Source organism: Ascidiella aspersa, chromosome 6, assembly GCF_963924565.1.
Source record: "Ascidiella aspersa chromosome 6, kaAscAspe10.2, whole genome shotgun sequence".
Classification (NCBI taxonomy): domain Eukaryota; kingdom Metazoa; phylum Chordata; class Ascidiacea; order Phlebobranchia; family Ascidiidae; genus Ascidiella; species Ascidiella aspersa.
Window position 1 is genome coordinate 6,902,433 of NC_139452.1, and position 60,948 is coordinate 6,963,380.

A 60,948-nucleotide genomic window follows, 5' to 3' on the forward strand; every position below is an offset into this window, starting at 1 on the left:
CAATAATATTGCACTGATGAAAATTCCGCGAATAGGGGGTAGAAGCGTTAATAAAATTTGGCTGGACGAACGATTTCACAATTGAAACAATTCCTGGCAGCAACAGTATTTATAACTTGTTTATGTCGCAGCTCTATCAACCAACGCTAACGTAACAAAGCTATTCGCCATCTTTGAAATTACTAAATCACACGACATAGCCCAAGCGAAATGCCAAAGCCGGGATTCCGAATTGGCCAAACTAGAAAGTTCAGCTGATGGAAGTACACTGAAGTGTCTCATGGATTTGCAAAGTGGAATACACTTCTGGATAGGTGAGTTCAGGACAATAAGACCGAAAACTGAAACATTCGATTTATTAGTTTAATATGAAACGTTATTTGTAAAACTTTAATTATTTTGGAGCAAAATGGTTGAAGTTGTAGAAATACTTTATTAAGAACATTAAGGCAATATAGATATAGGTAGGCTATCATTTTAAACGTTTCGAATAACTCTTTATTTATTTATTTTTAGCATAATGAAAAGAAGTTTATATATAATGCTATTCTAAGTATATATATATATATATATATATATATCAACAGGGTGATATGGCCACCGTACTATCTGACTCCACTTAATCGAAACCAAACAAACTGCCATTGCATTTCAAAGTGCGTACTGTCAGGTCGCTTAAAGATTTACTGTACATTCGAAAAATTCAGCCATAACTCCGCTTTTAATAAAACAGCTTACAGCGCGGTATTACGCGTCTCGCCAGTAAGGCGTGCATTTGCTCGACCCACCAGGCAAGGAAAATAGAATCGAGGTGAAATATCTAACACTTTACCAGGCATACACGCTATAATTACAAGCACAAACAGACAAGTGTCGATCGCTTTCTACATATACTTCTGATATACTGTTTTAATTATTTCAATGCAGGGTTGAAGTGTGACAATAATGCGATGCAGGGGTGTACGGATAAAAGCAGTTATAATTGGATGGACGGTTCTTCCATATCCTGGGGCAACTGGAAAAGTAATCAGCCCGACCATTACAACGAGAAATGCGTTGCAAGCACGTCTTCTGGGTGGAATAACGCGATATGTTCGACCCCGTTTTATTATTCTTGCTCCAAAGGTATACAGAATAATAGCGCAATGCAACAATATTTAAACACATGTCATTATAAATCTTTGATGCTACAGATTTGCAATCTACAACAATAACCACAGCAGCTACAACTGCCACAACTAAACCAACAACAACAACAACAACAACAACTACGAATACTAAAACAAGACCAACGGCAACACCTACAACTACAACATCAATAACAAGACGTTCGATTGCAGAAACAGCACTATCTACGACTAAAACAAAAATGGAAACACATACGACGACAACAAGGACATCAACAACAGCAACACCAGCGAAAACAACAATAAAACCTACGACTAGCACAACAACAAGTCCCACAACATCCATGAATTCCCCCAGCACAAAAGTTGACACAATTTCACGAGCGACAATGCAATTGACACGCTCAAGTTTATTCGAAACACAAAATGGAACGACATACGCCATAAGCACAACAACAGAACCAAAGAAACCAGCTCTGGCCGAAACGCAAACAACAGGCGACATTTTTGTTCCAGGTAAGTCAATTTTGTTTCTAACTTCCGCGCATAATAACGTCCAACGTGAAAAAATACTATTGGCAGAAAAATCGGGTTGAAACGTTTTACTCACTCAACATTCTAGGTCAATGTCAGCTTTGACCTTTTTAATCTTAATGTTGCGGAAGCAAATAACATAATATATATTCCACCTAAATAGCGTTCCAAAACGACTTTAAGTTTTCATTATAGATTGGGATCAAATCGTGGACGACTGTGCCATTCGTAAGCTACAATTCACCTTGACTGTTAGAGTGTTTATTTATTTTTTAAGTAAATAAGTAAATATTGATTCGGAATGTTTACAACAGATACGAAATTATTTTTGAAAATAGTTTGCCCTAGAAAAAATCTCAATATATTAGAGCGGATGTTTTTTTGCCTGTTAAAATATGGCATCAACGACAATATTACGCTTTTTTTGTATTTTACGGGTTTGCGAATGGGGATACTTGTATTTCGGAATAATAAATACTATAAAATTTATATGAAGAACAGAGTAAATGTTATATACAGAATTCAATCTGACAAGGCTAGCGGCGTCTTTAAACCACGGTCCGTCCATCTCGGACAATATAAACTCGTTCGAAAGCAACCTCAGCATGCATCATGAAGGCAATTATTCCTTGCAAAACAACCTTACACAAGTCAGCGTACAAGTTGTGGTGAAACATGTAACCTCAAACGGTGGAACAGTCGAGTCCGGTTTGGTCGATTTTGGAAAATCCTCTGTAAAAGCTGCCTTTCAGGTTGCCGCTAATTCCAGTGTGGCTATCGTAATGTTTCAAGTGGTCGTTAACAAATCAACGCCATGTAAACTTGTCACCACCGATCAATCAAAGCCTAACACGCTTTACGCCGAAGTAAGTCCCCAGCTTTTCATTGGTGTGTCAGGCTACTATATCACAACTTATGAAAAGATTATGGGCTCTGTTGCATTTTCGCGGAAAGTTACCGACGATGAACAGAAGTCGCGCCAGGTTTGTGAAAATAATGTAATTTCCTCGGCTAACCTAGGCTTAGAAAATGTGGAATGGGCTTGCGCTTTCATCGATCAATCTTCCACTTATTCTACCACTGGATGTCGCAGTAAACTAATAGGGGATCGGGTCCACTGCGAATGTGATCACCTCACCGTGCTCTCTATTCTGCTTTCAATGAAAACAGCCGCTATATCAAGTGGAGTAAAGGTAAGCGAGTGGCAATTCTATAGTTACAGGAATTTTTCCTACGTTGACAATCCTGATAAAACGCATAGAAAAAGTAAATCAAAAACGAATCGGGGATTAAGTTAAATTAATGGTACTCTGATGCAATTTTAAGTTTTTAGAGATATTTTTCTTGCTAAATAACTCAAAAATGGATTCCCAAAGACATTGCGATGAACATCGTTCGTTTTTCATTGGTGAGTAATTGTTCTTTGCTCTTTCAGATCCTCTCGTATGTTTGCGAGTCGATCTCGATCTGCTTCCTCGTGCTCAGCTTCGTTCTATTATTACGTCATAAGCGCCAGGTCGCGAGCGACCGGACCCTCATCCAGATCTGCGTCGTCTTCTCCCTCCTGCTCCTCCACGTCGCCAATCTCTTCCAGGATGCAGCGATCCTCAAAGAAGTCGGATGTGTTTTCCTCTCTGCGAGCATCCACTTCTTCTTACTAGCATCAGGTAAGGTTAAAACGATAGCATGGTCGTCATGTAACGCGTCCATATGTCGCATTGCCTTTCATCTAATAACTTAAAAATTAACAAATTATATTTTGGAAAAAATAGCAGCAACTAACAGGCATTTACTCTGTTCAAATTCTCACAGAAATAATGTTTGCACAGAACAATCGTCATGTATTGTCTATACTTAACTTTGTGATAATTACATTTTTATTTCCAGTTTGAAACAAATTTCGTTTTAATTAAACTTTATAGTACTTGAAAAAATAATTTATCTTTTACTGTTCCGAAATTAGTAGCTTGTCTTTTTGTTGTTTTACAGTTTTCTGGTTTACGATCGACGGAGTCCGAATGACAATGGCCATGACGAACCCGATTGGATTTCAGGTCCAAGACTCCCAAAAGCGATCAAAGGTGTTCTTGGTGGTCGGTTGGCTTATCGCGGCAATTCTGGTTGGATCGGCGCTCGCCGCAGGTCTTCCCACAGGAAAATATATGAGGGCCAATGCCAACCTCATGACACAGCCAGGAGGAAGCAAATTCGACAGATGCTGGCTGGATCCTGACACCAACGTGTTTATTCTCACTGTTATCGTGCCGATCGCGATTTGTCTTGTGGTCAACTTCCTCTTTGCTCTCATTGGTTCATTTGTCCTCCTTTCCTCCAGGAAGAAAAAAAAGCGAAGAAGTCCGGGGGAAATGGATCAAGACGCGAAGACGTTTTTCCGCGCCTTCTTTTTCTTGATGTTGGTTCTTGGAACAACTTGGGTTCTTGGATTTTTTACAGGTAAAATTTGCGCATTTTCAAGAAACAAATTTAAAGACATTACAACACTTTTCAAAAATAATTATAGGATTTAAAAAAAAATACAATCACTCTGCCTCTTTTGAAGATAATTATACATGTCAACAGCATAAATGCCAGGTAAAATGCAACAATGAAAAATATTAAAAAAATTTGCCTTATTATTTGTCTAACCAGATTGTTAATGCTGCGCATAAAAAAATTAAAATAATTCTTTTTAGTACAACATAGCGATTTTTAGAACTTTTCAGTATGAAATGCAATTCAAAGACGATCGATGGATTTGTAGCATTTCATGACTTTGTTGCAAACCTAAACATTTTTCTTTCTTTCGCCACTTTTCTCTTTTTTGTATTTTAAGTAACCTGTAGCATAAATGTTGTTTTTAATTTCAGTCTCTCTAAGCCGTACACAACCTAATAAGTCTAGCGTAAAATTGAAGATATTTTTGATCCAGGTCTCGGAGACGAGGGGACGTCAGAAGTGATGACGTACATCCACACGCTGGTGAATGGGCTTCAGGGATTGGCAGTGTTCTATTGCTACTGCGTCAAGAATGACGTCATTCGCAAGAAAATATCCTGTGTAGGAAAAACTGCCTGGGTTCCAAACCAATAAACTTCAAGCGTCAATAACCTAACCCAGCAAACTTCCCGTACTTAAGATACATCCAAATACAACTGTTTTCTTATCAGCTCTATCCACGTGTATATAGTTTGGCAATTTTCAGCTGTAAAAATTCGTGTAACAATATTTGCTTGATTTGTTACAACGAGTTAGATTTAAAATTAATCTCTGTATCCTTCCATTTTCTCAACAATCCATTTCTATTATCGTTTGTCAATTTTCAGCATTGTTATACACAGGTATTTAAAAATGTATATATAGCATTTAGCGCAGTGGTTCTTAACCTTATTAAACTGCCGAACTCCTATGTTATTCTGCAAGCTTTCGTCGAACCCATCATTTTGACTCGGTATTTGTTTTTTCCTCCCAGCAGTTAAAACTGGTCATAATCAAATTATAAACTTGCATTTAGATAGATTAAATTGGCTAAACTTCCAATTTATAACGCTACATGACACCTTGGCACATACAAGAGATTCGAATTTAGCTTGAACTAACAGTGTTTATGCTTTAGAGGACGTTCTGGCCGAACCCTTGAAACCGCTGCGTCGAACCCCAAGGGTTCGATCGAACCCTGGTTAAGAACAACTGCTTTAGCGTGTCCACGTCAATCATTTAAAAATTAAGCACTGTTTAAGTGATGACGCTAATAATAATGCTTTACCAATTATGAAACTGCAGTGTTATGTTTTATTTTTTTTTGTCCAATAGAGTCGCTAATATTGGTATGCTTATCTCCATGAACATTTGTTAAGCCAGTAAAACATACGTGCTAAAATGATATAAGTAAGGAGGATATATTAGTGAATTCATGGTTAACTTAAGTGACGTATAAACTGCCAATCGGTAAATAAATCGATTTTTAGCCAAGTGAGGGCCATGAAATTTTGTTCCCGGCGCTGGTATCCTGATGAATAAAACGCAAAGAATTATAAGGGGTTTATCAAGTCGTAACGAAATTAATCTTTCGAAATAACAGTGTATACACCGCTTTGGCTTCTTTACCTTAAAGGTACCTAGACTCCATTACATGGATAACACACAGAAGGTTTCTTAAGTCTATACTATTTTATGAGGACAACTTATAAAGATATCTTTAAATATTTCATGCTTAAACTGGTCCACGCGAAACACAATTTTTTTTTTCGCTTTTGTTCATCGGTAAAAATATTTTGTGAGCTTTCTGCACATCGAAAAACAGAGTTGACTATTCAGCAACCAAGTATCGAACGGCGAAACGAGCAGTGCGTGGAAAATAAGCGTAAGAAGAGAACGGTTTACTTTGTGTACAATAAGTATGTGGGAAATTGCACCACTGCTACTAGCATTGTTTATGGTTTTCAAATAGTCATTTGCTAATAACTATACTCGGTCCAGACGGCAAACGAATTTGCAATTGTTGGAACTTCTTGTCAGAAAAAGAAATTAATCAAAGCACACTTCCGCGAGCCAAGCGCAACCGTATGGAACTAATTTAGGAAAGCTTTTGTCGAGTGCGGAAACTCTACCCTAGTTAACCTTCCCAGGAAAAATTCCTTACCAAACATTGAGTGAATGTAAAATTCAGATTGATCTCCAACCAAAGTATTCCTTCTCCGAACCAAAAAAGTCCATCGAAGTAAATACGATTTGAAAAGATTTTGGAAGTTTACGATTAACTGTGTCTCAGTTATACTGTACATTTGTATTTAGCTACGGCGACAATTACTATTTATTGTCACACAACCACTACTCATGACTATTCAAATCATAGATTACCTGATGTGTCATGGCCAGCTCTGTTTGACCCATCCCAAAGTAAGACCACCCTGTTCTAAGTAGGCAGTAGATGAATGGATAGAAAACGATATCAGTATAATATGAAATTCATAGAAATTATATTAGTATAAATGAATAAGAACATCATAAATATCATTGTAGCAAATGCGTAGATTTACTTTAGGTTTCAATGCTTTTCCAACAAACTATTACGACTTATAATTTATTTATTTATTTTACTTTCTGGAAACAACTGTTAGCTGAACGCATTTAAAAGAACCTGGTGAACAGTCGCTTACTCTTGTTGTAATCAGTTGATTTAAGGAACTTAAATCTTTGTTTTCGAATGAGAATTTAATAAAGTAATTTACGCTAATTGGCTATTTATTTTCATTTCCAAGTCTTACATTTGAAGGTAGGATTGGTTATGGTTTCCATATTCATCTGGCAATACTACTCTACCCAGACGGCAAACGAGATGAAATTGAGCCTATCGGAAGTAGGAACTGACAATTCATAAACGCACACTTCCATACGCTAAGCGCAAGCGTTTGGAACTAATTTAGGATTAATTTTGTCGAGTACGGAAAAGAGTTTCCGTAGAGACTTAGCAGAGTCAACATTCTAAGGAAAAATTGTTAACCAAAAGTTTAGTGAATGGAAAATTCAGATTGGCCTCTGACGCGAGTTTTCCTTCTTCGAGACAATAAAAACCGTCGAAGTGAATATGACTTAAAAAGATTTTGGAAATTTTCCGGGTACCTGTGTCTTCACTTGACGTTTGTATTTAATGGTGTGAAAATCATCATGTCCTATCACACAACTATTACTCATGACGATCCGAATCACAAATTACCTATGTGTCATGATCAGCTCTGTTTGACCCAATCCCGAACTAAGACCACCCTGTTCTCACTAGGCAATAAGAAAAGGGTGAACGTTCTAGATCGTTCAGGACAAATTTATTTTTAAATGTATAGAAATGATATAAACAAACAAGAATGTCATAAAATATGAGGTATATCATTGTAGCAAATGTGTAGATTTACTGTAGTTTTTAATGCGTTTCCGTACAAATTATTACCACATTAATTTATTTTCTCTCCGGGAAACAACTGTTAGCTGAACGCATTTAAACAACCTGGTGAACAGTCGCTTACTGTTGTTGTAATCAGTTGATTTTAGGGAACTTAAATCTTTGTTTTCTAATGAGAATTAAATAAAGTAATATACGCTAATTGGCTATTTATTTTCATTGCCTTGAATTTGATGGTAGCATTGCTTGTGGTTTCTATTCATCTGTTATTAACTACTCGGCCCAGAAGGCAAAGGAGTTTGAAGTTGTGCCTATCACAAATAGGAAATGACAATTAATTGAGGCACAGTTCCATGCTCCAAGCGCAAGCGTTTGGAACTAATTTAGAAAAATTATTGTCCATTGCGGAAATTCTACACAGCCTTCCCAGGAAAAAAAATCTTTCTTAATTTAGTGAATGTAAAATTCTGATTGACCTCTGACGCGGGCTTTCTTTCTTAGAGTCAATAAAAGCCATCGAAGTGAATATAACTTGAAAAAAATTTACGGGTACCTGTGTTCCCATTTGACATTTGCATTTAATGGTGTAATAATCATCATGTCCTATCACAAAACTATTACTCATGACTATTAGAATCACAGATCACTTGATGTTTCATGATCAGATCTGTTTGACCCATCCCGAAATAAGACCACCCTGTTCTCACTATAGGATGGATGTTGTTGCTAAACCTTACAGAAAAGAAAGAACGGTTTAGATCGTCTAGGACAAATTTAGTTTTAAATGTATTGAAGTAATAACAGTATAAATAAATAGGAATATCAATAATAAGTATGCCATTGTAGCCAATACGAGCTTTACTTTAGTTTTCAATACTTTTCAGTACACGCTAGTACGACTTGATTTTTTTATTTTTCTGGAAACAATGGTAAGTTAAACGCACTCATGAATCTGGTGAACAAGCGCTTATTGTTGTTGTACTGAGTTGACTTTGAACAAATTAAAACTTTGTTTTCAAATGAGAATAGATTTAAGTAATTTGCTCTTTATTTGCCAAGATTTTAATTTGATGGTAGTAATGGTTGTGGTTTCTTGGTCATACCGTAAACGAGTTTGGAATTGTGCTTCTAAAAATAAACATCTTGTCAGAAATATAGGAACTGACAATTAATAAATGCACACTTCCATGTTCACCGCAGTCGTTTGGAATTAACGTAGGAATACTATTGTCGAGTGCGGAGCTCTACACAGCAGAGTCAACCTCCGCAGGAGAAATTCCTAACAAATATTGAGTTAATGTAACGATGTATAAAAAAATAGTTAAAATTATGTTAAATTTGCTCGAGGCCAAAGGTTCAGCAGTGTTTGGTGTGGGTGTCTTCGGCAACCCACTCTCCAAAAAGCGTTTGTGAGGCGCAGTATGATTGCATAGAGTATAAGCCCGTCCACCCTGATATTTAGTGCCCACATTCCCACTTTCCCAAAATAAGGCTTGAGGAAATGCGGTGCGGTGCACAGCGAAAATGCAAAAAAAACTTGGCAAGACGTCAGCTAGAATGTGGAAGGATCGAGTATCTGGGGAAAAGCAGCGAAAAAGAATTGCGTACAAGTTCGGCAGTTTTTACCAATAGCTTATTTATAGAACTCTATAATGCACATACGAAGTCTAAAAACTTGTTTGAGCAAAAACTTTGTAGTTCATGTATGAACCTGATCAAATGCTGCTCTACATGTAACCTCTACATGCAGTTTTTTGGAAATTAACTTAGGAATACTATTGTCGAGTGCAGAGCTCGACACAGCCGAGTCAACATTACCAGGAACAATTTCTAAACAAACATTGAGTGAATCTGAGGGATATTAAAAATATGTTTAAAATTATGTTAGGTTCGCTCGAGGAGCACCAGAATGTTTGTTGAGGGCCTTGCGCACACTATATCTATCAAAAAAGCGTTCACGAGTCTAGGCCTACCTATGACTGCATCGAGTTTAAACCCAAATCTAGTACCTGGCAGAACAGTCACGAAAAACAAGTTTGTGCAAGTTTGGAATCCGGTCAATTCGCCCATATTTGGCCGTTTTTACTCAGCTCTCTAGCGTTTCAATGCACACGCGAAGCCTAAAACCTTGTTTAAGCAAATCGGTGGAGTCCATACGATCAAATTCTACTCTATATGTAAAACAATAGGCAGAGTCGTATAGGCAAACCCATACAGATGAAATTAGTTGGGGCCGGTTGTCGTGGTTCAAACAACGCTTTTAAAGTGAATCACCAATTCCGGTCGGTGTAGTTGATGTAAGCTCGCGTCACAATCTCTGTTTGACAATACATATTAAGGGGTAGCGCTTTTAAACAAGCAGCCTTAATTTTGACAACGTTTTGTGAAGAATACCATAATTCTGCTTCCGAAAGGTTTTGTGCGTATGGAGCCAGATGTTCTTCACACTCCAAGCAATGCATGACCGTATTCTGTTCATTGTATTTAACAAGAGATATGTTTGTATTATATAAATTCACCTATCGAAAGGGTCAATCATTGTGAATCTCATGTTACAACACTTTAGCAGGTATGGAAAAATGAGACACAAATTGGGAAACTTGTTTAACATCTGGTCGGTATCAATTATTCTATAAAATTTGTAGTGTTAAAGCTGTATGCTATTGTGTTCAAGTTCAATTGTAGGTGATTATTTTTAGTTTTGCAAACAATCAAGAAAACATGTTCTTTACCTTGGTTTGGATTTCACTTGCATCGTTGCAAATCAAGGTTTCTGCCAACTGTAAGTTTAAACTTTAGCCAAATCTTAATATTAATATATTTGAAACCGGGTTGTTTTATTGTAAATGTTCATCTTTTCTGTATTTTTGTCTTTGCTGTAAATTAATTTCGTTGGTAGTCATAGAAATTTTAAGGGAACAACATATCTATGTTTGCTGGAAAAATAGGGGTTTCTAAACTTCTCCTAACCTCTGAACAAGCTATGACAAATGTTAACGCGCTGGTGCTCTAATGCAGATTGCTTAGTTGACATTCTGTACGTGGTCGATAGTTCCGGGTCGAAAAGCCCGGGTAATTTCTCGACGATTAAAAATGTCCTCTTAAACACCTCCGATCTTCTGGAACCGGTCTTTGGTACAAAGCTGCAAGTCGGCATTCTGCAGTATGGAGACACCAGTGGGTCTGGGTAAGCATAACGGTTAATTACAATGGTTTTAACTACAATCTGGCGACAGTCTCATGGCTAAAATGATGCTGCTTGCCGTGCGTATATTTTGTCAGTATGGTAAGACATTCAGTGAGCAATTCACATTGACAATATAACAAAGGTTTTATTACGACAGGTTTAAGACTTTGTTTAGGCTCGTTATAAACGCATGGAATATGTGATTTACCATGCGATAGAGAACTTGAAGTAAATGTTCGACATACCAAATGACGCCATTACTATGCTCAACAAGCATATTAGATGAAACTGAAAAAGTCAAATGTGTTTTATATTCAGATTAGTTACCAAAAAAAATATTTAGCGTTAATTAAGAGCTATCTCCATTTGTCAACCTTTTATTTGATAAATTTACCTTTTTTCAATGTTGAGTGCTCCATGTTGGACACAAAGTGAGAAAAACACAACAAATTAAAATGGCTATTTACTCGTACCGCGACAGTAAAATTCTTTAGAATTTAAACACACCATGGGTGTTCGACAGACCAACGGAATCAGTCGATGAGTTATGAATATTTATGAAAATCAGGGAAGGAAAACAACTAGTATATCCTTTTGTATGGGAGGCCAAATAACAAAGGGCTCGCGAGCCGCATGCGGTTGTTTAATCAGTTTTATTTTACGTGCCTAACGTTTTGCCTATTTTAACTACTTTAATGCAAAATTGTTTTGCGCTTCACGAAAAATTTCGGTTACTCTTTATCAGGTTTTTGAATTTTTTCGTTTGGAATAAACACATGCGTCTCATGGCGGTATAAGTCTAAAGGGCGAAAACATTTGTCGCCAAAATAAGGGATTGATATTTATTTTTGCCATGTGTTTGGTTTGCCTAATTGCGGTTAATCAATCAAAAATTGTGGCTCTTGATCCCTGATGGTCAAATCCTGCCCTATTGATACAGAAAAGGCATTGAAAAAACCTGAAGTTCTCCAGTCGAGAAGTCTCCTAACATACAACCGCATTAGCAGCCCTAATTTTGCCTTTTTTTATAAAATTTGTAGTGAAACCAGCATTACATACCAGTATATAAGCAAATCCAGTTCTGTAATGACTATTTCTAAAATACCACATTTATACGTATTTATCACTGCGGAATAATATGAAAATATCCTTAATCTCTTCACGAAGATGGTTGTGTTGCGAAGGTCAGAGAACATGTTTCTCGTTTTAGTCAAATAGTATTTGTAACTTAATCCAATATTACCTGAGCCCGTCGAAATTGAAAAACCGACTACTAATGGTAAATAGGCAATTAAGGTTAGATTATCGCTTTTCACTAATGACTACTGTATTCATGGTTTTGATTAAATAAGAACTATAAATTTTCATTACATTATTTACCAGGCAACTATTTGGCTGAGCAGTGACGTTCGTTTATTTTGTCACATTATTCAGGCGGCCTAACACCACCAATGACCGGGTGGATAAAACAAACAAATTTATTAAACGATTCTACCAATCCTTTATATTAGAAAGTAAAAACGGAAAGCAAAGGCGCATTGTGTTCAAAAATATCAGCAACAAATCCTAATTACAGCTGCATTATAATTTAGTCCCAAATTTGCATCGTTAATTCCCTATTACTACACGACGCCCTTGACACTGGGTCAATGCAACAGCACAACCTGCTACCGGGAAGTAATAAATACAAGGATGTTTTACTATCGTTCATCAAGAACTTTGACTTTAACTGCATCAGCAATAGAAAGATCTGTAAAGGTGAGAACCAATTTCTTACAACAAATTAACATAAAACGTAAAAAATAAATTAACATAAAACGTGAAAAATACTAAACAAAATGAAACACTTATAGTAGAGTTAAGACGGATCGTAAAGTTCCACTAAATTAGCAGGGAACATTGACAATTTTTATTGCGAACTACAGATCTGGTGTACGCCTTAATCAAGTATCTTATCACTGGTGTTTGTAAACTCTACCTATATGATGTCAAACTACTTTTGTAGTTTATTTTGCTTTTGTACATTACTGGCAAGAGGCCGACAGAGCGAAAAAAGAGCGCGATTGTTGGGTAGGCTATAGAAACGATGCAAAAAATACATCGTCTTTCCACATACAAAAAAATGTATTAGTTATGAAACACTTTTTTATTTGTCAAGGTTGAGTTTCCTAAAAGCAAACGTAGTAGTTCTGCAAATAAAATATTGATCCTCATCACAGATGAAGAGGCGACCGATAAAGGGAACTTGATGAAAAGGTACAGCTATTTGTTCAGTTTGTGATTTATTTCGGTCTGTGGTTTGTCGGTATTCTATGAGTGAAAGTAGATTTTTTAAGTAAGCTTAGGAAACCTAAGTTTATCAGCTGAACGGTTGATTTAAATGCATTTATAAAGATGGCGATATCGTCTGGCAAGACATGACTTGATAACAACATCCATTTTCTCCCGGTATGGCGAATGTAAATAAATTATGATATCGGAACGCCTTTACTGACCTTTCCTGTTTAATTTCACCTCTACATGTGGCTATGTAATAATGATTTTATGGCATCTTGCCTTAGCTACAACCTTACTGAAGCCAACAACATTACTGTGTACGCCGTTGGTGTCGGAAATGTATCTTTACCGGATCTACGTATCAGCGCGAACGGAGGAGCGACGAACGAAGGAGTTTACAACATTTCCGGCTTTACGAAGCTCAACCAAGTGATAAGAACAATTATCGGGAACATTGTGGCCGACTGCATTTCGAGTGAGTTTTAGTTGGCAATGCCATCATTTGTTCATTTTATCGGGCGGATCTTGCCGTTATTTTTGCGTGTTCCTTATGTGTTGCATCACAAAAAACAGCTTGTAAAAAATAACTTTTAGCTTGTATGACCGAAGGGCCTACCCTGCTTTGTGGACCATTTTTGTGTAAAAAACAAACAAGATTCAATGTCTTAGAGTGGGTTAAAAACCAATGAGTTAGAACTAAAATAAAACCGTCTTTAAACAAATTATTAGTAATTGACTTCTAATTCAACAAATAAAAAACATGTTTTTTGAATGATTTAAATTATTTCATACTACTTTTAGCAACAGTAGCACAATACTCCAATTTGATTGCTACGATGAAATTTAACCAAACATTTCTTTTTCCAAATGCAATAAAACGCAAAACAGTTACAACAGCAGCTCCTGCAACTTTGGTTCAAGCTACAGAAATACATTCAGTAGCACCTCAAGAATGGAATACCAGCACTACTGCAACAGGTTATGAGTTTGCTTTACTAAGGTTACTGGTAGCTGGTTTAATTAACTGAGAGTCCAAAAGAAAATAATATTACAATTTAAAAAAATTCCCAAAATGTTTAAACGGAAAATATCAAACATATTAGTGATAGTAAAACAAGTAAAGTATTCTCAATCTTACATATTTTGGGACTAACCGAAACCTAAAAAGCAATACCACAACAAAAAAGCTTATAGCAAGGTAATGGTGATCATAAAGAAGTGGAACAAACATCGGTGATATTTTTTAACTGGTAAAAGCACATCAATGGCGTTTGTAGTAGACATTACGTTTAGCCCAAAACATTATATTATCTAATGCTTTGGGTGCAGGTCGTATTCTGAAACTATATGGGAAGCATAACCTCACTGTTCGACTATAGACCACATGTAAAAATATTGTTCGTTCATGTTTGTTTAGCAAGTTTTAACATCAAATTCGGTTAAAAAAATTAAAAAGAAAAAGCGGAGGATAAAATTTAGCAATCTTCGATTCAAACAGGAAGTTCTTGTCACATGATAAGTTACATCGAAAGTTTAAGTACCCATATACCATATTTTTGGCGTCTTGACAAAGAGTGAGCCACCTCAATGGAGCAGCATCCAATCTATAACAAGTTACGACAAGTTATTCTCTAGTATAAGTTAAATAAAGAGGTAGTTAAGCAAACGGCCTCCGACGTACATTGCCAAGTTGAACTACATGGCGATCCATGTGAGGTAAATGGAAATTTAACATAATACCAGAGTAATTTTGCTAAAACTGCTTATCATAAGCCAATACGCAGCACTTAATCTTGGCAAAAGTATGAGTTTGTTTTGAAAAGCCTTCACAAACAAACTATTTCGCAATTACCGATTCTGATCACGCTTTATAATTTCACAGTGAACAATGAAGTCTGAACTTCGCAAAAGCGATGAATTTATTTTGATTTGTTTGCTGTTACACGGAAGCTGCGTTCAAACCAGTAACCCGTTAAACGAAATTTGCTAACTGGTAAAACCGCTGCAATAAGCGCGACATTTTGCGAACTCCTCTTTGATTTTCCATAGCTAAACATATAGCAAGAAATATTTAAACCTAAAAGTCTTAATTTGGAACGTTGCACTATGTGGCGCTGTACACGTTAGATCAGTATAAATTTCATAGCATGTAACTCTTTTCTTGCATTTAGTGGGCAGCACAACTCCAAAGGCGTTTGTCGTCTTTTGACTGTTAGCCGTTAATAGGAGTTAATTAATCCCTGCAATAAGACTATCGAATTACAACATAAGGATAAGGCCAGTGTGGAAGCGGCATTGATTGACTTAAGCATGGTGTAAATGAGTATGACGACTATTTGGGAGAAATATAAAATTCAATTCTTCATCTTGTGAGCTTAAATTATTTTTAAGCTTACTTTGTACAAAGTTTGTTATACAATGTAAAAGTTGTAACCCCGAAAGCACGTTGTGAGTTACCAAACTACATCTTAGGTAAAAAAGATCATGAATATGAAAACGTTAAGTGGTAATTGACATATGATCCTAGAGTGATGTCACGGATTCGTCATAGGACTAAGAAGTACGCAAATAATGTTTAAAAAACATGACACTTTTTTTAAACCTAAACGTCATCGCGTGGCTCAAAAAGTGCGATAAATAAAACATAAAAAATATATAAACTGTGATGTCTTTTTTGGCATTTTTTGATGATCGGAGAACATGTAGCATAGCTTGCAAAAACAAAAGCGTTGATCGCCCATTGACTGTTTGCCGCTGATTGTGTTTTAAATGGCTTATTTAAATTATCCCCACAATAAGACTATAACACGTACACAAATAAGACTATAACACCAAGAATACGACCTGTGTGTTTGAAGCCGCATGTTACTGTCGATGGTTAAAATAAGATTGTGACTATTTATAATGCAACCCAAATGCACTGTTGTTTCTAAAATGGTGCAATTAAATATTCTACTATAGCATACAACGACTGGAAAAGCGTATAACACACTTTGAAGTAATGAAGAACCTTAGTATTAAGCCAAAATGTAATCCTGGTACTAAACTGCGCCTAACGTATGATAAATCCCCTTTTAATAACAAATTACTCACTTCTGTTGAAACTGTTGCAATATACAAAAAAGATATTACGAATCTTCTAACATTTACTTCGTAACACACTTTAAGGTTACACTGTAACAATTGGCCTAAATCACTATCAAATTATTCTCGAAAAGGTTTGTTGTAAGATATCCGTTAAAGTTTCCTGATTGCTTCGTCAAAGTATGCTTAGGATACGACCCGTGTGTTAGCAATATTTGTTCGGATTGTTTAATATTCAACAAACAGATTATCCCGTTTCCCCATAGCGTAGCCTATACAAAGTATTAAAAAGCCGTGGGAAAAAAAGTGAAATTTGCTTACTGGTTAAACGCCGTGATTATCAGGATACTTTGCGAACTTTTGTCAAAATTTGCGTGGGTATTGTAAGAAGCAAATAGTATTTTAACCCGTTTAAATGTGTAAATTATCATTATCATGTTTAACAGAGTTACGACGACCCCCGCGTGAGATGCGCGCTCATTACTCCGCCTCTTCTCTCATAGAATTTTTTTTCTTGTGGGAGTATATAACTGTTTCTTTCTCTGCTATATGAACCTATATGCCGATGGAACAACAAGCCACATAATATAGGGATATTTGTATTGTTAATATTTAAGAAATCATATTTACGTTGTTCGTTTACGACCATATTGCGACATAAAACGATTTCAATATAAGACTTGCACCTATTCAACGCCAAACAACGTGCATAATAAAATAAGTATATCTTTGGTTGTAGAAACCGAGAAAGTCTTGAGGTTGCTGGCCAACATTTCGTCTTCTTACGGCGATGATACCGATTCTTTACAAAAGCTCAATTCATTGGAAAACAACCTGAGGCAACTTTCGAAAGGCAACTATTCCTTACAATACAACCTCACAAAAGTTAGCCTACAAGTTGTGGTGAAATATGTCGCCTCAACCGATGGAACAGCCACGTCAGGTTTAGTCAATTTTGATAAATCCTCGGTAAATGCTAGCTTCCAGAATGCCGGCATTTTTCCAGTGGCCATGATAATGTTTGAAGCCGTTTTTAAAAGCAAATCAACATCTTGCGCTTTTGTCAAAACTGGTCAACAGGATCCCGGCAAACGTTATGCTGAACTAAGCCCCAAGGTTTTTACCGGCGTGTCTGGATACGATTCAAAAACTGGCGCCAGACTAATGGGCTCCGTTGCTTTTTCGCGGAAAGTTAAAAATGCCGAACAGACGTCGCGCGGTATTTGCCAAAACAATGTCATCTCCACGAAAAACCTAGGCTTGGAGAAAGTTGAATATGCGTGCAGTTTTATCGACGGATCTTCGGCCTATTCTACCGCCGGGTGTCGCAATAAAGTGATAGGCGACCGGGTCTACTGCGAATGTGATCACCTCACCGTGTTCTCTATTCTGCTCTCAATGAAAACAAGGGCCATTTCAGTTGGAGTTAAAGTAAGAGATTGTCAATTTATAACATAAATGCATTGGAACAAAAATTCAGTAATTATACGAACAGATAAAGACATACTTTATGACAGATTTCGCACTAAGTCTTTTATTAGGTTGATTTTGTTAGGAGCAATGAATTCCTAGGAACACTTCGACTGATACAACCAATTTAAATAGCAACTTTTGTAAACCATACAAACACAACCCAAAATATTTAATTCTAAATTGCCAATTCCCCAAACAAACATCACTTCATTCATTTACTTTAGGTCCTCTCGTATATTTGCGAGTCAATCTCGATTTGCTTCCTCGTGCTCAGCTTCGTGCTATTGTTACGTCATAAGCGCCAAATCGCGAGCGACCGGACCCTTATCCAGCTCTGTGTCGTCTTCTCCATTCTGCTCCTCCACGTCGCCAATCTCCTCCAGGATGCAGCGATCCTCGACGAAGTCGGTTGTGTCTTCCTCTCTGCCTGCATCCAGTTCTTCTTACTAGCATCAGGTAAGTTTTAAACGAAAGCATGGTAGTTATATATGACGCGTAAACATATTGTATTGCTTTCATCTGGTCAATTATATAAAAGGTAGTTTCTTCAAATTTTGCACAGAACTTAATTATTGTGAAGCTGACCAATACACTGTTTAACAGATGTTTTTAAATTTGAGATATTTAAATATTTATTTCCAGTTGAAACAAATTACTTTTAATTAACCTTCAAAACACCTGGGAAAAAAATATTTTATCTTTTTCTATTCCTAAATAAGTAGCTTGTCTTTTTGTTGTTTTATTAGTTGTCTGGTTTACGATCGACGGAATCCGAATGACAATGGCCATGACGAACCCGATTGGATTCCAGGTCCAAGACTCTCAAAAGCGATCCAAGGTGTTCTTGGTGGTCGGTTGGCTCATCCCGGCACTTCTAGTTGGATCAGCGCTCGCCGCTGGTCTTCCCACAGGAAACTACATGAAGGTCAATATCAATCAAGGGAAACAACAAGCAGGACGCAAATTTGACAGATGCTGGCTGGATCCTGGCACCAACATATTTATTGTCACTGTGATCGTGCCGATCGCGATTTGTCTGGTGGTCAACGTTATCTTTGCCCTTATCTGTTCCTGGGTGCTTCTTTCCTCCAGGAAGAAAAAGAAGCGAAGAAGTCCGGAGGAAATGGATCAAGACGCGAAGACGTTTTTCCGCGCCTTCCTTTTCTTGATGCTGGTTCTTGGAACAACTTGGGTTCTTGGATTTTTTACAGGTAAAATTTGCAATCAATGGGTTTGTGGCATTCCATGACCTTCAAGTTAAAATTTTACTTTTTCTTTGCGAATTTGTTCTTTTTGTATTTTAAGTAACCTTTAGCATAAATGTTGTATTTAATTTCAGGTTCTTCAAGCCGTAAATAACCTTATAAATTTAGAGTTTAATTAAAAGCTATTTTTGATCCAGGTGTCGGCGACGAGGTGACGTCAGAAGTAATGACGTACATCCACACGCTGGTGAACGGGCTTCAGGGATTGGCGGTGTTCTATTGCTACTGCGTCAAGAATGACGTCATTCGCAAGAAGATATCCTGCGTAGGAAAAACTGCCTGGGTTTCAGGCCAGGAGTCTTCAAGCAACCATAACCTAACCCAGCAAACTTCCCGTACTTAGAAAACAACCAAATATAATTGTTCGGCGGTTTATCTATTCAGTTAGACCCACGTGGTTAATATGGTGACGTTTAACAACTATAGATTTATGCAACAATTTTTGATGAATGCCTGATTTGTTAACACCGAGTTAATTTTAAATTAATCTCTGTATATACTATACTTCCATTTTTTTTAAATCGATTTCTTTCTTCGTTTATTGATTTTCAGCATTGTTATAGCTTTTTAAAAATGTATGCACGATAAACATTTAAAAAATTATACTGTCGCTAATAACGTGTTACCATTTCAGAAACTGCAGTGTAATGTTTACTTTAATTTGGTTAAATGCATAACTTATTAAGTATTAATATTATGCTTATCTCCATGCGAATTTGATTAAGCCATCAAAACATTCTTAAGAAGAAAAAATTGTGAATTAATGGTTCACTTAAGTGGCGTCGAAACTGTCAATCAGTTAAAAAATATCAATTTTTAGCCCAGTGGTGGTAATGCAACTTTATTTCGCCGCTGGTATTTCGATGAATAACACGCATTGAATTTTAGGAGGTCTATGAAAGCCTGTTCAAATTTTGGCGTACCTATTATTTGAGAAATCAAAATAATCACTCGAAATGACGGAGTCTAACGGACAAACAGCTTTGGCGACTTCGCCTTGAATTTAGCTAAACTCCATTACATGGATAAAACAGCAGGTTTTTGAAGTCTATCGGTTTCATGAAGACAATTTGTAAAGTCATCTTTAAACATTTGATGCGAAGCCCGGTCCACGCGAAACAAAATTTTCTTTTTTGCATTTGGTTTGTACCCATACTAATCAGTCAAAATATTTTGTAAGCTTTCTGCTCATTGTAAAACGTGGTTTTGTTACCTGGCGCTAAACGAATGGAAAAAATGTCAACATATACGAGGAAATAACTTAATTTTGAGGATGCTTCTAGACAAATGTAATATACTGTAGCCTGCAGAAAATTTCAGCTGATGTGTGTAAAGGTATTATGATGTCATAAAGAACTCCAGCCATAAGACCGAAATAAGAATAGCATCAACGTCGAAATAAAACACAACCGGAATAAGACCAAAATAGGTGTAATACCTAATAGTAGTAAACCCGTCTATATGGGAATAAGTCCTAATTCCGCCGGAAGAAGACCTAAATGCTCAGAATCAGACCAATACAACATTTTACCTATTACTAACTCCCCTAACAAGTGTTTTTGTAGGCGTTGGGTTGATATTGCATTAATTCAGCGCACTATATTAGTTCAAGTAATGAACAAAGCCTACTGCAAACTCTAAACAGTACAGATGTTTTTTGGGGGCGAAGCAAAACATACTGAAGTGTACAGTTACTTAATATTACGTCTGAATGCGTTTGGTGTGTTATGTGTTATTATTACGATGGCAATTATTGTTTTCATCAAATAGATTACTAGTGATTTTACACTAATATAGCGGGTGAAGACATGCAAATTAAAAAGGGCTTTTCGTATTGACAAATTTACAGGTACTGTTTTTATTAGGGGAAGTTGAGTTTTGAATAGCGGTTAAAGGGTCAACGGAATAATCATGTTGAGAACCACTGCTTTAATGTGTATAAAGTTTTCAAAAAGGTATTGGCATATACCTGGCATTGCACAGCAAACCGCCAGTGCGTCACATAGCCGACGGGAAATACGGTAAACCTCTATTGTCTATACGTAACGAATTATGCTAATAAAGATATGTTTATCTCATCAATAAAAGATAAACATTATTCGGCAAACCGTTTTTAATATAAAATTTTTTGGCAAAGTGATTTTTTCGAATAGCATTTATGTTTTTTTTGAAATACTGTTATCTGTAAGATATCAAGGAAGTTTTGAGTCCTTCTATAGGTTCGTCTTCTGCATTTGTGAGTGACATTGGCTCAAAATGCCGCGCACTTTTCGCCTATGATGATTAGACACGAATCTTGTCGTTTTGTGTGCGACTCTGAAATAGACGTTGATTTGAACGGTACCCATGGTCTAGCCCTTTTATCCTTATGCCTATACCTAGTCTTTCTACAATAATTTGCTTATTTAGTTGTCAACACCTCTGGGAACAAGGGCATTATATTTAATATTGCAGTTAATACATCAAACCCGCAATGCCATAAGTTTAACACCGCAAATAATTTGGAAATCTCCTGTATTTAATTGCAAAAGAAGTACGCTTGAACTTAAACATCATATTTAGACATGACTATATATAGCTTTCGAAAAGTAACAAATTATACCAAGGCTGTTAACCATAATTTAATAACTTTTAACATACTGAAATCATATTCTTCATTCAACATAATTCCATACATAGTTTTCATTGTACCTTGCTTTCAGTTAGAGATTTTCCTATGTCTTGACCTATTATGTTATGTTGCAGATGTTGAAGCGACACTCTCGGGAACATTGGTGTATGTTGTCGGCAAAATTTCTGCGAAACTCGGGCTAAATACAAACTAAAGGGAATTTCAACATGTTAAGAGCCCCCACTACATAGATAGGGGAAAACGTGTTGCTGAAGCCTACTGGTCCTTAACCCGTTTTATACCGCGCCACCCTTCGTTAATTGTCCTGTGCGTTCCGCCCCCTCAGATATCACATAAGTGTCCCAGGAAAAAAATCGACATTTTTCGATTACATATAAGTAAGAAATATTAAAGTGCAAAGATCAAAAGCGAACTCATGCGTTCTATGTGTAATACAAGCTCAAAAGCAAAACAAGATTGTCAAAATAAATTTTTAATGAAGCAAAAGTATCTCTATAATTTCAGTATATAATTGCCAACGGCTTTTGTGGGATGGGTCCGATTAAATAACCATGTCTTTAGTAAACAAGCAACAATTTAAGCAATGCAAAAATCTGAATAATTTTATTGTTAAATGCTCTGTATATTTGGAAGCTAGAGATTCATAAACGCTATTGGCGAGGCGTACAACATCGTCGGGTTAAAAATGTAACGCTGTTGTTGGAGAAAGAAAAAAGGAAAGTTGTAGGAATTGAATAGCACTTAACCTAGACAACCTGATATGTCAACACCAGCTGTGCCCTTATTTGCTGATTCCTTATTCTCAACTGACGAATGGCCCGTTTACACTCGACTAGTATTATTAGGTGTGCTGAGCTAAGCTGGGCGTGAAATTGCGTTTGTACTATGGCTGCGTAGAGCCTATTGTTTAAAAAAGTCACATGATTAAACAGCTGTTTATTGTTAGCTGCTGTTCGATTAACGCTTGGTACAGTAAAAAAAACTGGCATAACAAGAAGGCGCCAGCACAACAAATTGAATACATTTGTTACTATGCAGCCTGGTTTTACAACTAAATAGCGTTTTTCAAAGCGCTAATTTCATTACGTAAATAGTAGGATACATACTCACTTCTTTTTTGTATTTACGCAACTACCTTTTTAATTTAGAACTTACCAAGTGAAATACAAAGTACATATTTCAGAAAAAATTGCCAAAAGTAACGCTGTGATCAATTTTATTGTCGCAACAAAACACGCAAAAATCGAGAAAACTATAGCAAAGCGTGAAACTCTAGAAATAATAGAAATTAAATGCAAATTACGCTTTGTTAGTGTAAACGGGCCTTTGGTGGAGCAGGAACGTAGAGGTATGCCTCAGTTGTAAATACATCAAGTGTAGGCAGTTTAAAGTTTGCCATACGTGCGGTCATACCACGTTTTAAGCCTGTGAATTATGTGTCATATTACAATATAATTAAACCACTCAAGTGATAGTTTAAACAATATTGCAACTTTCTACCCAGTTGCATTTACAACTCGCCTTACAAAAAGTTTGAATATGTTAAAAGTCCATAAAAAACAAATTTTGCCTAAGCATTTAGCAAAAACTTACTTTGGGAAAAGAAAACAGGAGCTAAAGCGAAAAAGCTGGATTACTGTTCTATTTACTGTAATTCCGTGTTTGTAATTACTATGCTCATTAAAAAGTTTTTATGTCTAGAACACTAGATTGATGGAGTTAATATAAAAAATCGGTTGAATTGGAGGCACATGGAAAAAACTTGGTTACGTAACTCAAACAGTTAAATTTAAGCGCTCAAAGTAATTTTTTTGGGGGCTCGTCAAAACTTCTTCGAAATCTTGGACAATGCGAGGGCAATTTGCTACTCAGTAGTGTCAGTGTGCAACATTTAGAAACGTAAATAACAAAGTAAGAAATAAGGCCCTTAGTCTATCTGACTAATTGAACACCCCTGAGGTCTAGTGACACAATATGCTTTTGTGATCCAGTTTGTTTTTGGCGAACAGTGTCAGTGTTTGTATGAAACAAACGCGGTTTGTGGAATCGCGAAAGATTGATTAAGTGCTATACAAATGATGTTTTGGGGTAATTGAACTTGTTAAGTATCGTAAAGGTCACATTGAAATCATTGGGTAGGGAAATATGGCAACGCAATTTTGGCTCCCTTTTTCATGCCTGTTGGGTAATTATAACTGCTACTTCACACTTGATATATTACTTCCTCTGCTGATTAACCTGCTCACAAGCCAACATTACCGTGACTGAAATGTTAATTGCATAGTTAAGTTCATAGTTCAGTTTTTTAACAGTTTTCAAACCGTGATATTTCGCCAATAAGATTAATCAATTAATTTCTACACATCCGACCATTTTTGAGTGCTGCTATGGAAGAGTATATCCAAACTTTTTTCGTTCAATTGTTGTACATACATCTTAAGACAAAAAAGTCTTCGTATTCTGCTTAGTAAACAGAATAATACAGCAGTTACCGTAAATTAGGAAAGCCGTTTGAATAAAGTTGTTGACTGACATCAAGCAATATCCACAAAATAACTGCCATTTAACATCAACTAACCCATGAATCATACCTTTAAAGCGCCAAAACCCGGTACATATAGCATGTTTGGTCAAGCTTGCCCGGAAATCAAGTATTGCCTAAAAGCTATAGGAGGTTACCTGTTCAATCCAACAACGTCCGTTGGGGGGGGGAGGGGGGGGGGTCACTAAAAGCGGCGCAAAGTGACTTACTGTGAAACAAACATTTTAAACTAGATTTAGCATCGATTTAGCATCGATTTAGTTTTTAAAACACGATTATGTTTTAAAGAGGCATGAAATTACTTAATCTACAGTGTTTAATCGAAATAATATTTGCCCGGTTTCTTATACTCTATACGTGTAAAACGACACTTGCTATAGTCTATATGTACTAAATAATCTTCTCAGAATTGTCATTATCAGTAGTTTGATCAGGGTGGGAAACACTAGGACATGTCCCCCAAACAATGTTTCTTGCCACATTTTACAATATCAAAGCAAACTGTTTTGCGGTTTGCGCGAATATTTCGGCCTTGTTGTTGTTTACGAATTTTCGCCTTTCGTATTGCGCTTCTACATTATTGCAAAAATGTATAGCGACGGTTTTAACAAATCTCTTTATTTCCATCAATTGAGGAAATTAAATCATGACGACATTAAATTCAATTTTCGTTTTTATTTTCAGACAGCGTGGCGCATCTGTAGAGAGCGAGTGTGTAATAACCCAACTTTTCGCGCAGTGTGCGCTGTCTGTTTGGAATGGTTCACCAACTCATATACACATGAATGGCCATCGAATGACTCACAATATCGGAGGCCTGGAATTCTATTTAAGCTGGGCAACGCCGGGTATTTCGTCTATCTATAGTATAAATTAAAAAAAATTTCATTCGAAAGTTCTAATGCTCGGTTATTTTGTTTAAAATACAACTATCACCTTACTTTGTTTTTTATGCGTAATATTCACAATGATTCCATAAAATAAATGTAGGCCTACCGGTCAGTCAGAAATTTAGTTGTTTTAATTTTTATTTTGGTATTAGGCACTCCACAAGACTATATAGACTAGAGGTTCCCAACGTGGCTGTACCGCCCCCCTGTGGGCGTTGGCGAGTTCCAAGGGGCGTTTTTAGTCTTTTCTTGATTTGGTGGGCGCTGAACGCATATAAAGGGGCGTTACATGAAAGTACTTATATCAAAATTTTATAAAAAGTTCACTTAAAAATAGTAACAAACAGCAATGTAGGACGTAGGTAACTTTTAACCTTAAATGGCAACTTCCGTACTGCGAACTTGTAGTAGTTTCCCTCCCATTGTTACGTAATAATTGGCTTTCTTATGTAAAGCTGTTGGCTGCGGTTGCGTTTCACCGTTTTACTTTTATACGCGGCAAAATCTTTGTATATTTAAAGCAGGGGTCTCCAATCTACGGCCCTCTACCCGCCGCCTCTTTGACAACTAGACACGAGTCCATTTTAAACACTTTTTGACTATTTTAACTTAGTACGGGCGAAAAATTTTCGCGCTGCGTGCGAATGATCTTTCTACGTCCAGTTTGTTTAAGTTTTGATGCTGTATTTGCACTAGATCAGCGCTTCTTTACCGTTCGGACGTGGAAGGCTGCCAAGTGTGTCGCGGACAAACGAAAAACGTATTCAAAAATATTAGACATATATTTTTTAACATTTTTTATTTTTTCGCCAATGTAATAAAAACTAGCAGGAAATTTAAAAGAAATACCGTTATACCCCCAAAAAATCGCGATCGCTTCGCTCGCCAGGTGCGCAGGTACTTCAAAACATTAACAAACACTATTACACTTTTCATTATTAGTATGGATAAAAAAAATCCGAGGCCCGCCTGATTCAGAGTTGTTCTAACATTTTGCGCGGCCCATAGAGACATTGATGAGTTTGGTTGGTGCCCGCGACTAGAAAAGGATTTAAAGTCTTGGTGCAGAAAGATATGAATTTTTCCTGGTAATGGCATAACCTGGTGAAATAATGTATGTATAAATTCCAATAGTGAATGTAGTGAATGACAACCTAAAATATGACTGACAGCTCATCGAAACGAAAGTGAAGACAATATTATGTTAGACAACGATTAATATAATACTTTACTGTAAAGCAAGATGACGGGGGCGATATAAAATAATAATATTGAGCCCAAGGGGGCTAAGTGTAAAAAAGGTTGGAAAACACTGATATAGACTAATAAACCGCATAAGTTGCATGTAAAGTTTGTTGCACTTTTTCATTTTTTATTTTTCTTGTTTGTAAAAAGCAACAATTGCGTACATGATACATTATTTTATCAGTGAAGTTTAACTTGAGCAAATTACATTGCGCTAATATCAGCTATATAAAACAGTAAATCATAAATCGAACTTTTTTACTCCTTAATAATAATGAGAGGCCAGTTTTAAATTTACGACTTTGCTACAATCGCCCAATATTTCCTTAATGGGGCGTCGTACCTGAACCTGCCATAGTTGCCACTTACTACTTACTAAGAATTAATTTTTTTTTAATTTTATTTTTTTTTAAGTTTCGTTATCCCCGTTTGGAATGTTTTACTTTGCACTACTCTAATGGAGATGCCTGTGTTTTGGTGTATATTTAAAAGTACCTTACACATCACTAACAATTTAATTGAAAAGGTTCGTCAACATTTTATTCGAATTAGTTCAAAGCACACTCGGCTTGGAAAACACACAAAAAACAGAGTTTTCACGAAATAATAAACAGGATGTGCAATATACAGAATAACGTAAATGCAAAACCATTAATATATATTAAAAAAACAAAAACAATGGAAAGACGGGCAATTGAACAAACATTATAGTTTGTATGAAGTGATGTTCGTGAGTTTTTTTCGCTTTGAAATCCTGATTACAAAATGTTTACTTATAGGTACTCCGTTTACGATAAGATAGACCGTGTTACGTCGTTTTATTCCAACTTCAGGGACGAAAATAAATGCGTATATAACTTCAGGGACGAAAATGCGTATTATATAAGTATTAAATTCTACTATTTTAGCGTAATATGTTTAGTACCGTTGCAAGTGGTGATCATTTAGCCCATATTTATCAAACGCAGTCGCATGTTTGGTTTTGAAAATCTAAAAACGGAAAAGCAAGCACTACTGAAATTAAAATATTTTTTCATGAAACAATAAAGAAACTATTTGCTGGCCGTGAATACTAAACCATAATATATATTAAAACACAACTAAACGTTTTGCGAAGTTTACAAACAGGAAGCGTAAAACACTAAAGGGCGCGGCATTCGACAACATCAAGTTATTAACGTTCTACGGTTATTTGAGAAAGTAAAGACAAAGATTTATGTTGGACAACCTGTAGCCCTTCACCACCCGTGTAACTCCTGATTTGATTGATAACCGTTCACAGAGCAGGCAAGAAGAACACTAACGCCGTGCGGAATTCCTTAAGTGTTGAACGTTTTAAAAATTGTGCAAAATCTTAAGTCGCGTAAGGCCAGTGTTGAGACGCCAGTTTTTGCTTATAATTAAATTTTAAATAGCGAAACTGTACTTAATGGTGAAATAGTATCAATAGCATTTTAAATACTTTACCAGGTTGCACTTTTACCCGCTTAACTTTTCATGAGCTACCCGAAAATCCAGTTTTACCAAAAAGTCCTTAAAACAAAACGCAAAAAGCGTAAGGCAAATTCGAACAAACATATATTGTATATAAAAAATTACAATAGTTGCATAAACAGTATAAAAAAGTTTCTTATCCACAGTTATAGTTCAATGGGAGCATAGAAGATCATTTATTTGTGTTTGGAATCGTCAACCTTTCCACGTCAATCGATACGCTGCTCGTACGACGGGAAAATCTGGAGCTGGAAAACATCGCTGCGATCACTGAATGGAGCTCCGCCTTGTTCACAACATTCCGTTGCTGCTGCTCGTGATCGCTTGATTCCGCTTCGTCCTGGATATCTTCAGAGGTATTTATACCCGCCTCTTGTTCAAAGTTGTCAGAACGGCGTTTTCTATTTTCTTGCTGAAGAAGCAGTTGATCATTGCTGGGGCTGGGGCTGGGGTGGTGCTGGGGTGGTGCTGGTGCTGGGGCTGGTGCTGGGGATGGGGCTTGGGCTGGTATTTGGTTCGACTTGGGCTTGGGGCTGGGCTGGGCTGGGGCTGGGGCTGGGGCTGGGGCTGGGGCTGGGGCTGGGGCTGGGGCTGGGGCTGGGGCTGGTATTTGGGATTGGACTTGGGGCTGAGCTGGGACTTGCGCTGAAGCTGGGGCTGGGACTGGGGATGTGGCGGGGACGGGGGCGCTTCTATTTCGAACCTTATTCACTTTCTCACCTTCGTCTTGTTCAAAGGTTTCAGTGCGTCGCGGCGTACATTCTTCTGAAGACTCAGTTGACGAGCTCGAAAGATTTTCACGCAAACAAAACTTTGTTGAATTACGTCATTCTTGAGGCAGTAGCAATAGAACACCGCCAGTCCCTGCAGTCCATTAACCAGCGTGTGGATATACGTCATCACTTCTGACGTCACCTCGTCACCAATGTCTAGGAAAACAAAAAAATAATGATATGAAATTAAACAAACGTAAGGGTAAAGGCCTTGTCACCAAATGCCATTGTTCTTGCTAATCATTATCTCAATCTAAAATTTTATTCGAAACAAATTTGCAGCGTTGTAATAAAGACTTTGTAACTTACGGGGACCTTTAACAATTTTTCTATTTTATATTAGTTCGATGAGTGGCCATGACTTTTTGGAATTCTTACCAGTGAAAAATCCAAGAACCCAAGTCGTTCCAAGAACCAGCATCAAGAAAAAGAAGGCGCCGACAAACGTTTTCGCGTCTTGATTTCTTTCCTCTGGACTTCTTCGTTTCTTATTCTTCCTGGAGGAAAGAAGTACAAAGGCACCAATGAGAGCAAAGATGACGTTGACCACCAGGCAAATCGCGATCGGCACGATCACAGTAAAAATAAACACGTTGGTGACAGGATCCAGCCAGCATTTGGCGAATTTGCTTCCCCCTTTTTGTGCCACGGTATTGGGATTGACTTTCATGTAGTATCCTGTAGGAAGACCAGCGGCGAGCGCTGATACAACTAGAAGTGCCGGGATGAGCCAACCGACCACCAAGAACAACTTGGATCGCTTCTGAGAGTCTTGAACCTGGAATCCAATCGGGTTCGTCATGGCCATTGTCATTCGGATTCCGTCGATCGTAAACCAGCAGCCTGAAAAAAATTATTAAAGCGTTGGTTGTTTGCGACAAACTTAAAAGTAGGAAAAACTGATGGGGCGTAAAGATGAGCGACAGTAAGACAAAAATATCATTCTAAAATATAGTTCAGAAACATTAAATTGTCTCCAAGTCAAATCTAATAAAAAAACAAAATAGTAAAACAAATAAATCTATGTCCCGACAGTAACAAATAAATTACTGTAAAGTAAAACATGGCTGAAAACTAGAAATTCCACAATCCCCAAAAAGGTTATTTGTTATAAACAAAGCAGTTTAGCAGACAGACATTTAATTTTGCAATGGAATGTAAGAGCAACAGCAGGCTCTTGAAACACGGCAATATTTTTTACGGTTGCTACCTGATGCTAGTAAGAAGAAGTGGATGCACGCAGAGAGGAAGACACATCCGACTTCATTGAGGATCGCAGCATCCTGGAGGAGATTGGCGACGTGGAGGAGCAGGAGGGAGAAGACGACGCAGAGCTGGATGAGGGTCCTGTCGCTCGCGATTTGGAGCTTATTACGTAACATTAGCACGAAGCTGAGCAGGAGAAAGCAAACCGAAACCGACTCGCAAATGTAAGACAAAACCTGAAATGGCAAAACCCTGTTAATCACCAGTGAAAATAAAGTTTGACGTTAACCGCACAATTTGTTTTGGTAATATATTTTGTGGAGCTTATTCAAGAACAATATCCCAGTAAGCCTAAATTAATTCAGAATCATTAATTTAATGAAGGTAATAAAGTCAAAAATAGTTGACAAACAGAATTGCCACTTGCTTACTTTAACTCCAAGTGAAATAACCTTTGTCTTTATGGAGAGTAGAATAGCGAACACGGTGAGGTGATCACATTCGCAGTAGACTCGATCGCCTATTACTGTACTGCGACATCCAGCGATGGAATATGTCGAAGATCGTTCGATGAAAGCGCAAGCCCATTCCACATTTTCTAGGTCTAAGTTAGCCGAGGAAATTACAGTGTTTTCGCACACCTTGCGCGATATCAGTTCATCGTTGGTAAGTTTCCGTGAAAATGCAATAGAGCCATTCAGCCTGGCGCCAGTTTTTATATCATAGCCTGACACGCCGATGTAAATGTTGGGGCTTAGTTCGGCGTAACGTGTGTTGGGCTTTGGTTTATTGGGTGTGACGAAGGTGCATTGCGTTAAGGCTTTGTGAACGACGACTTTGAACATGATAATAGCCACTCCGGATTTGCCTGCTTTTCGGAAGGTAGAATTTACCGAGGAATTTGTAAAATTGATCAAACCTGAATGATAAGTTCCGCCTGTTGACGTAAGACGTTTCACCACAACTTGTACGCTGATGTGCTTGAGGTTATATTCCAATGTATAATTGCCCTTTGTGAGTTGGCTTAGGTCGCTTTCAAACGTGTTAAGATATTCCAAACCGTTGCGGAAACCTTTTGTGATTTTGATCAGCAAGCTCATGTTTGGTTCGGGTTCTAAAACGAAGACTTCTTAGTATTCCCATTTTTAGAAAGACTACATGTCGAAAGGCTGTTTTTAAACTTTATTTGAAACTGTATTACTTTCGAAAAGGATGAGAACTATATAGGCTTAATAGGGATTGCTGTGCATGCATATCTTACTGCACACTGTAGTTTTCATGTGTAACATGGATGTCAATAACCAAGAAAAAGTTGTTACTTGGAAATAAAATAAAATGTTTGCAGATTAGGAATAATGTAAAGCATATAGCGATGTTATGTATTACATTGACTTTCAATATTTATTTGGCCAATCTGCAGTCAATGTGGTCGTATCTTAGTGCTACAAATTTTGTTGCCAAAATATCGATCATACACAAAATATGCAGCTACTTTCAGTCAGCACTAGAGCAGTGCTCCGCAACTTTTTTCACTTGCGGCACACCAACAGAGCTAAAAATATTCGGCGGCACACTTACGAATTATATGAAGATCGACAATAGACAACAAAAGCAAGATTCCAGGCTACCCAGGGAAAATAGGCGACTTTTCATTAAACGCGCTGCAGGCGCCGAAAATTTGACGTTACATACTCTTGCATCTTCTGTTTTTACGGTATTCCTAAAACATCATAAGAAGGCCACAGGGAATTCAGCCAAAACACCGAAATTAGAACAACATCAACGCCGGTATAAAACACAGTTGGAATAAGTCCTAAACCCGTCAGATAAAGACCTAAATGGCTAGAAATACACAACATTTTAGCAAACCTTAAACCCAACCCCTTAATTCGTCACTAAGTCTTCTAATAATTCAAACCCTAACTTAATTTCCAACCCCACCCATTAGGCTGAACAAAACTAACCCCCCAAAAATGAAAAACAACCAATGCGAAATTCGCAGCTCTCCAACTGCGCCCTAATCGCTGTTCAAACTAGAGCGCCCAAACGTCGACACCAAAAGAAGCCAGATTGATGACCCCCGATCATTCCATAGCCTCTAACAACATTTTTAGGCATTTTTGTCCATTAGTAGGCCTAATTCTCTTAAACTTTGAACCTATTCTGACACAAAAACAGGTTTAGGTATTTTTAGGCGATTTTAGATCTTATTCTATTGTGGTTAGAAAACGATTTCTGCATATTAATACCTGTGTGATTGATTTAGTTAAGCAACTGTTTTGAAATCCGACTTTCGGCGTTTGACGTAACGTAGATTTTAGTTTTTTTTTTAATTTATAAGGTACACCTTGATTATTGCATAAGGGTAAAATGCCTGCCTTAATATATCATTTTCATTCAATTTTACTGTAAACAGTACATTTAAATACATTTAATAAACGCAAGTAAACATCTCCGGGAACGTCGCGGCACACCTGGCATGGTCTCGGCACACCGGTCGCGGAGCACTGTTATAGAGCAGCGTTAAGTTGCACTAGTACTGGTTTTACATGTCGTTACGTGTCGTTCATAGAAGCTGGTGCTACGCTATGGTTGAAATTAACTGTCATGTCCATATGCTCCTTCATTAAGACGCTAAAAATATGGTGCATGGTTACTACAAAAGACCCTATAAGCGTTTTCTGTAATGGAAACAGTTTTGTCTATTGTCCGAAGCTGAGTTCCTAATGTCTTTCTTTTGTTACAATTGAAAACAATGATAAGACGTAGTAAACAAGTCTGGACAAAAAACTCAAACAAGCCTCGACTATAGGACTTTTACCATGTGTTCTGATGCTAACAGCTAGACCAGGGGTGGGCAATTATTTTTAACCGCGGGCCGCATGAGAAACTTAAAATGCTGTGGCAGGCCAAGTCAAAAATAATATCTCAAATACACGCAATATGACGTCTTTCTCTCACGGGATAAATATAGACTACATATATTGTTGATATATTGGCATTTATCGAGTTGTTGGGCGCGTTGACCTAAAAGTTAAGAATAAAATACGCAAAAAATTTTCACAGAAAACGTTCAATGTTTTTTTTTGCTTTTTAAGGCTTTGAGTTGGCCTACCGATATGTTACTTGCGGTACAACGGCCTTATTGCAACGATGGTATCAATCGGGTTCATTTACTAAACTTAAGACAAACATGTGCCGGCCAGGCTAACATTCGGCCTTGTCAGAAATGTTGGAACAATATGACGAGCACGTTTTCAGCTTGTGCAAAAATGATGCTGACATTTAAAGTATGCCTAATTGTTTACACATTCTGTGCCCTATTAAACCTGAGGTCTCGTTTTTGTCATTCTTGTTTTTCATATTTTTTTGAAGTTGTATATATATTGTTTATTTTTCAATAGAAATTTATTTTTGGACGGCATAAAACCACAGTCTTCTAACATAAGACCCGCTAAAAATGGTTGTATTGTTTCTGCATATAGTAAACAAATTTGGACAGCAGTTTCAATAAATTAGGACAGCGGTTTGAATAAAGTAGTTGACTGACAACGAGCAATACACACAAAATAACTGATATTTAAACATGAAACCATGAATTATACCTTTATGTTAAAGACCCCAAACCCTGTACATATAGCCTTATGCATTGTCAAGCTGGCCCGGAAATCAAATTTTGCCTAAAAGCTAGGAGGTTACCTGTACAATCCAAAAACGTCCGTGTCCACGTATTTGTCCCAACACATACCGCCGTGTTCTCACCGGCTGTTGAGGCGAATCCAGGGGCACAAGATGCTGTTACCTGCGTGTTGCCAACGTAACCAGGAAAGGCGGGAAGGAAAGGCGTAACCGATCCCCCATTGCTCACAGTCGGAGCCGCGTCGCAATAAAACGCTACGGCAAATTATAATGTATTTTATTGGGTGAACGATTGACATTGAGTGTGTACAAATTTTGTAACTAAATCAGTATGTCAAAGTCAAATCATTTGTGAAAATGGACAAGCCAAGTCTAAAAATCATGTAAAAAAAGGAACGTTTGTGAAAATGCTGATTACAAGGGGAAATTGGCTTAAAACTTAAAAATCAGTAATTTTAGTTAATGCAGTACTGCAGTATACAGAGAAAATGTGATTGGTACTAAAAGTTAAAAAATAGGCGACAACAATCCAGCAACAACTGGAATGTATTCCATTTCCTACTTGTATAAACAAAAGAGAAACGAACTTTGTATTGCATTAACGGAGCCGCCTTTATAATAAATCCAATTGACATGTAAAATTCTTATATACGTTTAAACATTAGGGCAAACTGAGGCTTACTTTCGTTGTGAACAGATTCCGTGAAGCCGCTTTGTGCTTTTGCAATTGCAAGTGTAAGGAGAATGTTCGCAGCAATATTCATGAGATGCATCCTTGTCGTTGTTCTACTGTAGGCAGAAATTAAACAACAGACGATTCCACTAAAGGAGGCGCAAAATGACTCACTGAAAAAAGAAGAATTTTAAACTAGATTTAGCATCAAGTTGCAGCAACATGTTTATGTTTTAAGCAGCATGAAATCACTTAATCTACAGTGTCTAATTGAAATAATATTTACCCGGTTTCCTATATTTTATGTGTAAAACGACGCTCGCTATAGGCTATATGTACTAAAACTAAACAATTTTGTCAGAATTGTCGTATTAGTTTAATCATCGCGGTGGGGAACAAAGAAGAGCCATTTGCAGACAGTACAAGCAACAAAAAGTATCAAAATTATTTCAATACAAAAACGGTAAATAATGCAAGGCCAGCCGCAATAATAACGGAATTGTATTATAACAAAACGGTAATAATAAATACAATAATAATGGTAATAGCAAAATAACACGCACAATATTTATTAATCTACACCTCTTGTCACACTGAATTTGAACACACTATAACCGATATATTTTGCTGAGTTCATTTAACGTATTTTCTAAAGTTACATTTGTTACCTCGCTCATAAACTATACACCGAATACCTTGTCACCTTACACGCATTAACAGTCTTAGGGAAAAATATTAAATTACAATATTAATCATTGATCAAACAAAATTAAAAATCTCAATTCAATTGTCGTCCAGCTGGTCACAACAGCAAGGAGCACAATACATAACAAAATATTCTCACGTTAATCATTGTGTCTATTCTTATTTATCATGTCAAAACGTGAAGGCGCTAGGAAAATAGCACACGAAAAGGAAATCCCGTGTTTTTTCCAGCAAATAATGCATTTGGTCTTAATGTAAAACAATGAGGTATCAGCGTATAGTCGTATTGAACGCTCACCTTTAAAACGATCAAGAAAATCTAGCATCGTCGTATTGCAAAAACTAAAAATACAAACAAATCAAATATAATCGTCGCATCAAATAATTCTAGCGGAAATAGCCTACGTAGTCAAAGTAATTTCTATATATGTATGTCTTTAGTCCCTATAGCTAGCATTCAATGACTTTAACCGCGGCCTAAAACTGTACTTTAACCCAGTGGTTCCCAAAATGTGGACCTTGGCCCAGTATTGGGCCATGAGTCTATTTTAAGTAGGCCATAGGGCTATTTGAAAATATTGCAACTCTACAATATGTGGTAATAAAATAGTTCTTGGCGTATGTAAAATATTTTGTGAAAACTGGGCGACCGTGCCAGCTGTGTTTAACTTTGACAGACTGGAAACTTATTAAGCTCCATTTGTTGCCAGGAATAATAATCCTGATAATATCGGCAAACTTTTATGAATCGATATGCAATAGTCATTACCAGAGGTGAAAAAGCGATGGGCCACGATCTTTTTTCCACGGAATAAAAAAGTTTGGACCCACTGCTGAACCGATGCACAGTAAGCTCAAAACACGGTTTTGTTGCAAAATCACGTACGGTCCTTCAATGCCTACGATATACTTCAGAGTCCATACGTTAACCGATATCACCAAGCATTGCCCTTTCTTTCATTTGCGTGACTTTACGCTTTAAAAATATGGGGACCATTCTTGTATGACTGCCCTAGCGGCAAATGTTTTCCGCACATCACCGACTCCCCAATTCATACTTCGGTTGCTTAACGGCTGCAACTGCCACATCTTAACAAATATATTTTCGCCCTGTAAAATTTGACCGCCATTGTTCGCAGGCTTTAGATTACTTCCGCTTTAAATTTACCCGACCTGTCTTGGTGCCGCCTTCCAAAACAATTTGCCTATGGCGAAATTTAACGCTGTTTCCTGTAGGATAAAATGTTAGACAGTGATTTGATTCCTATTTTGTATCTTACATTTTTTCCTCCAACAAAAAACTTCATCGAAAGCTGCACATGCTTCCATAAAAATAATATTTTAAAATTCTCCAACTTCCAAACTCGTATAAACAAAGCTGAATTCTAATTTTGACAAAAGACGTGCCGGTTTAAACATTTCGTCGTTGAAATATTACAACTATAGTTGTCATTATAGCCTCTAAAAATAACACATTTTCACACGTATTTCAACTGCCTAAAATTTGTTAAATTTTCGGTAATCTCAAACTTTCGAAGATGTATGTGCTGTATAGCAAAAAAACGAAAACATTAGTATGAGGTCGCAATCTGAAATTGTCAGATCTGATCTGTATGGGATCGCAATCCAAATTACACTTCTTGAAAGATTAATTTAATTATGTTATTGGATGCAGTTACTTTGCTGTTTTGCAAAATCCGGGGATATGAAACTACTGCCATTTCCGAGTATTAGCAACTAAACTTTCATAAAATAAAATACTATGTCGTTACAGTGGGGGATGTTGTCCTATTGAAATCGCATTGTAAAAATATGTTCTTAGTTGAACTTGTTGGCTTGGTAAGGTCGATTCCCTTCAGTTTGCACTTACCTAGCAGAAGTTTGCCAATGGCTGGTCAACGTATCTCAGATTGTCGCATTCGCATCTGCAATATTGCATGAAATTCAATCGAGCTTGTATGAATGAAAAGCAGATGTTTTTTTTTATATATCTTAATTTCTTTCTTTTTTGAAATCATGACTTTCAGTCGTTTATCAAACGAAACTGTTTTTAGCGGTGTACTGCTTCATGCCTTTTAAACACTTCAAAACACCTATGATCGATATATGTTTAATGTCACTTTGAGGTGATTCGGGGCACTTTTAGGCAATTTCCGATTTTTAATGCAGTTTAACTATACCTACATTTGTCGACCATAAGGCACGCCTCACTAGGGGGTTAAGTGGTTTAAATTGTTCCATGCTTCGCTTGGGTTTATTCTGATTTTATGCTGCCCTATAAGCAGTGGTGGGATTCAAATTTTTTGTCAACCGGTTCTATCACCAAAAGTAATATATTTCAGCCGGTTCTGTTACAAAAAGTCATATTCTTTTACCGGGAAATAATTAAAGTAGTTGCAAGAACAGGATGCAACTCAGGTTCTAGCAAATTTTTGCGAACTGCGAACAGGCTGAATCCCATCAGCTAACAGCCACACTAAAAAGCAGCAGTCTTATGACTTGTACTTACGACGCAACAACTAAATTTTCAGACAAACCATACCAGAAGAAAATTACTGCAAATATAAAAATTAACACAATGTATGACTGTTACCTGTGACTTTGCACATTGCACATTAAAAAAAAAACAACATATGAGCTACTTGGATCGAAAAAAAATCAATGTATGGAATAAGATGCAGAAATCCATTGACATAGTAACCAGTAATGCTAACCGGTTCGCTGATTTCATAAAATGTCGCCAGACGATCTATACAATGGTGCGAACCGGCTGAATTCCACCACTGCCTATAAGCAAGGATATTATTGGTACGCAGTTATGGTTTATAATTTTACTATTTGCTTGTTTTTGAGCAACTCACAATCTAAACAAAAATCGGTATTTCCCTTTAAAATATTTTCTTATTTTTCCGGCCGATTGAGTTATTATGAAGACAAACGAAGATTTAAGTCATTTTTATAGCAAGTCAAATTTAGTCAAGCCGATGACCTAAAAATGAAGCGCAAACTTGTAAAATTGGTAAACCTGTCCAATTATAAGTGTACCCCCAGAGGAGACGGGGATGTGAACATTTTTTGCACAATATGCGCAAAAATGTGCACGCCAAAATGTGCAAAAAATGTGCGCACATTAATAGCTTCAAAAATGTGCGCACTTTTGCCACAATGTGCGCACATTTTATAATGCCTTCAAAAAAGTGCGCACTTTTCTTTAACAATGTGCGCACATTTTGAACTGGCTTCAAAAAGGTGCCCACATTTTTTAACAATATTGAAAACCACTGTGCGGTAATTACAATACTGATTTTAAGTATTTGGTATCCTGTTTGTCTTGTTTGAAAAACGGGGATATTTTGTAGTTTCGTAAACAACCGAATTACAAAGAGATCGAAACTTCGGGTTAGCGACGCTTTCTGTCGCTATGTAATGTAATATGGCCTGGCGTTATTTGAAATCACACAAGGCGTTTCGGCTATACTGCTCGTGTATTGTTGATAAAAATATTGGTGCTTTCCAATAGATTGTTGTTCCTTGTTGCTACGATACACGACATACCTTAAATGTTTATTGGTAATTTCTTGTCATACTGTAAGGCGGTGGTTCTCAACCTTTTTTCATTACTGTCCCGTTTTCGTTGCACAAAAATTGTGGCCCAATAAAGTTTTATGAAAGAACAAACTATAAAAAGGGTTTAGAACAAATATAGCGGAGCATATATCAAAACAGATTATTAATTCAACCGTGCATTAGTGAGGTACTTGCTTCTGAACAATAAGTTTACATTCCTTCTAGATTCTAAAGCCATTACCCCAAGCCATTATTTCCATATAATTAAGTATAGTGACACAAATAAAAATAAATTCTTCAATAAATCTAGCTTTTTTTATTTCGGCTGTGGCCCACCTAAAATGTTTCCATGCCCCACCAGTGTGCCATAGCCCACTGATTGAGAACCGCTGTTATAGGTAATACTGTGCAATTATAATACTAGAACACAGGGTCGTCGCACTACGGCCAATGGTGTTAATTATTTCGGCAAACGTCATTTTGGTGAAAAAGCAGTTAATTAAATTATATTTTGCTATTGATTTAACGACAATCAGGTTGCAGTCTTACGCTGAAGAATACCTTTGGACATGACATCATTTATAACAAAAAAAAATTAAATTATAAGTGTTTAGGAACAACACGTTAACCATAAATCGCTAGTCCACATTGGGATAAATTTAATATTAAAACCGACAAGAATCTAGCAAACTTAAATATTATAGGATACACGCAAGTTTTTGTCGGGTGCAAATCTAAACCATCTTTTCATGAAAGTTAAACATATCGACAATATTATCAAGCTCTGTATAATGTTTTTTATTAAATTTTTCGACTTTGTCCACCGCACTGTAACATAATATCGCAAGATGCTGACTAAAATCACACAAGGCATTGTGACTACTGTTGTTTTGTTGTTAAAATCATCGGTGGTTTCCAATGAATTGTTGTTCCTTGTTACGATAGGCCTACATTACACTGTCGCTACGATACGCTAAACAACATTGTTGCTACGTTAGGTTACATCGTTGCTAGGCTACTCCCATACTTCGTGTTTCATTTCGACACTGATAGTTTGGACAAATCAACCTGTCGATACCTCATCACGTCATTAAAATGGTCAAAAAGTTAAACCATGAAAAGGCAATGTACCTCAGGTTATCAGGCCAAAGCTACCTTAGCGCTAACAAGCCTAATTAACTTTAATAACATTTATTGTTTGTAATAATTTACCATTCAAGGCGGAAATGCACAAATTAATTTGGTATCTGATCGGCACCGATAACACTCCATTATAGGAGTTCCTATACTACCTCTTGTCATCGGGTACCGGCTCCTAACGATGTATCATACATCACTACTCGCTCTTTGTAAAAATTGGCCAATGCGTTGTAAACCAGAAATTAATTTCGTTTCAATATCCTTGAAACATTACTAATTTGCAGCAATATTGTTGTCAGCTTATTTCTGTTGGGGTTGTTTTTGTATTTTTGCTCATCTGTTTATTTAAATTATTAGTTTACTGTAATAAAATTGCGTGGCTGTATTAAAAAACAAATAAAAATAACCTAAGCATAAATAAATAAAATAAAATACTCAATCTTTGTTTCATTCTAACTACAGAAGGACCAACCCGACGATTCTAAACCTTTGCTATAATTAGAACCAATCCCTGGTAAGACGATATCAAGTCTTTTGTACTGTGGGACTTTACAAGGAGAATGCTTCGGTGTATCACTTGCGACCAAAGCTATATAAAAAGCACAGGACAGGCTTATAACAGAATAACCATGGGGCAACTGTAGGTTGGCGTGATATCCGAAAAAAATAGTTGTATGAAAAGCAATAGAAGTTATATGAAACTTGTGCTAGGCGTTGAAAGTTAAGAAGGGTCAGTTGCGCTTGGTAATATTTAGCAATATGAACACGGGCTAAACCTGCTTTGGCCAAAATTATTAGCATTGTTTAGGCATAGCCAGAAATTTGCCATTCTTTGCATCGAATTTATTATCGTTAATCAGATCAGAAGCATCGATAAATTATCAAATCATATTTGTATTCGATAAAAACTGATTTTAGCATACATAACGCAAACGTTTTTAAGCTTCCCAAAATAACAACAACGACAACAAAATGAACTGGGAATCATGGAAACAAGAACACGGTAAGCCCTGGTTAACGTGTTTTATAAAATTATCGCAACAAAATACACAAGGCCCGTGTGTTCGATGACGTCAACTTGAGTTGATGACGTCAAACGTATAAATAGTCTTTCGGGCATATTTCTGTCAATATACTCTTGTAGTATGTGCTTCATACCAGCGGTTCCGAAAGGATGTGTCGCGAACCAAACATGAGTCGCAAAGTACAAAAAATGGGTCGCGCAGTTTCGATTAAAATCTGCCAAAAATTGCACTTTTTTATAATTTATATCTATGAAGAGTTAGTTCCATTGCAATATATTGACTGAAATATTGCAACAAGCGCATTTCTTTGTATTCGTCTCATTGAACTGAATTAGTGCATCTTAGGCAGTTTTAGTGATATTCAACTCTCTTCCTTCTTTAAATTCCCTTCATTAATTAAAAAGCCGAGTTTATTTGATTTCGGAACAATATTTAAACTAAATAGTTTAATAAACAGAACAGTGAATTAAAACGCCAATAATCTATTTTAAACGGTTTGCTAATAATTGACTAATAAAACCTCACATATTACATGCTACTTGCCGTGTCTTAGGTCGCGTGATGACCACAAAACTTAAATTTGGATTGCACTCCCAAACGTTTAAGAACCACTGTTTGATAGCACATTCGTCTGCGTTGCTTTGCCGGTAGAGCGACGGTTCTGGTTTGACGACTGAGGTTGTGAGTTCAAATCTCTTATAAATAGGTTAAACATAATTAAATAAATAGTCTATAGCCAAACAATTTATTTTATTTTTTTAAAATGCTCATCTTGTGAAAACTTTATTTTCAACCAAAAACTCTTACAATTACTTGGCCTAAAAGCCTTAAGATTAACTCGCCCAAACTGTGTTTTGCTGTTTAGGAGGGTTTTCAGAAGCAGAAGATGCAGAGAAGAAGCGAGCGTGGGAAGCAACTCTTGCTAAAGTGACAGCTCACAACTTAAAGTACGACCAGGGTCTGGTTTCCTATCGACTTGGAATGAACAAGTTTGCTGTACAGGTGACGTTATACGACCCACACTGAATTTTACTTTTTGTTTTACCCTAACGCTTTTCAGGAGTATTAAACTTGATAACCTACAATAGATCCAACTGTTCAGATGTAAAAATTACATAGCTTAATAATATTGTGAAATAATAAATAAAATCACGTCATCATTTTGGCTTGCTTAACGAGCTTCAAGGAAACTGAAAATTAGGTGGTTTACTTGATTTTTTCTTTTGCAAAGAAATGATTTATTTTAAACTCCTTGTAATTTGGTTAAGACATGGCACATGTATAAAGCAAGACATATAATTAGCCAAAAATGCAATAACCTCATGTTTTGCACAAGTCGACGACTTTTTAAATAATATAAGTTTGAAAAAATATGAATTATACCAACTAATACTATCGGTAATAAGCAAAACTGGGTTGGTATCTCATACCAAATCAACATTTCTAGAGTAAAATTTAAAGATAAAGGTTGTCTAAAGCAAATGAACACTTCGGCGAAGTTCACTGAAAATTATTATTGCAATTATTGCACGTTACAATTTGACAGTTTTGGTTGTTAGGCCATTTTGACACCATTTGGGTAGGCATAAATACCTTAGTCTAGCACTTTTTATAACCGGTACGCCATGTAAGGTTGCTAGGTGCGCCGCGGACAAAAGCGAAAATATTTTATAACATAAAATATATACTTTTTTGCGGCATAGCTCAAAGACCCCACAGTACTTTTAAGATACAAACTATAAAGCCTATGTAATGAATAAGAAAAACCAGAAATCTTTAAGATATGATACTTATGGTGTAATAAAATATACGCTAAACACAGTACTCTTCAATATACGAAACCTATGTAACGAAAACTGTACTTTTTGAGATAGAAAAAAAACAGTACTCTTTAACATATGTCTATGTAATAAAAGTTTGCAAGCAATTCAAGAGAAATGGTGGTACATTAAAAAAAATAGCGCTTATTTGAAGGTCTATACTAGTTCACCCTGGCTTAAAAAATGTCCCTATAGTCAAATATTATTATCAATATATTCTTCCTGCTTTAGCGCCCACCACTTATGAGCACACCAGGAGAAATGGTAGCCGACCCAACTGCGTTTCCATTGACACAAGCTTCACAAAATACAAAGTTGCCGGAGTCGGTGGACTACAGAGTTAAGGGTTGGGTTACATCTATGAAGAATCAGGGCCAGTGTGGAAGCTGCTACGCCTTCGCCGCTGTAAGTCAAATGTTTAATTAAATTTAGTGGGAAAAGTAAAATGATTTTAAAGCATAATCGTTGGAAGTTTTAGTAAGACGTAGTAAGAACACCAAAGCCCATACAGAAATAGGTATGTATCGTTTTTAACATTTCGAATATCTCTTTATTTATTTTCAAAGAAGTATGAAAAGACTGAAAACAAATTGTTCAAAATAATACTAAAATGTGCCATTTCGTCGAAGCTCGAGTCCGGCTTCACTTTTCAGCCTGTATTTTACTCATCTATATAAATTAGATGGGTATTCAGCAACCCACTTATATGAGTGCAATCTCTAGATGGGTCAATGAAGTTAAATTCTTAGAGTTTAATTAAGAAAAAATGCTTTCGCGCCTTCTTCATGTATTTAGACTTTATTTAAGTTGCACATCTGTTGGACGGAAAACAGCAGGTTTCGTAAGTCTTCTTGTTTTATGACGTCATTTTATGACGTTATCTCTAAAAATCCCACGCTGACCTTGGTCCACGCGCATCAGAAAAATTGTAAGGGTTTGCTTTAAAATAAGTTTAAGAACCACTGACCTATAAGCCCAAAAAGTAAGACATTTAAGCCAGTTTATCGTTTCAGGTTGGTGTTATGGAGGCACAAATTAAAAGGACTGACGACAGACTTGTGAGCCTGAGCACCCAGCAACTTGTTGATTGCTCTGACAACTATGGTTGTGGGGGAGGCCACCCGACCAAATGCTTTGAATACGCTAAAAACGGCTTAGCTTGTGATGATTACTACCCCTACACGGGTAAGGTAGGTCTCGGCGTGGTGAGCGCTATAATGTCACATAAAATTTAAACTTTTAACTACCATAAAGAAGTTTTTTTAACTAAATATAGAATTGAAAAAAAAAATTTTTTAGATGTACGCAATTTTTTTATTAGATATGAGCACTTTTCAGTACATGTAAGCACTTACAGAATTTAAAAATAAGCTAAACAAATAAAACTTAAACTTATTAAAAACATATATTTAAGTAAAAAAAAAATATTTAAACCAACCAATATGTAAGCACTTACTAAATTAAAAAATTAAAAAAAAAAACTTTTTTAATGAAAAACGTCATTATAAATTTATACCAGATATAAATTCTGACTAAATTAAAAATTTTAAGAAAACATTATTTTTTTAGAAAGATGATGGCCAAATCAAGGAGAAGGCGGTTAAAGTGATAAATTGGTGGTTGGCCAGTGGTGAAGATTTGTTAAAGACGACAGTTGCTACGTTTGGCCCTGTAGCTGTTACACTCCATATTCCAGATCATTTTAAACATCTACATAACGATACAGGTTGCAAATAACTTTTTCCCTCAATTTCCGTAGACTTAGTTAGAAATATTTAGAATATCAAACCCCATACAGAATAAGGTATTCTTTTGAAAGTTTGTAATATCTATCTCTTTATTTATTATTAACATTGAAGGAATAAGGAAATAGTCAAAATGTTCACAAAATACGTCTTACTACATACTCCAACCATTATGCTCCATGCCTTAGTGGTTCATAAATTTAACAAATCCGAAAAGATCAATACAAGTTCGTGTACAAACGTCTGAACCGAGATAATGTCGACCAACCCGACCTTTGAGGCTTTTATGATATTTATTATATTATCAAACAATATGCTAACCCTGATCATGCAAAAACTGCAGATATATTCGACTCACAAGATCCAGGTACAGGCTGGCATGCTGTTCTGGTTGTTGGATATGGAACAAAAAAAGGTGTCGATTACTGGATCATTAAGAACAGGTGAGGCTACCTAAAACAACAGAAGAATGAGCGTTTTCTATCGAGGCCTTCAATCCTGCTACAGTTGCATCGTAAAAAATAAAAAAGTTAAAATAGAAGACTAAAGATGTTTAATCGCAGGAACCGTGAATCTCATTACATACTTGACTTAAGAAATCTTACTATCTTGACCGCAGCCACTACGCTTGACATTCTTACTTCGTCACACCTTATACATATGGATAAATGAATATCACTTGTTTTTTTACTCCCTATAAAACCTTTGTTCAGCTATGATTTATGAGAGATGTTTTACATAAACAATGTTGTAAAATACGCTGTTCAATAAAGTGGGAACACACAATACGACCTAAAAGCAACAATACCTGAAGCAGAAAAAATTATAATACCACAGTATTAAGACCAATGACATAATAAAGCCAAATACGAAGTTATAAAGCGGAATAAGATCTAAATCGTCTGAAAAGACATAAAAATTTGGAATAGGTTCTAAATTGATTGTAATAAGGCCTCAATGGTTAAAATAACGCCTGGAACTACACGGAGGGGGAATATGACGATCAGGGGCCGTTTGTCAGGCGTCGCCGTTTTGATGTCGAAGTTTGGGCGCCCCAGTTTGAACGGCGCCGTTAGGGCACTGGTGTTTCGGTACTGATATTTTTTACCCTGTTTGGTGTGTAATGCGTTGGGTTACACATGGGTTACGGTAAAGATTATTAGGGGAGATAGTGATGTAGTTAGGGGTGGGGCTTAGGAGGCCTGATTTGGGCCATTATATAAGGTGTTATTCCGAAAGGTTTAGGACTTATTTCGATTTAGACGTTATTACGACTATTGGCTATAGTAGTCCTATTTTGGTTTCATTTCTACCTTTGTTTTATTACGACGTTGATGCTGTTATTTCGGTCTCAAGGCTGCAATCCTATTCATGCGATTAAATTATTCTTTTTATTTTAAAAGCAGTTTATAACGATCTAGAATTATTTAAATATGATACAGCAAACATCTGGTCAAACGTAATGTACTCCCTGTATTAATAAGTATTTTTATGTTCACAGTTGGGGAACTGGTTGGGGAGGTTGTGGCTACGCACTGTTGAAAAGAGGAGTTAACCTTTATCAGATTGGAGACAATTGGAGCTATACTCTAGTGAAGGCCCTAAAACTACCGCCGAAAAAATCAGGAACATGTAGTATACTGTAAAGAAATCAATGAAGTAGAAATATTAATTTGTCAATTAGTGACCAATTTTACTGCGTTTTCTTAAATGTTGAGAACATGGCCGTTATTTCAATACTTTGCTAATACAACTTTTTTACCTGTTCAAAATGTCCGCTTGCCTTTTTTTACATTACTTTGTATAATCGGTGTATATATGTTTTGTGTAAGATTTGTTTTAGTAAAATATAGTTTATATTCCACAGTCAGGTTGGGTATCACTTGGTTTTGCAAATGTGTAAAACACTCACTCAAGAAGCAGTAAACCAAGACATAATATATGCAAATAACGCTGCGTTCAAGAGGGAAATTACCCTACTATTTTGGTAAAGGTCCGGATAACTATTAGCATTGACGATCGCGGGCCGTATATAAAACTTATGTCGAATTTGATTAACTTGTCTGTAAATGGACGTATTTGTCCAATTCTAAATAAGGTAATCAGGTGGCACTATATAAAGACTATTGCATTAATTCTCGACAAGCTTTTTTAATTCTACTTCGATCCGATGAAGCACGGTGGTGCTAAACTTGTCGAGAACTTAATACACTCTGTTTTTTATATAGTGCCACCAGATTAGCCTACTAAATTGCTTTAACCCGACAAAATGCGAGAAAATCGCAAGAAACTTTTCTAAATTGTCGTTAAAGGCCCGTTTACACTACAGCTGCACTGAGCTGAGCAAAGCGTAATTTGCATTTAAATTCTATTGTGGCGAGCGTTTCACGCTTTGCTAAACTCAAGCCCCGTGCAGCAGCTGCAGCTACCTTAAAAATACGCTTTGGGGCAATTTTCACGCTTTGCTAAACTCAAGTCCGGGAAGCTATAGAAACACGTTACGTTTGGAGCGATTTTTACGCTCAGTGCAGCTGTGGTGAAAACAATTTCACGCCCAGCGCAGCTCAGTGCAGCTGTAGTGTAAACGGGCCTTAAGTTTGAATTTCATGTTTAGTTTGGAATTCTATCAGCCAACTTTTCAACTGTAGGGTACTTCATTTTAATTATGGATCTAGGGTACGGACCAGTAGAATTAACTCTGCGGGCAAGATTTGGCTCTCGGGCTGCAATTTAGTGTCACCTGATTTAAATATAGGTTAAAAAGCAATAATGCAATTTTAAGTTTCAAGATTCGCCTTTACAATAATAGGCATCTAATAGAAAGTTAATCACCACAAACGTCAATCCAATATACTCTTTGGCGAAACTATTTTTGAAGCTCTATATCAGGGGTTCTTAAACTGGGGTCCATGGACCCCTTGGGGGTCCGTGAACTAGTTTGAGCGGGTCCATGAAGATCTAATTGAAACATTAGTGTATATTTAAGCAGTAATCAATTTATTAAAGAAAACAATTTATTTAGAAATAAAAAGGTTTTGCATTAAATGTATTTATACTCCATTTCACTTTTACATTTTTTGACCAAAATCAGCAAGTTTGTGAAGTCTATTTGTACTGTGAGGTCCTTTTTTTGGCCTTCAGTGGTCCACGCGAGATGAAAGAAAACTTTAGTGGTCCGTGGTAAAAAAAGTTTAAGAACCCCTGCTCTTTGTTTTAATTATCAAACTTAGTTAATATAACCCCTATACCGAGAATCCTTTGCACTACACTAGGCCGCCATTGGGACATAGTTACCACATTCAAGTTATATCTAAACGTGACGTCATAAAAAGTAACCTTCTAAACACCACGCAGTCACTTATTCTGTTATATAGTTGTAGATTGCACAGTTATAAATTTGCGCAAAACGAAACACTCTTTTATGTTGTTTAAGTTGCCCGAACTTTTAGTATTGATTGCGATGGGGCGCATAAAACTTAAAAAAAAATAGTTTTACTAACATAAGACAATCCTAGAAACAAAATTAGATTTCGATTTAAAATCGGCCAAAAATGTGGAATTTTGTAATATCTTATTAAACATTTGGATTTCGAAAGGTTTGACATCGGCATTAATTTATTTTACTAAAAAAAAGTAAATTTTGATTGTTGTATCTTAGTGTTTTTTACCCCGCAAAAGCTCAATAAAAGCTCACTTCATTTAGGAAACTATTATTTTGAAATGCTTTTCATTGAAAAGTGTCAAAAAAGTTTGGCCTTTATCGTTTGATGTGATCGGTTCAAACATTTCCTCGTTAGAATATTGCATTAGTTGTCATTTGATAAGCTATATTTTACGCAGCGGCCTCAAATATAAAATGTTGGAAATATGAAATATTCTGCCAACGACTTACAACATTGAGTAAAAATTAAATGATTATATAGGACGGAAATGGATTACCGACAAATTATTAAAAGCGTTCGCATGCCAGGCAGTTAATTCCAACAGTCATTTTATTTCCAAATACCATATTCGTCATTCGTGTTGATACCAAGCGCAGTCATGAAAAAATAAATAAAGTGCAATGTGGAACAACGAAAATGTAATACGTTCAACTATTTACAAAATTATAAATCAACAGTCTGCAAAATAGTGCGACATTAGACCAGCTTTATCACATTCCGAACATCAAAAAGGTAACAATGAATAGAAGCCACCAATGAATATGAACTAGCTTTTCATTTCAATAAAACACTTTTTGTTAGTTGGTATATGCAAATTAATACTCAATTTAGACCAAAGTGCCTTTTTACAATAGGTTAAACCGGATAAAAAGATAAGCCGCGCATAAACAAGAACTTGACAGTTTTGAGCTAAATGTTAACGAAATTAAATTGTTTCATTTTAAATTATTTAATGAAAAGTATGTGTGGTGCTAACGGGGACCTTCGGAAACCTTGGGGCATGAAGGTATCTTTAAAGACATATCTAATTAGTTTAAAAATACTTTTTTAAATTACGAAATTCAGGGTTAAATTAAAACGACATTAAAATTAAATCCATAAAAGTTTGAAATTTCATTTGATCTTGAGGAATACTTTGCGTAGAAATACACATCAAGAAGGAAAAAATCGCAAAAGACATTTTCACAAGAAAATATGTAGAAAAAAAACGAGCTTCAACGCCAAGATTAACGATAAATTCTCTTGAAATTTTGTTATGTATTATGCATACAAAATAGAAAATAGAAAAAAATAGGAAAAAAAAAGTCATTCGAATGCAGGAATTTAGAGCGATATTAGTCAACTCCTGATTTGAACCATTCAAAACTGAATCCAACCAAAAAATAAGGAAAAGGATTTGCAAATGAAATCGTGATGTAATTTCGTTTTCATCAAATCCGTTTATTTTTGCACGGGGTTATTTGCGTACCATAATATTGCACATATTTGTCGTTGAGGTGGCTGACTGCATGTATAAAAAAATGACAGAACGCATGTCGACGTTTCTATCAAAATATATTTTACATTCTATAAAGAAAAGGTATAAAATTATAAACACGATTTTAGAAAATTTAAAATACGCTTATATTTATTAACAAAGCAAAGATTTAAACTACATGTTACGCTTAATGGACAACGTTACTAAGGCATTCATTTTAAAAGTTCGAAAAAATACAAGAACACCCAATAATGCCTTCATGTTTCAGGCGGTGGAACTATTGTAAATAACTGTGTAAAGAAACTATAGTCATTTCGTGAAACGACAAAAAAATTCAATATATAAAGCAATCACTTTCATACTGTTACTTGCCTTAGAAATGGTGTGAATTTCGCCTAAAGGGCTAAAAAAGTTACTTTTATGTCCACGTTGGTTAAACTATAGTCATACCAATCGCAGCTTAATAAGCAGTTCAGTTTCTTGTCCACGAGCTATAGTTTTTACAACGCTTCTGGACTGACGGAGGAACCATGTAGATAAGTACAGTGTTTTGTGTTGTGTATGCAACACGATTCATACAGTGGTATATTAATCTGTATGCAGTGGTATAGTTAAATGCGCAGAACACAAAGCAGAATGTTTGCCTTGGAATCCATATACGCTTTAGCGTCGAAATGGCGAATGATCTAAAGCAGGCGAATTTCAATATATCCTTCTATAGCATTCTGTGTGTCGTTTAAATCTTTGATTGCATTGTGGAAACCGCTTCGATTCCATTGCTAGTTGCCATCGCATTTCCGCTGCTGCTTGTGATGGCTTGATTATGCTTCTTTCTGGAGATCGTCAGTCGTTTTCCAACTTGCGTCTTGTTCCAAGCTCTTACGGCGGCGTTTCGTACCTCCTTGCTGAAGACGCAGTAGACGAGGAAAACAAACAATCCCTGCAGTCCGTTCACCACGATCGTCAGGTACAGGAACACAACGCTCGCATCTGTGGAGCAAAGGCAGTGTCACATATGCAAAATGCTCTGTAACAAGGAGCGGAGTAAGGTGCTTTACACTCTCACAGTCAAAGGCGAAATATATATCTGATCTCAGTGCTCGGTATTGAGTTATTTTTTCCATCTTTAGCGTATTTTGCAAAAATGCTCGACAATAGATTTCTTTTTTGAAACTTTCTTTTTAAGTTAATTTGAATAACTCACTTCGCCTAAAATATATATTTTTTTGTTCTTTCTTCAAAACAATACAGTGATATCGTACATACAGGGTTTAGCAGTTATGACTCCTCGTCCTATTTAAAGCTATTTGTTTCCATAAACAATTAAGCACCCAAAGTTAGTAAACCTTACCTCAGTCAATTTTAAAGATTTCGCGTCTTTAGTCTCGCAAAAGTCAATTATTATAACTACCAATCATCCTAATAAACTTCTATAGAACATCAAGCTTCAATACTGGAATATTTTGGGAAGATTTATATTTCTAACAGAAGGCAATATTTCCGCTTTTAGTGACGTAGTTGAATTATTTGCGAATTAATAACGTTATTTCAACCAATTAAAAACTAAAATGATGACTCCAAATCTGCATCGGTCGTTTGGTATTTGCATACAGAATAATTTTTTTAATGATGGCTTATTTTAATTAGTACATTTTCATAAATAAATCAAACGGAGTGCGACTTATTGTGGATTTAAAGGCAATAAACTCTAAATGTTTAAAATTTGCAATTAATTTTAAATCTTTAAATTTTGAAACTTGTAATAGTACCGACTGATATTTGACAGTGTTTTACATTTTTACTTCAAGGCTAACAAACGCTTATTGTGTCAAATCGAATCACAAAAACTAAAAAAAACATGATCAACTGTGAAAGCGCCGTGTTAAAAACAGTCTTGTCAAATAAACAAGCTTTTAAGTATTTCATCGCGGACAAAAGTATGAGAGTAAACTTACTGACGAGCAGGAACAACACCCAGGGAAGGCTGAGAATGGGCAGCAGCATGACCGTGGCCCTGAGAGCGGCACGTAAATGAATCGGATCCACGTCGACGGTGGACTTGTTGGCGTGCCTTTCCGCGCTCGGCTTGAAGTTATCGGTGTCCTTGCTCATCTTGTAGATGAAGACGCCGACTCGGATCAGGATGAAGAGGTTGATCACGATGGTGACCCCGACTGGCGCAATCACGGACGCGTAGAGTATCTCAGGAGAGGCAATCCAGCATTTGGCGTACCTTCCAAGGCCGGCATCCTTTAAGTATATGTTTAGGAGAAACCCGGGAACGGCGCTACCTATCACCAAGAGTGCCGGTATTCCCCAACCGACCAGGTAGCGGACAGGTGATTTCGCGGAGTTCGACTTCATCGCTCGGCTTGTCGTTTTCGCCAGCAGCGTTGTGCCTTCAAGCAGCATCCAGAAAGCTGAAAGCACGTCGGGAAGGGTTGCGGCAGTTTGTAACTAAGGTAGAGCTTGGTTTGTGTTTATAGTGACAAAATTGTATTTTATAATAGGCTAAAACGGGTTTAATCAAATCATACGTGTAGTTTTTGCCATTGATGGATTGGATTTTTTCTACATTTTGACTGTACTCTACTTCCATAAAGGTTTGTCTTTAATAGGTCCCTAATTTAATCTCTCAAACCAATTCAGCCTTGCGCTGAATCGAAAAAATGAAAATGTTTACATGTATAAACTACATATGTATTGAACACTTTCGAATTATAATTTTAACCGATATATTATAATAGCCTATTGCAGTAAAGTGGTCATTAATTATGGATTGCACAAAAAAAAAAAAAAAATATGGACATGAGATGTTAGTTCTTTTTGGGGGATGAAACATTCTGGAATAAAGTAACATGTTGCATTTTTTTAAATGTCCATAAATAGCCTCTCGTTCATAATATTTGACTAGAACTGAGTTAGTGAAATCCTCATTTGTTCGCACCTTTACCACATTACTGTATTTTGTGTCAGCCGTCACTTGATTGGATATCAGAGTTGTGTCTTGTTATATATTTTTTTTCAGAGTTGTATCTTGTAATTTTGAGATACTTTTTAATTGCTAGTATTTAAAGAGGTCTACTCGAAATTTTTAGAAAGTAAATTGAACAAACTAATGAATCAATTACAGTCGTAATTGTACCTTTATCAGCTTAAACATTTATTCTTTGCCACTGATACGTATATCAACAAAGCGTCTATTTATGGTACCGTAAAATCTGGCTACAAATTTGATATAAAACCGAAAAAGGTGTTTGAGCTTGGTGTTTAGGCATCGTTTACAGGCCAAAACAAACAACTAATACACATACCTGAGCTGAGCATTGTGAAATGCAGGACGACTGCTATTACTTCGCACATCCGGGAGTTTTTTAGGGCTATGTCGTGCAGGAGATTGGCGAGGTGAAAGGTCATCAGGGCGAAGGTCAGATTGATCTGCACAACGGTTCGGTCGTTGCCCAGACGCTTTCTCAATTTTAACAGCACGACGGCCGTCAGTACGAGTGAAACCAAAGAGATGCCCTCGAGAATGTAAGTCAGGATCTGTTAAAAGAAAAGTATTAACCGATGTCATGATGTTTGTTTACATTTCCAGAAACTAAATTTACTTCAAAACATTGTATTTATGAAAACACATTTCCAGAACTAATTTACTTCAAACATTATATTTAGGAAACACAGTTTTTCCATAACTTAAATTCAGGATTTTAACTATCCGTTAGCCCAGGGGCGGGCAACATACGGCTCGCGATGGGATTTTGAGCGGCCCGCAGACAGTTTCCGGTGTTACATGATTATGTGGCCCGCGGCAACAGTCTGCCGCAATCCCCCACTACTTGCTTACTATATGTGAAATAATAGTGATTGTTAGCTATTTTTTAGTTGTTTGTTCGGGTCAAAATTAGAGGACTCCAGCCATAAGACCGAAATAAGAACAACATCAATTTCACACAGTTTGGAATAAGGTCAAAATAGGACTTATACCTAATAGTCGTAGCCTAATACCATCTAAATCGGAATAGGTTATAAACCCGTCGCTATGAGACCTAAATGACCAGAATTAGGCCTATAAAACGTTTTACCTAACCCTAAACTCCATCCCTATAAGTACATTACTATTTGCTCTAATAATGTCAATATAAACTCTGACCCTCCAATAACCGTAAACAGGGCCAGAAAATCAGAGGCTAAAACAGCGGCGCCATAACTGCGTCCTTTAAACTAGGGCATCCAAAATTCGACACCAATACGGCCGATGCCATACCCTTAACCCCGATCGTCCCATACCCTCTTCCTACAGTTTCAGGTGCTATTTAGGCCATATTACCATTTAGGCTATATTCTTTTTTACCGTTACACAGTAGTTTACGCCTAAGCTTCCTGCTTGGAATTAATTGTTATTCGCGTTTTAACCGGAGAGATCCAAAAGACATGCAAAGTCAAACGAGTATGCGGCAAAACGATATTTTACTGACCTGCGCCTGTACGGGCACCACTCTGCCGTTCACCGACATTAAGACGGCGAACACGGTTGTGTGATTAGAGCGACAACGCACTCCGGCACCGTCTACCCCTTCCACAGTCATTCCAAGGCCCGAAAAGGAACCATCGACTGGATCCAAATACACGCAGCGGTACTCGACTACCCCAAGCTGGAACTGCCCACGGCCACCATAGCTTTGGTCGCTCAATGCTGCCTGAAGCATGGCGTCGTCCACTGGTACGCTGTACAGGATCTCAATTTCTGGCGGGCTGGGGTTGGGCGTGACGTCATAGAGGTTGGTCAGGGTGAAGAGCTGGGTGACGCGCAGGTCGTATGGGCTCGTTGGGGGCCCAGGATAACAGGACTGGACCTGGTCCAGAGTGATGCTTTCCAGACTGACATGAAAGCTGTACGTTGAGTTGATTTGGATCGGAAGGGGAGATTGAAGCTGGCCGCCGCCTGTGTAGTTCACCTTCAGCGAAGTGCTCACTTGGCCGCTGGTTTTTGAACTGCTCTGGTTGCCTGAAATCAAAGGTTTGTAAGTAAAATGGGTTTGGTGAGCTTAGTACCGTCTAAAAGTGATTGTCTTCACCAGTATTACGACAGTATGCCGTTCAGTTTGAACAATACCTAAAACCTTTCTAAAGTTTACAAGTCAGGAGTTATTAAACTTTTTTTTACCGCAGACCTCTAAATTTTGTTTGCTTCGTGTGGACTTCAGAAGGCAAAAAAAATTAAAAAATTACGTCATAAAATGACGTCACAATACAAATAGACTTCATAAATAAATCTGCTGATTTTACACCAAAAATGTAAAGTTAAATGGAGTCTAAATACTCCGTTTTATTATTAATTTAACTGTTTTCTATGGAAAATTGCTTACTTTTTAACTAAGGACTAATATTTCAATTCGGCCTTTATGGACCCCCTAAAACTAATTTTTTTTTTTTTTTTTTTTTTTCTAAAAAACTAAATGGACCCCAGTTTAAGAACCTTTGCACTAAGTACCAAACTCAGTTTGATGGTTATCAATTTAATTATCAATAATGTGGAAACAGATTCGTTTGATTTACATCATTCGGATTCCGGCAGATTCTGTTATTCGAAAGAAAATTCTGATTAAATCCTAAATAGTTATAGTTATTATTATACATGAGCGACATAACAGAAAATATTACTTCAACGCATTTTAAAAACACTATTCGTGTGTACATCCAATTTCTGTCCGCAAGCTGTTTAGTATTTGTTAATACCGTTAACAAGTGAGAGTTCTGTCGGTCCAGTCTGACCTAATAAATCAAACATAGGTGTAAACATGCACAACATATGTTCTTTGAAAAGTGAAGTCAGCCATCGCAAACTATAGCAAAATGACTCAATTTATAGATGGTGCTGACCAACTATTTACAGCTGACAAATATAGTCCATTATAAGAGTACGAAATGATTATGAAAAGGTGGCCGCCACTAGCTTATGCAGCAGACAAGATAAAATAAAAAGTTTGTCCCAATAACAAAAAAAAAAAAAAAAAAAAAAAAATTGACGTGTTATTAAAAAATGTGGAAAAAATGCCAAGGAGATTCGCATAAAACAAAATGGGGTTGTTGGGTGTTCATTTGATTTACCTGTAGCATTTCACACATTCGGCCAGGTAAAAGGGTATTAGGCCTACCGTTTTGATACATAATATTAGCGCTCTAAACATCACATACTAATGGATTATACCTTTAAAGCAAACCAAAAGTGATTTAATAGTGATGAACTATAACTTAAATTTTCGTATTTCTGCAATTCGGTTTTCCAAGTCAAGTTCGAACTATCAAACGCCAGAAGTTTTCCTGGCATCAGGAATACGTGAAGGATTACAATATGAAAAATAGTGGTTTTCGTTGGAAAGTTAAAGTGATCAGTCTTCGTCAACTGTTAACTATATTCGGTCATATACAAATAATAGTACGAATACTAACGTATAATAGAATGAGTTTATATTCCCTGTTAACTTCATGAACACGACGGGTTTTTGCGGATGTAGCTTAGAACCAGATACAAGCTTAGAATAAAAGGATTTGTTTGTACATTCCCCGTTCATAAACACATGGGTTTCTTGTGGTTCTACCAATTGGCGGTCAGTGCAACCTCTTCACTGCGGCGGTAATCAATTTAATTGTTCGAAAAAAAATTTAAAGTATTTTCTTACACATCTTGACATTATATTCTTTGGTGCCTGGATCCGCTGTTAGTCCACCAGGGCTGGTTGTCGGATCGCCTGCTGTTACTTTATCACTTTGAGTGGGGGTTGACTCAGCAAGGGTGAACATCGTGTTGTTTGTCGTTGCGCTTGTTTTGAGGCTTTTTGTGGTCGCCATCGTTGTTGTTTGGGAATTTGGGGTTGTTGTTGTTGCTGCTGCTGTCGCTGTGTTGTTCATAGCTGGAGTCAGGCAACCAGAGGACGCCGTGCTGTTTCCTGATAATTTTAACGCATTGGCTCTGAGCAAATTAGACAAATTGCATGTGGTAGCTTTGCAGCAAATTCGATTTCGCCGTCACGGGAACTCAGGGTGCGTTTAAGTAGGAGGTCGACTTCCTTTACCGTTATTTCATTTTTCGACGGACAAAATTTCCATAAAAGTCCTAAGCTATTTTCATTTTTGTTGATAATATTTTTTACGCACATCTAGGAAACTGATGTCAGGCGAATCTTAAAATATCGTTTTGAAATGGGCAATATTGATGTTAACATTTATTTTAAAATGGCATGTAGTGCTTTAACTTCCTCCATTTTTACCTCTTTCACAGACGTAATACTTCGAGTTCTTGCATGGAGCATTATTCCATCGAAGGTGCTGTATTCCCTTGTTGCAAGCCGAATTCGTTTTGCTGCTGCAAGTCTTCTTTTCAACACACTCCTCAACGCCGTTTGGCTCATGGTTGTACCAATTTGTCCACTTAAAAGTACAGTGATTTGATTTCCATTTGTACGAAGATTTATTGTCAGCCGCTCCGCCGTATGTACGAAGACCTAAAACGTTTCGCTGTTATACACAGTTTTGGACAATAACATAGTGTTTATTAGCAATTAATCATCTTCGGATAATTGTTTACTATTTCGCTAATTGTGTCCAAATATATTACCTATCCACAACCCAAAACGGGTTGTTGTGTTTAAAGTTGAGTCGATTATGCAATTGACCAAGTTTGTTTCGTTCTGGGTCCACAACTCCGCCAACCTTGCATTCATCTCTATGCAATGATTTCGTGCCTCGTTATAGCTCTTTTTTGCTTCGAACACCGCGAACGCCTTCGACGAATCTTCAAAATGCAGTAAGTCATAAAACAGATATGTAATGGTGAATGGGGCAAATAAGGGTATGTTGTACTACCCACCCATAAGTGATGTTTATTGTTTGTTATTTGGGTTATAAAACTTTTCGAAGTGTCATTTACAGAAAAATAAGATGTTAATTTATAATAGACAATCTCACTTGTTATATTACATTTCTATTAGTTAGTATCAAGAATGGCTTTGGAACATATATATCTGGAACGTTAACGACCTAAATCGTACAAAAACATATTGTTTTGCCAAGCACTTGTAACGTACATAAATCGATTCATACTCACTGTATTTTTGCTCTATGCTGCAATTATTTTGTATGCTTGTCGAATTATTCCATATATCCTGGGAGGTACTTTGTGAACTGCAATTGTTCAGGTAAATTAGGAGCACCGCAAGTGTAATCAAACAATGTTTTACATTTTGTGCCATTCCTGACTTTCATTAATTAATTACTATATTTCCTGAAGTGTAAGTTGAATGCGAGTTATAGTTACAACAAATCCTATATATCTAAAATCACAATTTGACAAACGGAAAGAGTATTTAGTTCTAAAACATCCGCATCAAACAAATAGCCATAAAAAATTAGAATTTCAGTTAGACTTGACTGTTTTATAGGTTTCGTGGGCACAGTTTGATACGATAAAGTCTGACCGAATATCTATTCAGAAGCTTGAAGGCTATACGTTAAATTTGTTTAGACTAACTTTAATTTTACGAAAATACGTATTGGATTGCTCGTAATTACGTAAGCTCGGGTTACATCTAACACATATTATTCAAATGAGAAACAATACTGTTCGTAATTAAAACAAAAGAAACGCGCAAGCATATACATAATTTTTTAATAATAGCAACTGGCATCAGACAAAAACAGAAAAGGCGTTAGATCACAAGATTTGCACTTTAACAGAGGAATCAAACTTTGGCCCTTCTGATGGTCGCGTCAACATATTAATTATCTAAGAACCAAAAAGGTTTTAAAATCAGATTTGTTTGTATCTGCACTACCTTATAGTAGTATAGATATTATTTTTTATAGTATAGATATTGGGTTTTAGCAACAATCATAAATACATATCTTATACAGTTTCTTGGGCAACTGCAAAATGATTTTAATCTTCGAAATGCAATGATTTAGGAAAACGTTTTACATGTAGAGGATTTAGGAAAACGTTTTACATGTCGTTTTACATGTAGACGTTTTACATGTTTACTTGCTCTGCAATAGCCCCATTTTATTTTAATATATTTTGATTTTTAAACAAAAACATTTGGTTTCCAAACATGTGTCAAAAAGCTGAAAATCAACCAATTTAAAACATTATATTAAATAACGAAAGTGATATACGTCGCAGGCTCAAAAAAGGGGCGTCATGCTTTCAGGTGCCATAAGTTGACACACATGGATAAATCAATGTTTTAAATTTAAACAGGCAAACTGGCCATGTTTAGGTATTTAATTAAGATAGCAAATGGCAGCAGTTAGACAAACTTGCCAATGGTATTATTGGTGTGTTGAAAATTCGGCGTTTTTGGTGTATAAATGTAAACCGGATAGAGTTTTATTTAAACAGAGGTGTGAATTGAAGACTTCTAAAAGATATTTTTTCAAAGGGTCTCGCGGGTTGCACGTAATACTCCTGAGTGCTGCTATAGTTCAACATCCCTGCACTACATAATCTACCAATCAACGTTGCTGGGTAATAAATGAAATGCGTCAGATTTTCATTATGCTTCAATGGGAAATTACTATACCAAGCTAAACTAAAGCACAAGGCCTTGCGCAAAACAAGGAAGTGCTCATTCTAATCACGCGTCTAGTATCGTTTACGCAGCCTTAGCGCTTACTGTACAACAACTCTTTTTTGTACCAGTCTTTCACATCTCCGGCTACACTTTTTTACAAAATTGAAGACGCACGTTGAAAATTGAAATTAGATTGATAATAGCAAGACTTCTAGCGCCTGTATAATTTTACAAACCGCCTGATTTTTTGACTTAGACAAAGAACGCCTTATTATGACATTGCATATTCCATCTTGAATTAAGCGCAACACCACAATACGTGTAACTGGCAAGCAACATGGGCAACATTTTCAGTTCAATTTTTTTTAGTCTAAACTTTAAAATGTGTAGCTACGATGTACATCGCACTAGCTGCATACTGCACATATAGTCAAAAGCTTAAACGCTTCGCGTGATAACCGTGCTGTTCACCAACTAGACCTAACAGATGGGCGTTGCGTCCCTTAATGGTGATTATGGTGCCTTTGGTTAATTAGATCTTCCTAATATTTTAAAGCGAATCATCATACTTCCTTATCTATATTTAGTCACCCGGAAAAGGTCGCGTGTTGCATCGTTTATTTCAATCAACGTATTTCGATTGGAACGAAATGTATTTTCGAGAAGCAAGGAATCTCGTTATTGTTGGCATCAAATTTCTACTAAAGCTGACGTGTCGTTAACTAAATACAGCTTATCGGCCGGGACAGCATGGGTCAAACGTTTTAACAGTGGGAGATAAAAGCATACGCTGCACGTACGACGTACGTATTCAAACAGGAGTCTAACGTCACAGTTATACCATCAGCTGTGACGTACACAAAAGCGGAAAAATTATACTGCGTGACGCATCCGTGCCAATTTTTTTTTTATGTTCGTGTACATTATTCTTGGATCTAGACTTATAATACGTAATTTCCAAGTTAAAATAGGCGATGCAAAGGCCAAAAACTATTAATTTTCGCACAGTATTGTCAGACAAAATCGACTTAAAAGTCCAAATTTCGTGACCCTATGAGATCCCCAAGTGTTGGGGGCCATTAGTTCACAACATGTTGTTGAAGAAGACCTCAAACACTGTTCAATACATTTGCAATTTCCATCTACATTATTTGCAAAATTATTATCATTTTTATATTTACATGGTCTTTCAGTTTAAATTATATTCCTAGCCACCAAAGTTTTTTAGGTCATTACTATGTCTCTTAGAAGCAATTTTGACGTCGTCACTGTCGAGTTAATGATTGCAGGGTGGTCTGTTAATAGGTTTAAGGCTACCACCAACTTTAAAGTTTAGAGCTACCGTGGAAGATTTTGTAAAATTTGCTTATTTCTGTGATTTGTTTACTCGGTAGGCGAACAATTCTGGTGATTCACTGATCCACGGGTCCCAACCAGGTTGTGAACCACTGGTCCCCATGACAGCCATTTGCACTTGGCAAGGCCTGAGTTGAAACTTAGACTATAGCTGTTCTGTTTAGTTCTACTATTTGCCATCATCGAACTAAAATGTAAGGAGAATCTTTTCTATTAAACCACATTCCACAGGCACTTTTCTCTAGTACAAAATACAAATTGTATTACATATAAAAAAAAATATTTTTTGCTTCAAAAATCGTTTTGTTGTCTCAAGTCTTACACAGATCTAAGTCTCGTTCGAAACCTCGTAGAAAAATCTGGCGTTGCATCTCGATACCACAGCCAAAAATTCAAATATCCAATTTAAATATAAAGGGGAAAAAGGCTCCTGAGTCACTGGTTCCTAATATTCACTGGTTTTCACATCTCCACTACCCTGTACTAATAGTGCGAAGGTGTTAAAACATACTTCGAATGGTTTTGTTGGAACATCTTTTGCATGATACTATTTATCCTTCGTCACAGTCTTTTAGTGTAAGGTGGAATATTTAATTCGTTTAAAGATAAACTGACAAGCAATAAAAAAAATAATACCGTTTTCAATTTAAAGATGTAAAAATTTACCAATCCTTTTATGGAAGGTTTAAACACAATTTACTCAACACGACTCGATTAATTTCAAGCCAAAGTTAAGTCGTTGATTTGCTCCACCTCACTACTTATGGCCATAAACAAGCAAAAAAAGCAGGTAGTTCCAAATCTGCAGAAATCACATTATAAAACACAACATGAAACATGTTTTTAATAACGTTAATCAAGAAAAGTACATCAAGATTGCAGGTTATCTTAACACAAACTACCCTGACTTTACGGCCATCACGTTCGATCAGTAGAACTTACACGAATAAAATGGGCACTGTGGGGTAGTAAAACTAAAAAGCCGATTATTTCTATTACTACTGCACAAGTCTATTTGTTTCCAGCCATACGCTTCATCCATTGATTAAAAACGAGCGTAATGATGACGCATTGGACACGGTTGGCCCACTAAAGCAAACTATAAACAAATTTTCTCTACTATACGACGGGTGCATTGTTCTCCTTCTGCTCAACTTTCTAGTT

The 60,948-nt window shown here is 36.6% G+C and overlaps 1 protein-coding gene and 1 long non-coding RNA gene across 2 annotated transcripts; both read left to right on the plus strand.

Moving 5' to 3' along the window:
* The first annotated feature begins 39,972 nt into the window (after positions 1-39,972).
* LOC146139412 (cathepsin K-like) lies at positions 39,973-43,441 on the plus strand. The gene is made up of 4 exons (XM_083392345.1): positions 39,973-40,349; positions 41,237-41,373; positions 42,423-42,596; positions 43,205-43,441. Exons 1-4 carry the CDS (start codon positions 40,319-40,321, stop codon positions 43,424-43,426), a joined length of 564 nt encoding a protein of 187 aa, XP_083248471.1. The 5' UTR covers positions 39,973-40,318; the 3' UTR covers positions 43,427-43,441.
* Positions 43,442-44,244: 803 nt separating this feature from the next.
* LOC146139413 (uncharacterized) lies at positions 44,245-45,589 on the plus strand. The gene is made up of 2 exons (XR_014501367.1): positions 44,245-44,379; positions 45,438-45,589. It is a non-coding gene; the product is annotated as an uncharacterized LOC146139413 (long non-coding RNA).
* Positions 45,590-60,948: the final 15,359 nt, after the last annotated feature.

Excerpts from the sequence above, each read along its gene's own strand:
- LOC146139412 (XM_083392345.1), top strand. The coding sequence starts at position 40,319 with ATGAACTGGGAATCATGGAAACAAGAACACG. Across the intron at positions 41,374-42,422 it reads TGAACAAGTTTGCTGTACAG|CGCCCACCACTTATGAGCAC; the intron begins GTGACGTTATAC and ends TTCCTGCTTTAG. Across the intron at positions 42,597-43,204 it reads GCTGCTACGCCTTCGCCGCT|GTTGGTGTTATGGAGGCACA; the intron begins GTAAGTCAAATG and ends TTATCGTTTCAG.